The 72,089-nt window shown below is 35.4% G+C and overlaps 1 long non-coding RNA gene and 1 pseudogene across 1 annotated transcript; both read left to right on the top strand.

The window, feature by feature from the left end:
- The first annotated feature begins 17,898 nt into the window (after positions 1-17,898).
- LOC144282612 (uncharacterized) lies at positions 17,899-32,354 on the top strand. The gene is made up of 3 exons (XR_013351104.1): positions 17,899-18,312; positions 19,653-19,884; positions 31,811-32,354. It is a non-coding gene; the product is annotated as an uncharacterized LOC144282612 (long non-coding RNA).
- A 7,911-nt stretch (positions 32,355-40,265) lies between these two features.
- Positions 40,266-68,998, top strand: LOC144281731 (cell cycle progression protein 1-like; annotated as a pseudogene).
- Positions 68,999-72,089: the final 3,091 nt, after the last annotated feature.

The raw sequence follows: 72,089 nt of genomic DNA, 5'->3' as shown, positions 1-72,089 counted from the left end.
CTATTCTTAGGGTCTGGTGTCATGAAAACAATATTTTCCTCTAATGTTTCTGAGAAAATTAATTGTAGGTTTTCTGCAAATTTCATCTGTTCCCTACACCACATTGTGTCCCTTTCCTTTGAGATCGTTCCGCTTTCTTTTTCTCTTAAATTTTTTTTCCCCAATTTTGTTTCTATCTTTAGTGTTATGAAGATTTCTCAGTTCTTGCCTGGTTGTACATTCATATTAAAGAGTAAATGGAAGTTCTGGGTGCACAAATGGGGCTTAACCATTAAGGCGTACTAGAGGGCAATCTGCTGCCAACTAACTGTGAACATGTGTCTTATTTTCTTGATCTCTCCATTTTCTTTATCTAGTCTTCTGCCTGGATGTTGCCTCTGTAAGCTAGTGTTTGAAGAGGGCTAAGAATCTCATCATTCAGTTTGTAGACATCTCTTAATTCCTAGTGTTGGGACAGTACATCGGCTCGGCTCTCCTTGAGCTGTGCTTAGAGGCCTGCAGGATTAATTGCTTCCTGTAGAGAGGGGCAGTGGTCTTAACCAATCCTCTCACTTTCAGCTCACCCCCACCTCCTATGGACTCCTACACTCCCCACCCCTTTCAAAAGTACATGTTTTCAATTTCTAAGTCTCTCTGAGATTCTGTAACTCAAAGCAGATTAATTCTTCCAGTTTTCTTCTTAGGCAAGCACATAGGGCAAAACTTTCTATATTCTTCTATGTCATTTACTACCCACAGCAACAGAGCAAATAGCATTTAGGTGTCCAGACTCTGGAGATAAACTGCCTTGCTTCAAACTCTTACGCTGCTACTTATTAAGTGTATGATCTGAGTAAATTCTTCAACCTTTCAGGGCCTTCCTCACCTGCAAATTGTGAATACTAATAGTACCTGTCCCAGAGAGCTAGGACAACGATGCAAGCACTTATAAACGTGCCTGACACACCTAATAGATGCTAGATAGATGTTTGGACTTATACATTTTGAATCTTTCTAAAATCTGCTGATTTCTACCAGCTACTGTTGTTTCTCCTCCCATTATTTTGTCCTTATAGATTAAGTTGTCCTATTCCCTTATTATCAATTAATAATGTTTTCGGGACAAGTCAATATAAATACTTTAATATTTTATAATTAACATTATCTCAATAATGGAACTCTCCCAAATCTATTCCCTTCCGAAGGTATCAGCAGGGTGAGTCAATACCTGTTTTGGTAATCTACCCAGTACTTGTGAGCCTCTAGGAAATGGCTTGCTTTCCGGTCCTCTTCTTAGTGTGCCCGGAGTCATCTTCACCATGCCCAACATAAGGAGATGCTTCTACTTTTATATGTGAAATTTCGATTGCCTGTGGTTTGCCCTTAGATCTACTCATCACTATTTTTTTTTTTTTTTATTGGCTGGAATCAAATTCCTTGTTTTTGAACCCTTTAGAGCCTCTCCAGTATTTAACTGGCCCATGCCTAGGTTTGACCAAAATATGACACAACTTCTTTCTTTCTGTTTTTAAATTCTCACTTCCCATTTTCATTTTTCTCTTTTTTTCTCCTATTCTACCCTTCTCTGCAATTTGAAGGAATACTCTCAATAAGTTTTTAAGGTAGGGCTTTTTAGCGATAGGATGACGGATATATTATATCCATTAGAAATGTGTTTGAGGAGTTGTATACACAGGAAATAGTCAGCAATACATTATTGTTTAGGGAGATGCAGTTGTCTTTCTCATTACTATGATAAGGGACATTTTTATTTTTTATTGTACATTAGCAAAACATTCCAATTTCACTCTAGTTGCACATTAGGCTTCATATTCCAAAATGAGAAACTGTAATAGGTTTTTATTCATAGTTTACTACAGTGAAATGACATTTTCATAATCACTCTCCCCCACCACTACTGTCGTTACTATCAAATTAAGAAATATACAAATATTTATTTAGAAATTTCTGTGAACATAAAGGGTTTAAGATTGTATTATATTTACTCTTCCCTCCCATGGGTTTTTATGGCCATTTTGAAGTGGACAAAAATGACCTCGAATTTACCAAATGCATCTAAAATATTTAGTAACTGAAACTACTGAGTGCTAGAGAGGGATTGAAATTAGAGTGTGTACTAATGTTAACAATTCAGAAGTACCATAACAATGGAAGTGAGGCACTAGGTCTGGAGCGGGAAATGCAGCTTGCTACATTTTCATATACTAATTAAAATACAGCTGCATTTTTATTTGATTATTCACTCTTGCTTACAGTTCATACCATTGTGCCATTGTGGATACCAGTGTGTAAACCATTCTGTGTGTGAGGGGCCAGGCACCTTATTCACTGTGCAGAGATCAGCAGGCTTTCCTTTGTAGAGCTCCGGTAAAGTGGAATCCAATGTTGGAGAACAAATCTCACTGAAGAAAGGAGGGAGGAAGGAAGGTAGGGAAAGAAACTTGCCAGACTAGTTCTCACTCCAAAGTCCCCTGCCTCAAGCATTGATTCACTGTGGATTATAGACAGTCAGTTTGCTAATATCGTGTGTACTCATTTAACCTACAGTGTTAAAAAGATCACCTTCTAAATATGGGAATCATGTAAAAAGTCAAATAGTCAAGGATTGCTTCTAGTTTGAGTTTATGCTCATTATTGGCTTTGTAAATCCTTAGTCAACCTTACAGTAACAGTGTGTAGAAATTTAGCATTTCATAATAATTTAAATGTAGAAATAGGTGTGTTAAAATAAAGATAGGGGTCCACCATGTTTAATTTTATTATATGTCTGATACTGGAGAGACATTTATTATATCACGTCCCACCCAGTTATCTTTCTGAATTCATCTATTATTCTCCATTCTATAGCAACTCAACAGCTCTCTAATTTTATTATTAGAGTAATCATTTTTTAGAAAATTAAGAGTGCAAAAGTAGAGAATAGGAGCATTCTTATTTTTCTCCTGTATATTTTTGTTTGCTTATTCAGGAGCTCTTCTTCTTTAGTGCTAGAGAAAAACATAACTTCTTTAATAAATAATTCTCTGCAAACAATTTGATAGGAAACCATTTTGAGTTAGTGAACCCTGTAAAATTATGGGCTTCTGCCCGTTTTTCATTCTGTTAATAAACTTCAAGGTTCGTTGAAAAACGACACGGTTCAGAATTAAATAAAGACACCTTACATCAAAAAATTATATCAGCTTCTCCCTTTCAAACATGCCAGGCTCGGGAATTCTATAGCTCCAAGGTAAAGACGTCTTCTCTCTGAGCATTGTTGGTCTACTGAGCCAGTTACAAATTATATTGGAGGGAGTTAGTTCCTGCATTTTGTCAAAATGACTACAGCTTCCCTGCAAATTTGTAAAGTGTGGTCGATGGAAGAAGACACCTTTAATTTGTTTTTATCTCCAACACTCAGAAAAGACAAGCCAAAGAGCCATAAATGTTTTTCCTATTTTGAAGATTGATTTGAATGCTGTAAAATATGTAGAGTTGACAGTTGTATAGAGCCTGGTGACTTTGGAGGCAAACAAGGCTGTGAGTTCCACCCCTGTATGAGTTTTAAAGCTGCACTCTTAGAGACCGTGTGCCCAACTGTATCCCTAACTGTATAACTCCGTTTGCTAATTCGTGGCCCTCAGGTAAGGTTGGGATTTCTGATGTGACTCCTTAGAACCTCATTTCTAAGTGTTAACTAATGCTAATACACAACAGAAAAATCTCGATGTCTAATTTGTCTTAAAAGAACAGAAGTTCTGTGGTGCCTGGCTTGCTCCATCCATAGATCCAAATCTTGATCTTGGGGTAGTGAGTTCGAGTTCCATGTTGGGTATAGAGACTACTTTAAAAAAAAATAAAGCAGAAACTCTATCTGAGCTTAGATGCGTAGGCCCCACATGAGACCAACTGGCTGGAGCTGGGGAGCTGCTGCTTCCTTGGGATGCCTCTGTGTGCCACCCATCCCCCTTCCGCCAAGCATTTTATTTCTGTTCCTGTTTACCTGCCTGGGCCCATACCCATTATGGGTTGCAAACCTTGCTTCAGATTTAGGGCAGCTGCTAATTCATTAGCAACCATTTGGTTTTGAAAAGGTGACTCTTTCTGACCCATGAAGAACAGAAACTGGATCTCAGTCACCTCTACGCCCTGGCCTGAGTGACCTTATGTAGCAGACAAGCTGCCCAAGCTTATACAGAACATACAACAAGAGCCAACTGTACCTGGATAAAATGGGAGTTCTTCATGAATCTGGAGTTTGAATGAGAGAGCATTTTTGTATCAGCACAAATCAATCATCATTGCTTATAGGAAAAGGCAAAAAACTAAAAACTGGAAGTCTACTGCTTTGTTTAAACAGGATGGCAAGGTTATTGGACCATACAAGGCACATCTAATTTATGTGATACAAGTAAAGCGAGCATAAAGATTTTCCACAATGTTACCTTTTTCAAGAAGTTCAAATCCGGTTCCTTATGTGATAAATGTGGATTTCTTCACAAATGACTAAACCTCAGGAGTACTGTGGAGGGATTCATGCTGATAGATCATTGCTTCGTTTTTAAAGCAAGCACTCTCCGGAGACATTTGAAAACCAAATTCATAAAACAAAGTTTATTTTCCCATGTGTGGGCATCTGCAAATATCAGCTGAGAAAAGAGAGAAGGGGAATTACCTTTTTCAACCTTTCCTCCCCATGCAGTGGCGTTGTGACGAAGCCCTGCCAAGACCTTCATGGCTCTGCGGCCAGGCTGCTTTAATAAGGAGGTCTGAGACAGGCCTGAGGAGAGTGGTCTGCCTGGGTTTTGCTTACTGATGGCTCCACACAAAAGCCTGATATTGATTTGGCATCTGAAGGGGCATCTGTAAATGCCTAAGGTGATGTTCTGTGAAGGACAAATTGGTAGAGTTATTTTGGAAGAAAATAATTAAGTTCAGTTTTCTATGGTGACTAATCCATAAATGCTTTTAGAGGGAAGAGCTTCGTATTCAGGTGCCTGCAGAGGCACTGGGCAAAGTTCCTCGTGTACTAGAGGCAGGGGATCTAGACCAGGTATTTACAAGATCCTTTAGCTTGTCAGCTGCACAGCATGAGAAATATTTGCAAGCCAGGGTTATTCCTGCAGCAAACATTCAAGACTGCTGAGAAGAAGCAGTCTGTGTTTTGTTGAGTGTGTAGTATTCTGGGTGACCCTGGACTAGGTTTGCCTGAGATCATATGCAAGAAGAAGTGGGGGAATGCAGGCAGAAGAAAATCCGTCAGGTCTGTGGTGGTTCTATATTGAACCCAGGGTCAGACAATCAGATGTATGGATGTTGTTCAAAGTTTTGAGTTATTTGTTTTTCCTAGTTTTGCTATCTTAGACTACTCAGAAATAAACCCAACAAATTGACAGTCCAACCACTGGGGTCAACCTTCTAGTGAGGCTTGCAGTGACTCTCTGAGCCTTTAAGAAGTAAGATGAAGCCTGGGGAAGGTATACTTCTTAGTTTTCCATTTTAACACACCTCCCACATTCCCAACTCAATATTTCATAGATTGGGGTTGACAAGCAAAGTTGTCTGAAGAACGGAGCCTGATAGTCACATATTACCTGTCAAGGCAATAACTCCCTTAGGGTTTTTGGGAAAAGAATCCTTCCAACCTGACATTTAAAAACCCTGCAGGTTTCAGCCTGTCTACTACCCCCCGTTGCAGAGACTGGTATCCAAATGCTATACCATATGCTAACATCCCACAAATACGAGCTAGAATGGAGAGCATCTGACACCGTTGGAGCCCCCTTTCTTCAAACAGTCCTGGATGTCACAAACAGGAAAAAAAGAGAACTAATTTTCTGTTAAATCAAGCATCCTCATTGACCCTGCCTGACTCACACTGCATCCACACATCAGTAGTGATAGAATTTTCTATAATAGTTAAGAGGGAAAAATCACTACTTATTGTTTCTCATCGTAAATATTCCCATTGTAAATCTTTCCTGAGTTTGACTAACTGTATTTGGATGATATCTTAGAATATACATTTTAAGAACATATTTTTCCCCAAGTGAAAATAATGATTATCCTTGGAAAATAAATGATTGCAACATTCCAATAAGCAGCAAAGCTATGAATTAAATTCATTGTTTGCTTCCCATTCATCCTTTGTGTGTCTCATCCTTGGTTTGGATCATAATCTTTCTCAGTGTCCACGTCATCTCAAAATGAAAATTCTGAAGAGCAGCATCAATAAAATAGGTGGATATCTCGAGGTCTCCATCTACGTCCTCTTTTTTTGCTCATTCATGCAATTATAACACCATCCTTGTTAGGATTTCCCCAATCCATTTTTGCCTACTGTATTTCAGTCTTCATTTTCCAACAACACACTCTGTAACTTTTCCAGCATGCTTTTCTCATGTTCTTCTCTTTTATAAAATTAAATGTGAATTCCTGTTAGCTCATGATTGGATTATTACAGTTTTAGATGCATTCCTTACTTACAGGGTTTACATCTTTGATACTCTAATCTTACTACAGCCTAGGGTGTACAGCCAGTGTAGTGATTCAAGGTATCACAGCACTTGGCTATTGGACATCTAGTATTGAACAGATCAAATATAAATACCTGTATTTGAATTTCAAGTCATTTTAACTTACTGTTTTGCCTCTTATCTACAATTGTTTGCTTTTGTATTGGTCGCCATGACTTGGTCATGGAGGTAAGATAACATTTCTCTTTTTTCACGTGCCACTCCTGTTGACTCTATATTCAAGTTTTCTCCTATGCCTCAGAAAGCCTATAAACTATTATTGTTCTTCCATTTTTCTATCTTTCCTTCCTTCCTTCCTCCTTGCAAATCTGTCTCCTCAGCTATCTCAATGAATATTTAATGGTACTGCTTTATGGAGAGAACATTAAGAACAAGCTTGCAATAGGTGAATAAAGAAAGGGAACAAGAAGTTTGTAAACCGAAATACTTTCAGGCCACCTCCTATTACAAACAGCATATGAGCCTACACTCCATTCGCCCCATACCATCTGCCACAATTAGAGTCCCAGTTTGCTAATTTGAGATTTCACTCTTGTAGTTTCTCTTAAGAATCAATGGCCACAACAATGTTCTCAATTCAAAATCATGCTTTTACTACAGTGAATGACATATTTTAAGGAGCTGGTACTGCATCACTGATAATTTTTAGTTCAAAGAGGATTAAAGGAAGATTGTATTTTAGGGCACAAGAGGAAAACATGGTATTTCCTATGTTTTCCCTAGCTTGGTGAACACAGGGAGATTGACAGAGCAGAGAGCTACTGCTATGAGAATGGGAATAACTTCTGGCCAGAGGATGCATGCATATTTGGAGATGGAGTTAGAGTTCAGTTAATATTCAGAGTGGTTACCCAGCCACAATTTTGAAAAATGGATGCGTCCATTTGCAAAGGATGCGCAAAAACCCCAGGAGGGAAAACCTGCCTCCAGGGCCCGGGACAGGGCATTACAGGGGAGGCTTGTACTAGGCTTATAAGAGGAGCATAGACTTCTGTCAGAGGGGTGGTGGGCATTGCAGGAAAGGGATGTGTACTGAAGCAAGGTGGCAGGGATGAGTGCAAGTGCAGGCCATTTAGGGAACTCCAAGTTCTAAGACCTGAGGCCTCAGGATTTTAAGGAGAAAAGTCACTTGTTCAGATTAGAGTTTTAGAAAGATCAATGTGTGGCAGCAAAGTAGACTGGATTAATGAGTCTCCATCTATATGCCTGAAGAATATTGGCATAGTCAGAGCTGCTCACATCAAGTAGCAGTGGTTTTCATTAGCGGGAAAACTGGTAGATTCCTCAACTGTAAGAGTTTTGCCCGTATTTTCATTAAAAAATCTTTTATTTGTCTACAAGTACCACTAATAACAAAAACAAATATAGTAAGTGTTACTGATTTGACAAAAATGAATAACTATAATAACTGAAACAGCCATCTATGCTTCTTTTTAACTTTAGTTTTGCAAGCATACTCCCTGTGGATGTGTTTTTATACTTTATGATATAAAATATTGTATTTTCTGTGATGAAAAATTCCCGTTTCTGTGCTGAAATAAGTCTCTAAATGTTTCACGATATCCACAGAATAAAAATAGCATTCAAAGTCCCCCTGCCCAGTTCAACTGCTGGTTTGTCTCGCACCCTCTTGTCTTCACCCCTGTGTTCAGCCTGGGTCACAACGAGCAGTTTCATGAAGGATTTCAGTCACTTCATGCTGACAGTGTCTCAGCTCAAGGCTCCCATGCCTCTGTTTTCTGTTGTGTGGAGGAGCTAACATTCCTGAGGGCAGTTCTCAAGAAGAGGAGTGAAGGGATTCACTTGTCTTTCCACCTAAGCTGAGGAGGTCGATTCTGAACATTGTGTAGCGTCTGCGGTAGTTCCAGACAGATCCAGCTCCCTGTGGCCAGTGACCTGCTTAATAATGACTCTGCATTAGTTTTTTTCTCCTTTCTTCACTCCTGCCCTCTAGGGATTTCCTCCCAAATAAACAATCTAAACACAAATTTTGTCTCAGGCTCCCCTTCCGAGGATAAACCTTTCTCCCTTAATGATCCTGTCTCCTTCTCATTGAGTTTGAGGACTACTAAGGGACAGAAATAGTTCTAGAGGGACAAAAAGACTTTTGTGTAGGCCGTTGTTATGATCAAGGCAAACATAATCAAGGTACTGGCCCTACCAGACACAGTGACAGCTGGGATGGAGCACATGCACCAGTTATTACAATAAAAATGCCTTATACTTGTATAGTGCTTCATCATATTCAAAACTTACTTATAAATATTTTAGTTAATTTTTTTTGCAAGTCCCCCCTTCTTAAATTTTTAAAAATTTACATCTCTGTCTCTCATGGGTGCGTAGCTGACTTAGTCAATAGAGAATGTTACTCTTGATCTTGGTATTGTGAGTTTGACCCCATGTTGGGTATAGAGATTACTTAAAAAGAAATTTAAAAATCCTAACAAAACAAAAAAAACCCAACCTGGTTCTAATCAAATCTCTCTCTCTCTCTCTCCCTCTCTCTCTTTCTCTTTCTCTGTTATTCCATTTATATAAAGTCCATTTATATGTCAAACTAAGTTCCAGCGTTGGTAGTCTGGTTAATGATGACCTTTTGGAAGAAGGAGATAGTATAATGATTGGGAGGGGGCATATGTCAAACCTCACATTAATGTGTCCATCACTAAAGTGAAGTGCATAGGGGAAGGATTATTTTCATATTAGAAATGAGGAAACTAAATTATACAAAGTATAACTGATTTTTTAAGGTCAGGTAGTAAGTGAGGGACAGACCTGACTATCAAAGACTTTACTTCAGATCCTCATTAAGAAATAAATATTTCTCTACAAACCCACTAAAACTAAGCTGCTCTGTAATTACTTTGCTGAACTATGTATGTGACAGACTGTGAAAGATGTTGGTAAATAACACCAGCTTCCTCATTCAAGTTCTGAAGCAAATGAGAAATAGGATAAAGAATTGGCAAATGTAGATAAAAATATTTGTTTTACCTCTGATAAAGCTGAAATTCGTGAATAGGGATTTATTTGTTTAGCTGCAGGGCTAAAAATACCTGACGAGTTACTGAAGCTACTCCTGAAGCTAGTTGCTATGGGAAAGGAATAAGAAGGGGTTGGACATCACATGTTAAGTTTGTCCTTCAAAACTATTTATTTATTTTTTAAAAAAGATTTTATTTATTTATTTATTCATGAGTGAGAGAGAGAGAGAGGCAGAAACAGGCAGAGGGAGGAGCAAGCTCCATGCAGGGAGCCCAATGTGGGCCTCGATCCCGGGTCTTCAGGATCAGGCCCTGGGCTGAAGGCGGCACTAAACCACTGAGCCACCTGGGCTGCCCCTCAAAACTCTTTAATAAGATTAAGACACTCTTCCTCCAGAAAGGGAAGAGCAAAAGAGAGGAGAGACGCCGTGGGTCTTGTGCTAAATGGGAATGGGAAATAAGCAATCCCCCTCAGTAATGTGATCCCGCATGAATTCATTCATTAACAACGTGTTCAGAGTGACCTCTACATTTCAGGAACATAATGATATAGTGATGGGCAAGACACAATGTTCCCTGCCTCCTGCTGCTGGTTAAAATCTAAAAAAGTAATCCCCAGCATAAAGTCAAGAATTTATTAGTTTTTGATAAATCATAAAAAATGATGGTAAAGTGTGAAACATCTAACAGAAATGAATTTAAAACTTCAAACTATGAGTCGCATGAAGATATATATGTACTGCTTTTTATTGCATTATGCTATTAGAAAAGATAATGTAATACCTCTCTGAAAAATCAGATAATCTAAGATCTGATCATCCAATATCTGAGTGACTCTCTTTTAGCTACAGAGAAATATTTACCACCAACCTTCCAACCTCTGCATACACACCATTCCTACCCTAACCCGAATCTCATTCTCTCTGAATGGTAGAAGCATTATTCATCAATTCACCCTCTCACCCTTTTGACAAAGAGAAACATTTAAACTTTTCCCATCTAAAATAAATAAGCAAAATACACACACACACACACACACACACACACACAATTACTGCCTACTGAGTCATCTTCTTGTTCTGTTAGCAGAAAGCTTCCAAAAGAGAGGTCAGTCTAAAATCACACATTCCAACTTCATCTGGCTTGTTTCACTACCCAACAGGTACAGGATTTACTTCCTAATCTAGGTTCTGCTTCTTTTCTTTACTGTCTCTTATCATTGCTTCACAGCTGCCTTGAGTAATGACTGGCTTCCTGAATGTTCCATGCTGTCATGCTTCTGTACTTTTACACATACAATTTCCTCTCCATGAAAAGTCTCCATCATCTTCTCTATCTTGTGAAGTCCTTACCTTTTTAAAAATGACTCAGATAAGTAGATACAACTCTTGATCTTGGGGTGATGAGTTGATGCCCTACATTGGGAGTAAGTAAATCTTACTAAAAAAAAAAGAATAAAATAAAATAAAATAAAATAAAATAAAATAAAATAAAATAAAATAAAAAGACTCAGTCTAAGGCTTCATTTCCAGGTTTATGTTTCCTTCTTGACTGAGTGACTGACTTATATTTGTGCTTCTTTAGAATTCTCTAGATATTTATATTCCTTTAAATCTCATAAGTTGTGTGTTATGGTCCAGAATGTGGTCTATCTTGGTGAATGTTCTACATGAGTTTTAGAAGAATGTATTCTGCTGCCATTGGATGAAGTAGTCTATACATATCTATTATATTCAGTTAATTGATGGTCTTGTTGAGTTCAACTATGTCCTTCCTGATTTTCTACCTGCTGGGTCTATACCTTTCTGAGAGGGGTATTGAATACTTCAGTTATGACAGTGGATTCATCTATTTCAACTTACAGTTTTATCAGTTCTTGCCTCACGTAGTTTGATGCTCCATTGTGAAGTGCATTCATGTTAAGGTTTGTTATGTAGAATTGAGCTCTTTATCATTATGTAATGCCCTCCTTTTCCCCTAATGACTTCCCTTGCCTTGAAGTCTCCTCTGTCTGAAATTTATATAGCTACTCTTGCTTTCTTTTGACTAATGTTGGCATGGCACATTTTCCTCCATTCACTTACTTTTAGTCCATATGTCTCTTTATACTTAAAATGGATTTCTTATAGTAAACACATAGTTAGGTCTTGCTTTTTAATCCAGTGTGATAATCCTTGTCTTTTAACTGGTGTATTTAGAACATTGGTATTCAAAGTAATTACTGATATGGTTGGATTAACATCCACTATATTTGCTACTGTATTTGCTATTTGTTGCCTTTGTTCTTTGATTCTATTTTTGTCTTCCACTCTTTTCCTGATTTTTTTTTTGTGGTTTTAATTGAGCATTTTGTATGATTCTATTTTCTTTCCTTTCTTAGCATATCACTTACAGTTCTCTACAGTGGTTGCCTTTGAGTTTGTAATACACATTTACAAGGATTCCAAGTCCACTTTCAAGTAACCCCATATCAAGTGTTACCGTAAATAACATTACACTAAGCATAATTACTTGATGAAAATAATTCTGATTCCTCTCTCCCATCTTGTATCATTGGTGCCATTTATTTTCACTTATACATATATACATATATACACATACATATATACATAAACATATGTCATAATATATATCATACAGAGACATATCATTGAATATATTGTTGATATTACTACTTTGAACAAACTATTGTCTGTTAGATCCATTAAGTGTAGGAAAATAAAAGTTTGTATTTTAACTTCACTCATTCTTTCTCAGATGCTCTTTATTTATGTAGATAGGAGTTTCCAACCTATATTATTTTCCTTCTCTCTAAAGAACTTAACACTGTTTGCAAAGCAGATCTACTGGCAACCAGTTCCCTCAATTTCTGTTTGTCTGGAAAAGTCCTTATTTCTTCTTCATTTTTTTTTAATATTTTAAAATTTATTTATTTATTTTAGCGGGGTGGGGAAAGAGAGCAGCCAGAGGGGCAGAGGAAGAGGGAGAGAGAATCCCAAGCAGACTCTCTGCTGGGCCCAGAGCCTTGTGTGGGGCTCAATTCCATGACCTGTGATCATGACCTGAGCCAAAATCAAGAGTCCAATGCTGAATTGACTAAGCCATCCAGGCCCCCCTGCCCTTCCTGGTTAAAGGATAATTACACTGGATACAGAATTCTGGGTTGGTGGGTTTTTTTATCTCAACATCCAAGTCATTCTTGTTTGCACTGTCCACGAGGAAAAGCTAACTGTGATTGTTATCTTTGCTCCTCCATAAGCAAGGTGGTTTTTGTCTTTGATTTCTTTCAGTAACGTTTTTATCTTTAGTTTTCTGCAGTTTGAAAGTGATATGTCTAGGTGTAGTCTTGACTTTAGCCTTGCTCAATATTCTCTGGGCTTCCTGGGTCTGTGGTTTGGTTTGGAGACTTTATTTTGGAGAAATTCTGTTATTAATTGTCCAATATTTCTTCTCTACTTTCCTCTTTATTTTTCTGGAACTACCATCATGCCTATGCTATGCTTTTTGTACTTGTCTTACAGTTCCCAGTTATTTTGCTGTTGTTTTTCTCAAGACTTTATTTCCTTCCTTTTCAGTTTCAGGAGTTTCTATTGAGACGTTTTCAGACTCAGCCAAATTCAGTGTCCTAATAAGCCCATCAAAGCCACTCTTCATTTTTATTACAGTGTTTTTCATCACTAGCATTTCTTTTTAGTTCCTTCTTAGGATTTCTATCTCTCTGTATACATTGGCCATCTCTTCTTCCATGTTGCCTACTTTATCCATTATAGCTTTCGGCATACTATTATTTTAAATTCCTGTTCTGATAATTTAACATCCCTGCTATATTTGCTTTGTCTCCCTAAATTGCTGGGGCTTTTGCTTTCTGGTATGCCTTGCAATCTTTTCTTGATGTACTTGATAAGAGAATTGCTATAAGTAGGCCTTCAGGGAATTTTTCTCTCATATTTACTCTGAAACTTGGTTAAGCTCCTAGAGGTAAAATTCACAAAATTGTTGAGACACTCCCTATGATTGAATCCCCCTGGAGTTTTCTATTTTTAAAAAAAAATTAAAAAAAAAATTTTGTTTCAAGTTTTTCTTGTTAGTTAACGTATTCTAGTTAGTTAACATATAGTGTAATATTGGTTTCAGGAGTAGAATTCAGTGATTCATCATTTACATATAACACCCAGTTCTCATCACAACAAGTCCCCTCTTAATACCCATCATTCACTTAGCTCATCTCTCCCCTCTAGCAACACTCAGTGTGTTCTCTATAGTTAAGAGTCTCTTATGGTTTGCCCTTTTTCTTTTTATCTTTTTCCTTCTTTCCCTATGTTCATCTGTTTTGTTCCTTAAATTCCACATATAAATGAAATCATGTGATATTTGTGTTTTTCTGACTGAGTTGTTTTGCTTAGCATAATATACTCTAACTCCACCCACATAGTTACAAATGGCAAGATTTCATTCTTTTTGATGCCCAAGTAATAAGTCATTATATAAATAAATATATACATACATACATACCACATCTTCTTAATCCATTCGTCTATTGATGGATATTTTGACTCTTTCCATAATTTGGCTATTGATGATAATGATGCTATAAACATCAGAGTGCATGTGGCCCTTCAAATCAGCATTTTTGTATCCTTTGTGCAAATACCTAGTAATATGATTGCTGGATCTTAGGGAAGTTCTATTTCTAACTTTTAGAGGAACCTCAATACTGTTTTCCAGCATGGCAGCACCACTTTGCATTCCCATCAATAGTTCAAAAGGATTCCCCTTTCTCCACATCCTTTCCAACATCTATTGTTTCCTGTGTTGTTAATTGTAGCCATTCTGACAAATGTGAGGTGGTCTGGCATCGTGGTATTGATTTGTGTTTCCCTGATGATCAGTGATATGGAGCATTTCTTCCTGTGTCTGTTGGCCATCTGCATGTCTTCTTTGGAAAAATGTCTATTCATGTCTTCTGCCCATTTCGTAACTGGATTATTTGTTTTTTTTGGGTGTTGAGTTTGATAAGTTCTTTATAAACTTTGGGTGCTAACTCTTTATCAGTTAACTCTCTGACTTGTCCATACTGAGCCTCCAGCAGTTTATCAGCTACAGTAAAAGTTTCCTACCCTGACACTGGTTTCAGTGGCTATTTCTACTCTAGGAACATCATGACTCTCTGTATTCTTCTGTCTGTCTCTCTAATCTTGGGGGCTTTGGTTTGTCCTGTGTCCACCACTCTATCATATATTCTAGAAAAGTCATTGATTTTTTTTTTTTAGTCTATTTAGCTTTTTACTTACTGTTATGGTGGAATAGGGGTTTCTAAGCTCTGCAGAATCAGAAACAAGAAGTCTTGGCTATCTCTATAATGGCATTTATAATCCACTATAAGTGCTAGCTATTTATTTCCTTGTCTTCCCGGAATGTAAGCTCCTTAATAGCACAGACTTGTGTCACTACCCCTTATACCCAAGGCCTAGCTCAGGACACTTCTCATAATAAACTCAAAAAAATGTTTGTGGAATGAATGAAAGAATGATTACAAAAAATATATTGCAAGATGGTTGCATGTGATTTTGTATCAAATACAATATACAGAAATGGCTGTTGTAGAAAAAATATATTTGATTAAAAAGTTTATCAATCTGTTAAACTAGGCACAATAGAAACCATACCTTTTAAGTGAAGTAAAAAAGAGATTCTACATCAGTCAAAAGAAACTGTTCATGATTAATGCACAGTACATTCTGCCCATTTTCAATGCTCACAAGTGATATGAAACAAATGATAGATGATAGATAGGTGATCAATCAGAGGTATACAAAGGAAAAAAGAACAGAAACAAAGATGGAGACAGAACAAATGTATTCAATGTTAAAATAAAGCTGTTGTTTCCTGCAGAAATAGCATTATGAAAAAGCTGGGAAGATTGGATGTATATGAACAAATATGACTTAAGAGATGACGATTATGAAGAAAGAAAAAGCCTTAGGATCCATTGAAATTGATGAAACTATAGAATATAATGGTTATCTTGCAGAAAATGAAGAAAGATAAAAACATAGCTTCCAAAATAATAATCAATTTGGTAGGCAAAACATCCTTTCTACAATACGCTAAAATATTTTGAAGTTTTTTGAGCTATGTTGCGCTATAGAGAAATGAACACGTCTTTTAGAAAAATACTTATTTGAATTTATTAATTAGCATATAATGTATTATTGCTTTCAGAGGTAGAGGTCAGTGATTCATCTGTCTTATATAACACCCGGCGCTCATTGCCTCACGTGCCCTCTTTAATGTCCATCACCCAGTTATCCCATCGCCCCACCATAAGACCTGTATTCATGTACAAGATCCATTACTTACTAATCGAAAAATTGTATCACTTTGGCATATTATTTTTTTTTCTCCTTAGACTTCAGTTATCTGTTCAATGAAGATAGTTCCTACCTTGAAAACTGATTTTCAGTTGTAGCAATATATGTGCTAACTGGGAATCAGTAAATTGCAGTTACATTTAGAATGATATTAGAACATCATATATTGCTTTATATCACAGCATACACACACATACACATTTGTGAATAACTGCTATTTGTGTCTCTAACATTGTTCTTACTCTGAGGTCCAAGTCCATATTCCCAACTACCTAATGATTACACAGTCTTCAGGAAGTGAGCATGCCTAGAAGTAAACTCCTGTTTTTCTCTGCAATTTGAAGCATCAAGGTCATAGCTGGATACATTTTATCAGTGAGTCAGATCTGAGCATATTTGTGAGTGCGAGACCAAAAACCAGAGTGAAAGTAGAGGACAAGCATTGTGTGAACAATTAATAATTGAGGTGTAACCTCAGTCGGAGAATGAAGGTGTAGGATTTGGGCTGTGAAAGAGGTGGGGGTGACTGGGTTACACAGGATACGTGCATTGGCAAGTTAACCAAAGCACAGGCATGAGAAAAGCCATTAGCTAGAGCAATGGCTTTTTACTAACCCACGTTGCTATTTAAGCAAATTACTGTTTGCAGTGTTCTTTATTTAAGAACATCTTAATATCAAGTATTAAGTGTTTTGAGTGTTAATATAAAAGGAACATCTGATAACCTTTTGCTAACCAGTCTTGCTTGTGTTAGTTGGCTGGCTCAGGTCTTAGTGCAATGCTGAGGGGGTGATAATAGCAGCATTCTTGTCCTACTTCTAACTCAAAAGGGAATACTTTTAATATCACTGCATTTAGAAAATATTTATTGCAGTGATTTTTTTATGTGTTTATAACCTTTATCCTGTCAACCATTATCTTTTGAGATGCCACTTATTTATCATAACTTCACCTGTCTACACGGAAACAAGGTAGCAGGGAAAGCTGTCTTGTTTTGTTTTGTTTTGTTTTGTTTTGTTTTTAATAATGCAAGTGTTTTCAATAACACAAAGTGGAATGAACATTTTGTGTTATTGAAATACTTATGTAATCATTGCCTAAGAGACTAAAATGAGATGAATTCATGATTCATCTGCAACATACAAACTGGTAGGAAAAACGGCTTTGGTTTAAAAAGGCTGAACATTTTTGATGAGGAAAGGCATAAGCCCCTGAAATGAAATATTTTGCAATTCTAATTAGAGACCTATCACAGTAAATCCTTTAGTTGCCATTTTCATATTTGCATATATATTTCAGACTTACAAATATATTCAGAATAATCCCTCAAGAAATCCTTCTCTCTTCACTCCAAATAAGGCTCTTACATTTACAACCCTAAATTACTTAAATATTAATTAGTTCTAAGATTAAACGTACTAATAATATCACAGGGTCATTTTTGAGATGAGTCACTCTATTTTTATTTGGTTCAGTTAAATTCAAGTTTGTATTGTCAATTCTTGTCTGAAGTTTATGCACACTCTTGGAAAGACTAGATATTAAACATAATTTATTTAAATAAAAAATAAAGTAATTTAAAGTAGTTTAAATTTAAATTGAGATTTAATATTAATATAAGAAAACAAAAACTAATTTGTCAAGCAATTAAGAAATGCTAACATAAGGTAGTTAAGAGCATGGACTTCACAAGTTTGGTTCTTTGCTATGGCACTTCTTTGATGTGTGACCTTGGATAAATAGATTAACCTCTGTGCTTCAGTTTCCTTTTCTGTACAATGAAGATATTAATAATATCTCACACAAAGAGAGGTATTTTGAGAATTTTAATGTGAGAATGTAACTATCTTAGAGTATTCTAGACATGGCAGTCTATAAATTTTGACTATTTGTTATTATCATCATTGCCGTAATGTCATGAAATAGGTGACAAATTATGATTCTTATGGTATCTTTTTAAAAAGATTTATTTATTTATTTTTGAGAGAGAGATAGAGAGTAAGAATGAGCAGGGGGAGGGACAGAGGGAGAGAAGGAAAGAATCTCAAGTAGACTCCCTGCAGAACGTGGAGCTGGATGGGGCGGGGGAGGGTATTCCATCTCATGCTGCAAAGATCATGACCTGAGCTGAAATCAAGAGGCAGATGCTTAACTGACTGAGCCACCCAGGTATCCTTGATTCTTCTAGTATCTTTAGTATAGTTCATATTAATGTTTTTCTTGTTCATACTAATGTTTTAATGAGACAGCATATACGGTTGCTATAGAAACCATGATGTGAATTTGTTGTCTTCAATGAACAGAATTTCAAGGATAATATGACATTATTATTATTTGTTACAATTAAAAATAAAGTAATGGAGGCACATGGAACAAGAGATTCCCTAACAAGACTAAAATGGTGTCTACTATCTTTACCAGCTAGAATTTCTATAAGCTAAGGTAAGTACACTCATATTTCTCTGTGCTTCATAATTGGCAACCCTATTATCTATCCTGTGTTAGTCTTCTTTTGGGAAAAATGCTCAAGTTCAGTTCCCATTGCCATAACAACAGACTACTCTCCCTAAAACAAGATATGCTCTGACTCAAAGTAAAATTGTTTCCATGGAAACTGCTACATATTTAAGTACAGCAGCCTGGTTTTTAATCAGTAAAATTGTCTTTTGTCAAAAAGCAATCACGTATTGCTGCTAATATAACTACATGTATTGTGGGGAGTATGGTAAATAAATAAAGTAAAATCGGTTCTCACAAAAATAAAAACAAGATTGATTAGCCCTTTTTAATAGTCACAGTTTTCCTGTTCATGAAATAAAAATCTCCATCATATATACATGTGCCAGTACATAACACATCTCTGTACTGAATATATTGAGTATAAAATATTCCTATTTCTTATATTTGGACCACATTTAAATAAAGTCCTCATCATTGAAAATGAAACCGTCCCATGGTCCAAATCTGTTTCCTGGGTATTCCCTTCATTCCCATTTACTTGCTTTACTGATGGCTCTTTCTAATGTGGAAGGTAAAAGGGTGTAACTATGGTTAACATTTGAAATTGGAAGTGGTTGGCTTGTTGACATGGTCTCTCAAGTAGAAAAAGGTGGAGGACAGTTTCTCTTAAGTAATGTTCTGGTGAATTCTAATTTCCTATTTACCACCGTGATCGGTATTTAGGTGGAATTATGTTTGATTCCTGATCTGTGGTTTTTCTAGCCATGTGACTTTGGGCTTAATTTTTTCATTCGCAAAGTGGAGTTAATATGCCTACCCTGTGGATTATTGAGAGAATTAGATGAGACAAGGCATGCAGGAGGCTTAATACGTGTGTTATCTCACCTACCAATGCCTAGCGCATAGAGTGCGCTTAGTGGCTAAGAGCAGCTCTCATTATTCCCATTATCATGAATCTGACTTGAATCCTAACAGAAAAGGAAGTTATAAGTTACTGGTATTGCATATATACAGCTCCTCAACAATAATTTTTTTCATTCTTTCATCTTATTTTTATAGCATAAAGATGTCTATAAAATCTAAATACATAATATAGATTATGTGGTAATATAATAAAATAGTTTTTCAGCGAGATTGAAGTTAAAATACTTGATATAAGTTTATTTTAATCACTTTTTTTTTAAAGATGAATGAATCCATCTTTTACTTTTCTCTCACAATTCCAATTGCATCCAGCAGATCAGATAACTTTAGGCTGAAATATATCTCAGATTTTCTAGGACAGTCTTGAATTTAAATATCCTGTTTCATTGTTCCCATAGGTATAGCTGTACCTGTCAGGCACTGTGTCCTGATTTTGGGGTAAAAAATATTGTCACTGTAAACGCAAGACGTGTACCGTCCCTGACTTTGGCACTGGCAGGTAATTGTAGTCAGGATTCCAGGTCTCGGAGTGCAGATGGCACCTCAGCAGGGTCATTGTGCTGCCGCAAAACACACTGGCAAAGTCCCATGACACCAGCCTACCCGACGACAAGCTTCAGAGGACAGCAGGTGACTCGTATTTATCTTTTTATTTGTTTCCATGGAAAAGACACAAAGGGCAGGTTGTCAACACCTAAATAATTGACAGCCAAATCTCTGCTGTATGGTTCAGTTTTAACAATGTTATTAGGTCTGGTACTGGCGAATTATTTCACTGATAGTGGACTAAAATAACACTAAGGATGACCCTCTCCCTGCTATATGCTCCCTGTTCGGAGAGAAGAACAAAGAATCAGAACAATCGCTTCTGAGAGATCATCTAGATGAAATTCAAATCCTTCTTTTGATTGGCCAGAGAAAGAGAGAGGTCATACAAGGTTGAGACCACATTCCTCATTCTCCTGGGACACTGAGCCCCTAACTTTAAAGCAGTCTTCAGTTCCTCTCTTCCAATTCTTCTGATTATGGGCAACTATTTGAGATTTCATGAAAAAATGATCTATGCATCGATATTTTCAAAAGGTTTGAGGCAAAGAGCAGACAAGATCAAGGGTGCTGGAAATTCTCTCACAGTTAGGGAAGGATTTAGACTAGAATAGAATGGAGAATGACTGTGTAATAGAAGGAAAATTATGGTTCTTGGGTAGGCATAAATAAAAAGCAGGCTAGATTAAAGAAGGATGTATGGAATAAGTCTCTCAGTCGGTAAAGCTGGTGTATTAGTTGCCTAGGGCTGCATAACAAATTACCCCAAACTCTAAGGCTTATAGCAATAGAAATTTATTGTTTCACTGTCCTGGGAGCTAGAAGTCTGAAATTGAGGTGTCGGCAGGGCCATGTTCTCTCTGAAGTTTCTATGGGAGGATCTTTCCTTGTCTCTTTCTAGCTTCTGGTGATGGATGTCAATCCTGGGTGTTCCTTGACTTGTAGGAGCATCACGCTAATCTCCATCTCTGTCTTCACATGGTTTTCACCTTCCGGGTCTATTTCTGTGCTTCTTTTCTTATAAAGACACCAGTCATATTGGATTAGAAACATGCTAATCCTGTCCGATCTTATTACACTTCCAATGACCATATTTCCAAATGATCACATTCTGGGTTTCCGGCAGGGTCAAGAGTTTGGAGGGAGACTGTTCAATCTAGGACCTCTGATGTTCTTTTTACTCCCCACATCTTATACCTTATGGTAAAAGATTGGGAAGAGCTGGAGATATTTTCAGAGTACAAGCCAAAGGCCAGTACTCAGGATTGCATCAAAGAGTGCCCTGGAGGGAGAAGGATGCCATGAAAATATATAACCACAATTTGATTGTGTAATTGTGGACTGGCCGGCAGACTTGGAAGATAAACAGTAATAAATAGTTAACTCTCCAACAAGCTTGATTTTATTTCACAAAACACATGATCAATGGAAGCAACACATACTTAGACTTAATTTAGTGTTCTGGTCAACGAGTTGCTTTTCTAAGAATTTTTGTGAATACATAAGGTTAAATTTGCCTCATTTCATTACCACAAATGTCAAGTGAGATAACATTAATGCATGGCACCTAACCAAATAATTCCCATTAGTTCTTTTCTCTTTCTCTTTGTATGACTATATTCATGCCTTGGTGTGGTCCAATACCAGGGGTCTCTGCCTCTTGTGGTAAAGGTTTTACATTTATTTAATCCAGGTCAGAAATAAGACAGTTTTATTTATTTGAAACAGAAGTCAAATAATTCCTAGAATTCTCTGAGATAGAATTCAGTTCTGTTGAATTCTAGCCACATAGTGAAATTGAAAGAGAATCTGTTGAATTTATTTTTCATTCTCTTTTTCTTCATACAAATGTCTCTTCATTTAGAAAAGAAACACTTATAAACTACTCTATTAGATTGATTTGACTAAAAATGTTCGATAGAGCCTGTTCTATCATCTATCATCTATCTATCTATCTATCTATCTATCATCTATCATCTATCTCTATCATCTATTTATCTCTATCATCTATCATCTATCTATTATCCATCTACATCTATCTATCTATCTATCTATCTATCTATCTATCTATCATCTACTATCATCATCATCATCATCATCTATCTATATCATGTATCTATCTATTATCTACCTATCATCTATCTATCATCTATCTATCTATCTATCATCTATCTATCTATCTATCTATCTATCTATCTATCTATCTATCATCTACCATCTGTATTACATAAGCCAAATAGTTCACTGCCTTGTGAGGGTATAAATAGCTGGTATCCAGTTTAAGCTTATAGTCTCCCATGTATCTGCTTGCCTCTGAGCAGGTGTTTATAACTGAGGGTCTGCCTTAAACCTTAGAATTTAGCTGCATTGATGTGCAGCTTCTTCATCTATTCTTTGTATCCTATTCCTCCCACTGAATTCTAGAAACCAAGGATTCGTGCTGCACGGAACTGCTCTGCTATTATCAAACTGCTGAGTGGGAGGCTAGAGCAGTGCATATAAGTAAATCTGGTAAACAGTGTTTAAAATTAGTATGTGACAAGTACAATTTTTTTTCTTTTTCATGGCTTCCCTTGGGCATTAATTAAATACAGCATTTTCAAGCATTTTCTCATACAGAATCATTTCCTCCTATGTATTAAAATATTCAGACTGTGAATGCAACAGACAGCAATATTAAATTCTAATGACTATTTCTGAAATAGCAAGGAGTTGGATCATACCCAGTCTGTAACAGACACCGGTAAAATTGAAATATTTTTCCATTAACATGCAGATGAGTCAAGTTTGAGGATTACTTCATTTGTGGAAGAGTTTCTTTTTTTCATAATGGGGAGTTAAAATTAGGGCAGGTTGCTACTACCCTTGGAAAAAAAATTTTGTTTCTCTCTCTCTCCTTCCTGCCCCCTCCCTCTTTCTCATTTCTTCCTCTCTCTCTTTCTTTCCTTCCCTCTTCCTCCTTCCTCCTTCCTTCCTTTTTTCTTCCTGTTTTCTTCTCTCCATCCACCTCCTCTCTCCCTCTCTCTTTCTTGAATACAGATACTTGAATTCTGCAGTTATATTGATCAATGTGCCTTATCTTTCTATCACATATGAGAATGAATAGCAATTACTAAAAATAATATAAAATTGAATATTAGAATTGAAAAGAAAAACCTGCCTCATTTTTCTTGCTATGAAAATCATTTATGTTTTATAAAAACACATTACTATTAATAGTAACGTAATTATTTCTATATATTGACTTTAAATCTTCCCACAGACATACAATTTAATTAATGTTTATTTCACACACAACATATGTTTATGAAAGTAAATTTCTGACAATCAGTCCTTGACTTAAAATCATGTTGTTGTTGTTATTTTTCAAAAACAGTATTTTGAAATTTCATACTTAAAAGCACGTACACACACACAAGATTCATTTTGATGAGTGCTGAAAATCTTTCAGATACACTCTTGCATCTAGAAATAAATACTAAGTGGCTGGTTTTATCTGTACATTGAGTTATTCTATCTGAAAAAATGTCCTATCTGCCATGTGCCAAACACTGACACACTGCTTTGTGTTATAGAGGCTGCAAAAAAGGCAGTTTCCTGTTTTCATGGATTTTAAACCTGCTACTATATGTAATATACTAGCATATATTATCTATAATTCAAGTATGAAAGTGTCCATGGGCAGAGGATGTAAACACATAAACAGCTGCAAAAAGAGGAGGTTTCTAGAATCTATTTGGCATGAATATGAGGAAAGAGAGAATTTCTGGAAAAAAAAAAAACAACTATGAGGCAAATGATAGATTTGTACCAATGAAAAAGAACCATAAATCAGCATGACCTAAAAATACAGAAAAAAATTAGAAGATTGAGTTTCAATTAGTGGCTGGCTGAGTGTGTTTTGATGAGCACTTCCTATGGTCTCTGCATTGTTCTTGGGGAAGGGAAACAGGTGCTAGATTATTGAGGTATGTTCTCTTACACTGATTATGAACATATTTTTTGAAAAGCAATGAAGTAGGGTAAAACTGAAATAGCGTTTATTCTGTCATAGTAGTTTACTCTGCCAATCAAATAAAAAAGTCTTATTCACAGGATAATACATTCCGCTGAAGAATCCATTTAACTCAAAAAGTAACAGACTTTTTCTGGTATCATTCTTACGTCTATAGAAAATTGGTTCTGATAACAAGAGATAGCTCGTATAGAAAATGTTCCAAAAACAAGGAAAATACTCTGATTATCTCTAATGAGACCAAGTGGATTGAGATTAAATGACACCTTTTCTGAAAAATTAACACAAACACACAACTCTTAGAGTCACCAACAAACAAGAATAGGCTATTCTCTACGCCAAGACAATCAGATGAAAAAATATTTATAATCTTTTTATCTCTTTTTTGTTACCATCCTCACCTGCCCACTTCTCAAAGCATATTTGTCCACCATGGATGAGATAATCACATGTGCACATTTTTAAAAAGATTTTATCTATTTATTCACGAGAAACACAGAGGCAGAGAGCCAGAGACATAGGCAGAGGGAGAAGCAGGCTCCATGCAGGAGCCCGATGTGGGACTAGATGTGGGGACTCCAGGATCATGCCCTGAGCCAAAGGCAGATGCTCAACCACTGAGTGACCCCGGAGCCCCATATGTTGCCTATAATATAAGCAATTTCCACAGTTAGAATAAATCCATGGTTAAGGCATAACTGGGCCCGTGTTACCTTTAGTTACTATCCATAAGTAATGATATATGGTGATGATCATGGCAATTTAAGTTTCAGGAAAGAATTACTACTTATAGATATTTTCTAATTGGATTCTCTCAGCCATGAGACATAGATGAGGCAGAAATTTTGTATATTATGTCTGTAAAGATAAAAAAAAAGAGTTATCTTCAATTTGCTGCCCATGCTCAATCATCAAATCAGTTAACAGAGCCGAGTTTAAAGGAAGAGCTTATTTCTCCAAGCACTGGACTTTCTCTTTGACATCACACTGTTATATATGCTTATCCTCTAATCATAACATATTGTAATTATATTATCTGTCAATAAATCTTTTTAAATGCTATCAGTCAAAATAAAGAATTAAGCCAAGGTAGAGAAATAAATGGTAACCTAGAGCTAAAATTATCTCATTGGAAAAATTATCATCATTCTTTTGGTTACAAAATAATGATATTTCTGTCTTTGATGAAAATAATATGATTGTTTTATTTTGCATAGTCTCAGAGTTTATTTCAAACCATAATGGCCAGCCTTAACGCCTGCTTATACACACATAGTTAAAGCAAGTTTCTGCACAACACATAGTTAAAGCAAGTTTCCCATTTTCCAGCTATGTTCTAATAACTGAACTTGGGGAATTAACTAGTATCAAGAGACTAGTCCAAGGTCATTCTGTAGGTAAATTGAGATTTTAAAAAATCCCAGAGCTCCTATTACATTGCCTAAGTCCTTGAATCATGACATTTCCCTACTGCTACATTACTTAACTGGGCAAAGAGCTGTGCTTTTTGAATGAAAGATCATGCTGTTTTGTGATGCTCAGCATTTGTAATTAATGCACAAATCACTGCCAGTGTATCTTTCAATAAAGATTATTTTAATTAGACCAGTGAAATAATTAAACCTTGATTTTACTAAGTCTAGTCTATACATTGGCTGTTTGAAAATTAATGTAAAAAAGAATCACCAGTACTTGAGTTTCCAATTTTCCACATGCATAGTTATAACATTTTGAACTAAGCTACTTGGCAAAATATTTCATTGGAAACATTTCTTCTTCTTAATGAAGATAGGAAGGCAGATTATGTTTTTAATGAGAAGCAGTTAGGTTGATGTGTTTGGATGGCATTTACTAAACTAGCCTATTTAGACAATCTTACCTTATATGATCTACTTACGCATTAGAAGAAATTATAAGCTATGTTTTAGGACCCAAGTAATAAAAAGATTCAAGATGCCTGTTACTTGAAGCATACTGTGAATATGTTGGAATCATTAAATATAAATATTTTTGCTTTTGGATTTATTTTAATTAAGAGGACATCTTTCTTTATTTCCTTTTATGTTTCAAAAGAAAAAAATATATTAGGAGAAGGGTAACGTTTCAGGAATACAATTATTATTTCATATGTTCTGTGCCAAATAAAATGGATGAATTTTTTCATCTGCCATATGAAAGCTATAATATTTGATCAATCTTTCCTTTTCTAAATATTAGAAAAATTTCTCAGATAAATCCAAGAGATAATTAATTCACACGATCTCATTCTTAGTGAATAATCAACAAATAAAAAGAGCATTTTAAGTGAAATCGTGGTTACATATGCATGTTAACTACGATGGTTATTACTTCTTTTTTTAAAATTTTTATTTATTTATTCATGAGAGACAGAGAGAGAGGCAGAGACATAGGCAGAGGGAGAAGCAGGCTCCCTGTGAGGAGCCTGATGCGGAACTTTGTCCCAGGACTCCCCGGGAATCATGACCTGAGCCAATGGCAGACACTCAACCACTGAGCCACCCAGGTGTCCCTGGTTATTATTTCCTTAATTGACATTTGAAATATGAGAGAACAGTAACATAATTTGTTATATATCAGATCTTCATGACTTACATTCCTAGCTCCCTACAATTGAGAGCAATCATTATTTTTTATTTCAAGTTTTTACTTAAGTTTTAGTTAGGTAATATATAGTGTAATATTAGTTTCAGGAATAGAATTTAGTGATTCATCACTTACATATAACACCCAGTGCTCATCACAAGTGCGCATCACACATTTAACTCATCCCACTCCCCCAAACACTTCCCCTCCAGCAACCCTCAGTTTATTCTCTATTCTTAAGGGTTGCTTAGGGGTGCTTGGGTGGTTCAGTCAGTTAAGTGTTCAACTCTTGATCTCAGCTTGGGTCTTGATCTCAGGGTTGTGAGTTCAAGCCCCATGTTGGATATGGAGCCTTTAAAAAAATTGAGAAGAATTTCTTATAGCTTGCTTCCCTCTCTTTTTTTCCCCTTCCCTTGTGTTAATCCATTTGTTTCTTAAGTTCTACATATGAATGAAATCATATGGTATTTATCATTCTCTAACTTGTTTTGCTTAGCATAATACACTCAAGCTCCATCCACGTCATAAGAGCAATAATTTAATTACAAATATTTCCTTTAAATCATATTTTTCTAGTAGTCCTCAAGCAATTCTTATCCAGTCAGAATTTCTCTTTAAGTTTTTGAAAGTGTAACTGAAAACTTTAACAACAAGCCAAATAAATATATAGTGATATGGCAAGCAGGGAAGAAATAAATCCAAGTCACTTTCACCCATCCAATCACCCGCTAGAAGATGAATTATAGGTATGAAAGCAAAAGAAATATGTGTTGCACCACTGGGTGATAAAAAAGAAATATGAAAGTAACAGAATAACTGGTCTTAGGACTATTTTATAACGGCCACTTTTTCCTTACCAATTTCCCCCCTTTGTTCTCTCTGTCAATTCTGCTGGGCAACTGCATCGCAGTCGCAAATAAATATGTAACCAAAGGCCATCTAGAATTGTAGGTTAAAATAAGGAGTAATCCATTATATAAGGTCCTGAATGTCAGCATTCTCTCTATTATCTCAGTGGTAAATTGTTTTCATTTAGAATAATTATAAGTTAGCAGTGCATTGTGCTCACTGTTTTCCTGCTGAACACTAACTGCTGAATGCTGAGCTGAACCTTGTCTCCATGGAACAGGAGAGGTATCAGAATGTAAATGAAGCAAAAAGAGGGCACCTTGGGGATGTAAAAGCCATGGGGATTAACGCTGAACACAAATCATAGCTCCTCAGTGAAGAAGCTCTATGGTTTTAATTTGGCACACTTATCACTGGGGAGCCTCAAACACTGGAGAAGTGATAGTATTTAGGAGTGATAAGACTAAGGCAATGGCTGGAATCTATGTTTTGTGTTTATTCCGTGTGACTTTTTTTTCTCCAGAAAGACAATCCCCTAAAGAATCTTCAAGGATAGACCCTGTAAATTCTTTTTGATTTTTAGTCTGTTGTTTTAAAATAAAAGCAAATTAGATGTGAGTGGACAAAGTACATTGGAAAACAGTATTTTTTTTTTTCACTAAGGTAGGGTGACAGGTCTGGGACAAGTTGCTAAATGTGAGACCAAGAAATTGTATTATTTATAAGTGTATTGGAAAAGTGTATTGGCTTGGGTATTAGAAGTAAAGGTATTATGCTTACCCGTCCACAGTAAGCAGCTGTGAAACTTGATAAAAAATATGAAGTGGGACACCTGGGTGGCTTGGTGGTTGAGCATCTGCCTTCAGCTCAGGTTGTGATCTCGGGGCCCTGGGATTGAGTCCTGCAATAGGCTCCCTGTAAGGAGCCTGTTTCTCCCTCTGCCTATGTCTCTGCCTCTCTCTGTGTGTCTCTCATGAATAAATAAATAAAATCTTAAAAAATATATATGAGGCAACTGCTTTTAGGCATTAGCAAACATGCTGTGATCTTTTAGAGAAGATGTAACACAAGGTGAGCTACACAGTTATCTCAATTTTCACCCAGAGCACTTTTCAAACTTTATGCAGAGGACTGGATCGTAAGCAGAGAGTGACGGAATTTCTGGGAAGAGGAAGCAGAAATCAGGTATCAGGGTTGCTGAGGTGTCTGAATATGTGGAGCAAGGTACCAAAGATGAGTTAGCTCTGCAAAAAAATGAGCACAGAAATCTGAAAAGGTGTTTCCTTGAGTTTTTGGCCAAATACTAAGCTGTATGTACCCAGGGTAAGACTCCATGAGGCCCACCAGAAAACAAACAAACCATTCCAGAGGGCTCTGAGCTGAATAGAGATCTTAGAAGTCAAACAGTGCAGAAAAATACCAGTCAGAATGGAGAGATCTTGGGTAACATTTCAAATACTCAAAGAAGCTCCTAGAAGACAGGAGGGCTACCCTAGCCCCAAGGTAAGGGCTACTCTAGACGTGTCCTTACAAAATTTAAGAGTTATGTCTATTTTTTCTAATCTATGTATTTTATTTTTAACACACACAAAATTTATTAATAGCTTAATTAGATATATGTCTTATTAGTTAAAACATAATTCATTCTATGGTTAATTAACTTATTTATAAATTTAGTTCTTATATGATTTCTTTTTAAAAAATGCAAAGCAAATACTTTATTTTTAATAGTTAAAAGAGCAATTTACATATGGTCAAGGACAGTAATTTTAGTAAAAATGAAAATCAATCACTGTACCTTTTCTTGAGCTCTTCAGAGAATTATCTTTTGATTTGTCTGTGTGATTGATTAATACATGTGTTTTTTTCAGATTTGACATAAACATCAGTAAAAAATCATCCATAAATTCACTCACTGCTAAATTAAGCTTAATATTCTCTAACAGGGAGAAAAACCAGACTCTAAACAGAGTAGCACCAGGTAGAGCATAGGAAATGCAGTTGATGGTATTATAATAGCAGTGCACGGTGACAGATGGTAGCTATGCTTGTGGTGAGCACAGCATAACTTATAGACTTGTGGAATCATGTTGTACACTTGAAACTAATGAAATATAGTGTGTTAACTATACTACAATTAAAATAAACAGCGTAATATCCACGAGTCCACCATACAATAAAAAAATGCAATACAAAGAAGCAAGAAAATGTGATCTGTATTTGGACAAAAATGCAATGAATAGAGGGGCTCCTGGAGGGGCTCAGTTGGTTAAACAGCTGACTCTTGATTTGGGCTCAGGTCATGATCTCAGGATCCTGGGTTTGAGCCTGATGTTAGGCTACGTGCTCAACACAGGGTCCACTTGGGATTCTCTTTCCCTTTCTCTCTGTTCCTCCCTATGCTCATGTTCTCTCTCTATCTCTTTCTAAAATAAAGATGTAAAAACATTTTTTAAATGCAGTTAATAGAAACAAACCTATAGATGACAAAAATGTAAAAACAGCTACTGTAAAAATGTCATTATTTTAAAGGAAAAGATTAATATAATGGACAAAGAAATGGGGGGTGTCATTAGAAAAATAGAGACAGTAAGAAAAAAACAAATATAAATTCTAAAACCACAAAACCACAATAGAAGAATTTTTAAAAAATCACTAGGTAAGCTTAAAAGAAGTTTGGGTACTGCAGGAGAAAAGATCAAGTAACTTAAAGACTGACTAACCAGTAGAAATTACTGAAACTATAACACCAAGAGAGAAAAAAAGAAGGAACCACAGTAATGTGTGGCATAATATTAAGTGGTCTATCATTAAGTAATTGGAGACTGGGAAGAAAACGGAAGAGAAATTGAGAAATAAAAATTATTTGAGGATGTGAGTGTCAAAATGTTCCAGATTTGATGGCAAATATGCTCAATATCCTCCAGACAAGATTTAAGAAAAATAAAGAACACTCAGTTACATTATAGCCAAATCATTGGAAATCAGAAATAAAGAGAATTGTATCAAAAAGATTAAAATACCTAGGAATAAGTTTAACCAAGGAGGTGAAAGACCTGTACATTTAAAACTATATAACATTAATGAAAGAAATTGAAGAGAACACAAATAACATTAATTCTTCCAATTATTAACATAATTCATATTATTAAAATATCTATGCTACTGAATGTAACCTACAGATTCAATGCAATCCTCATCAAAATACTAATTACATTTTTCACAGAAATAGAAAAATCCTAAAATTCATATGGGATCACAAAAGACACAAAAAACTAAATTAATCCTGAATAAGAAGAACACAGCTGGGGGCATTATGCTTTCTGATTTCAAATTATATTACAAAGCCATAGTAATCAAAATGTATGGTATTGGCATAGAAACAGACACAGAGATCAATGGAACAAAACCCATGCATATATAGTCAATTAATTTACAACAAAGGAGCTAAGAATATACAATGAGGAATGGATGGTCTCTTTATTATTGGGAAAACTGGACACTTAAATGCTAAAGAATGAAACTAGACAACTACTTTACACTGGACACAGAAATCAACTCAAAATGGATTAAGACTTAAATGTAACACCTCAAACCATAAAATTCCTAGAAGGAAACAGGAAAAAAGCTACTTGGTATCAGTCTTAGTGATAATTTTTTGGCTGTGACAGCAAAGGCAACTAAAGTGGGACTATGCTAAAGTAAAAAGCTTTGCATAGTGAAAGAAATCAATAATATGAAAAGGCAACCTACCGAATAGGAGACTGTATTTGTAAAACATATATCTGATATGGGGTCAACAACCAAAATAAGGAACTTCTACAACTCAATAGCAAAATATATAATTCCATTAGCAGATGGGTAGACGATCTGAATAGATATTTTTTCCAAAGAAGACATACAAATGGCCACTAGGTACATGAAAAAGTGCTCAACACTACTCAACATCAAGTAAATGTAAGTCAAAACCACAAGGAGTTGTTTGTTACCTTATAACTGTTATGATGGATTTATTTTGGTGTCAATAGATAAAAAGTGTTGGCAGAGATGTGGAGAAAAGGGAAGCCTTACATTATTGGTATAAATTGGTAAATTAGTGTAGCCATTGTGAGAAACAGTATGGAGGTATATATATATATACATATATAGGCACTCATAGAATAGAAATGAAAGAATAGAAAATCTATATACCATGCACCTTAATCATAAGACACCTGAGGTAGCTATATTAATACTAGATAAAATAGATTTCAAAAGAAGAGCTTCACCAGGTATAAAGTGACATTTCATAGTGGTAAAATTTCATCATGAGGACATAAGTGCTTTGAAGAAAGGCTAAGAATTACTTTAGTTATACAAGAGAAATAACAGGATATTTTATTTCTTTTGTTATTCTCATACTCAGACGTTTCTCAGACCACCTGTACTTATAATTGTATATCAGTTTTAGTAATTTCCATGGTTTTCTTTAATGATTTTTATGATTATGGCAGACCTCTCAGTCTGCATACTAGTCATTTCCCCTGTCTTCCTTGCTCTCAGAATCCTAATTTTGTTTCGATGGTGATATGGCCCATTCCAGAGGTGAGTCATGATTAGTTTATCAATCAGAACAATCCATTTCCATTCCATAATGATGGAAATAGATATAGGCCTTTGTTTCTCATCTGGCAAAGAGAATATAAAAAGATTCTGCTTCTGTGAAAATTTGTCGTTACATATAAGAGAGTCCTGTATAGAGAAAAAAAATTTTGTCCTGTGCTTTTCATTCCTATTTGGGGGCACTTTTGTAAAGACATGTTTAGAATTGCAGCAGATATTCTGAGACATTGGTGAAGGCACTCCCAAATCTTTGAGTGGAGCAAAAAAGTTGTAGTTTTTAGTCAATGAACTAAACTTTAAATGACCTATCTCCAGACATTTTGTGATATGAGATTATTAAATGGCTTCCTTGTTTATGTAACTAGTTCTTGAGAATTCTGGATCCACTTATATTTTAGGCTATTAGTCAACATGAAGAACCAAGGGAAATAATATATCTAGATATCTTATATTCCATCCAAAGTTGAAAAGGTTGTTAAATAAAAATGAGGTTTTTTTTTCCTATTTTAATAATATATATTTTAGGCTATTAGTCAACATGAAGAACCAAGGGAAATAATATATCTAGATATCTTATATTCCATCCAAAGTTGAAAAGGTTGTTAAATAAAAATGAGGGTTTTTTTTCCTATTTTAATAATATGCTTCATGTATAATAATCTAATCCACTAAATATTTTTACTAATATTTTTTAAAGATTTTATTTATTTATTTGAGATACAGAGAGAGAGTGAGAGAGCATGAGCAGGGGAAGGGCAGAAGGAGAAGGAGAGGGGCAAGCAGACTCCTCACTGATCAACGGAGCTGTAGTCAGGGCTTGATCCCAGGACTCTGAGGTTATGACCTGAGATGAAGTCAGATGCTTAATGGACAGAGCAACCCATGAACCTGAACTAATGTATTTTTCAAACAATGCCATATATTAATTGAAGTAGTTACAAAAACTTTCCTATTATTTATGCCTTTTATACTATTTTCAGAATGATTTTGATTTTTTAATATTTACTACTTTTATATTATGTTATTTTATGTTATAATATATTAAGATTTTTATTACAGATTAAATAAAACAGATTATTTGAATCAACTAGACTAAGATGTGACTTGTTAGAGATTGATGGTATAATATGTGTCTAATATCCCTCTCTTTTTTTTTTTATAAATTTTTTTTATTTATGATAGTCACAGAGAGAGAGAGAGAGAGAGAGAGGCAGAGGCACAGGCAGAGGGAGAAGCAGGCTCCATGCACCGGGAGCCCGACGTGGGATTCGATTCCGGGTCTCCAGGATTGCGCCCTGGGCCAAAGGCAGGCACCAAACCGCTGCGCCACCCAGGGATCCCTAATATCCCTCTCTTTTTAATTGATCATCAAATGGTGGATCTCTGATTGTATGCTCAACTGCCTTTTCTTAGGACCTTTTCTCTGTTCTTTTAAATAAATAATATTTCAACTACTTTCTGCATTTTGTACTGTTATAAACTCCATGCTTATTTTCAAAAAACTAAAAATAAACTTTCATTTTTCTTTTCTTCCTAAATTTTATTATATTATGTAATTTTTTGATATATTATTTTATATCTTTTTATACTGATAAAAATATACCATCAAGGAAGAAGTCCCAAAGTCCATATTAATTCATTCCTTCTTTCATGTATTCATGGATTTTTTTTTATTTTATTTGGCAAATATTTCTTGAATGCCTACTATATTTAGTGTACAGTGAAAACATTATAGATACCAAGGTGATTTCACATACATCATAGTTTATTTTTATGAAATAAACACAGAAAATGAATTAAAACAATTATAACATAAATAAGTTAGTTATTTAATAAGTTAGTTAAGTTAGTAATTTAAGTGCTGTAAGAGTAGTTTGTCTATGACATTATGGTAACATTAAAGAGAGACATATGATTTAGTATTTCTGAGGTTAAGAGTAGGAAAGATATAAAATATTGCTTCCAATGACATTTTCCCTTTATTTTGTAGAGAATTTGTGAAAAAATAGCCAAAGTTTGTATTAGATCATCACCATCTCATAGAATAGTGTCTGTGATGGTGAAAATGTTCTAATAAAGCATACACTAGCCACATGCGGCTAATTAGCCTTTTAATTGTAGCTAGTGTGACTGAAGAGCTGAATTTTAAATTTTGAGTTAAACTTATACAGCCACATATGGCTAGTAACTATCATGGTGGACTATGAAGCTCTAGAACAGGAAAATGCGAAGAAAGGGGCATATAAGTTTGAATTCTATTGATTTAGATATGGTGTGATAAGTCATTTTGAGAAAACAGGGTCACTCTTCAAGGTATAGAGGTTTGTAAAACTGCAAGAGAGTTTGAAATTTTAAGTTCTAAAGGCAATAGACTCATTAAAGTCTTTATGGTAAAGACCAATTTACATTTCAAAACACCATTATGACAGTAGAGGAGGGAAGGAATGAAGTCCAAACACTGGATTCAGACACCACTAAAATTAATCCACATGCTACATTATGAGGGCAGGAACTAAAACAGAAGCAGTAAAACAGGTCGGGGAGAGGACAGGAGAGTGGAACTGAATATATTCACTTGATATTTGGGAGGTAAAACTAGAAAGAGTAAGGGTTATATTAAATGTAAATTGTCAGGGGAGAGAACATTATTAAGGATGACCCAGGTTTGGCTCAGAGGAAGGTGTGTTTACTTTACTTAGACTGGGGTTGAAAAATGGATCTGAACTTCAAAACAGGGTTGACCTCTTACAATATTAATTAACAATTACACCTCTGTCTTTCTGACTGGTTCTGAAAATTGATAGAGTGCTCCAGGACTCAGTGCTACTCTTCTCCCCATGCTTTTCAATTTGTGATCATCCCTATCACTCAACCTTATAAGCTGATAGCTCTTCAATATGTACTTCTTCCTCGATAACTCCACTGACCTCCAAGCTCTTATGTTTGTTGTCAACTTGATATTCTAACTAGATGTCTCATTCGCATTTCATATTTAACTTGGGCAAAATGAAATTCATGATGACCACCACCTCAATATATTTCTCCAGGCAACATCATTTCACTCAGATGCTCAAACTCAAAACCTAGAACCCATCCTCAATTCCTTACATCCCTTACCCCACTGTATCCAAGCCAGTAGGAAGACATTTTAGCTCTGTTAAAAACAGACCTGGCATCTGTCCACTTTTCTGTATCTTCACTGATGCTTCCCAATTCCAAGCAAACCTCAGTTCTTAAACTGAATTATCATATCCTCCTACCTGGACTTCTAGCACCTTCTCCCACCTTTATACATTCTGTTCTTCAGCAAGCAGGCAAGTGTTATGTCAAAACAAATCTAATCATTAACATTTACATGAACTAAACCTTCCTTCTGTTTCCCATTACATACTGAGAATGAATTCCAATCTCTACATATTTTGTCTACCACTCTCCCTCATTATCTATAACCTTGCTTAGCTTTTTTAGATTTCTCTGTTTTTCCACCTACCAAGTTCATTGTTCCATTAAGGCCTTTCTTTACACTTGCTGATTCCATTACTTGGAATGCTTTGCCTCTCATTATTGTCTTGATCAGTAACTCCTTAGTATCATGAACGTTATCAGCTCAATTCTGCCTTTTTGACAGAGTGACTAGTCTGCTTTAGTCACTGGGACATGACAATGTGTTGCTTTACTTATGCCACAGCACTTAAAATTATTATATACATCTATTTATTTATTTATTTATTCTTTCCTCCTCCTAGCAGGTAATAACTGTGAACGTATACATATTGCCCAATTTGTGGGTTCATTTTCCTATAAATACAGAGTTAGAACAGATAAGATACAGGGTCTTCAGTGTCATTTCATACAGATCGTAGTGATGTACATTAAGACATTTCATCTTATAAGAGAAAACATAATTCCATTAACTAAGTATACTCATGTGTCAAAATTCTGATTCTCTTTTCACTGATCATGACCAACATGACAATTGTACTTCTCCGAACTGTGCTTCTATATATTTTCCAGCTTCCATTCTTCATCTTTTTTTAAAATATCATTAAATTAGGTAGTGGTGGTCATTCAAATATCTACTTTCCTTTTCCAGGAAATAACAGATCTGGTCCCAATATAAATTGATGCAATTATTGTAGTCCTCCAAGGGCCATCTTATGTCCTTGTCTTCAATTCTTGAGGGATGCTTTATTATCAACTCCATGAACTATAAATATCAACCTAAAGGGCAATTGAGGGGTGCCTGCCTGGCTCAGTTGGCTAAGCACCTGCCTTCAGCTCCTGTCACAATCCCAGGATCTTGGGATGGAGCCCCACATCAGGCTCCCTGCTCAGCGGAGAGCCTGCCTCTCCCTCTGCCTGCCACTGCTCCCACTACTTGTGCTCTCTCTCCCTCTCTCTGTCAAATAAATAAATGAATAAATAAATAAATAAATAAATAAATAAATAAATAAATAAATTCTTAAAAAAATAGAATCTTAAAAAATAAAGGGCAATTGAATATATAGATTTCGAGTTCAGGAGGGAGAAGTACTGAAAAGGAGATTTGGGGAATCACTGATATACCTGTCCATTGTTCCTAAACCTGTGCCATTGCCAGAATCATCTGAGCATCTTTTAAAACATAGGGACAACTGGGTGGCTCAGTGATTGAGCATCTGCCTTTGGTTCAGGGTGTTATCCCAGGGTCCTGGGATCGAGTCCCGTATCAGGCTCCCTGCAGAGAGCCTGCTTCTCCCTCTGCCTGTGTCTCTGTGTCTCTCTCTCTGTCTCTCATGAATAAATAAATAAACTCTTTAAAACATGGATTCCAGGAGTTTGTCATCAGATATTGTAGTTCAGTGGATCTGGACCAGGACCTGAGAATTTATATTTTTATATAATCAATAGGTATTTCTAGTAAAATAATATCAGTGTGGAAACCACTTTTAGAGATGGTATTGTAGCTCATGCATGTGTACTGAGTGACGATACGACTGAAGACAGAACCCTGTGGAATCCTGATAGCTGTCAGGAGATGGATTAATGTTGTCCGATGTGTAGACTTGGTTATGAACGCAGGGAGGCAAAATGGACAGCAGACAAAATGATAAGCCAGATCAAGGGATGGCTGCCTATTGTTGTTTAAGGTTGGAAGGGGACATATTTACATATTAAGGAGATTTAGAGCCTCATGAGAGAGAGATTCACTGTAGGAGAATGAATGATTTATTCAAAAAAGATTTAGGAGGTGATTGGAGAGAGGAGGTTAGCTGAGGGCTGATTGTCATTTAGTGACTATCATCTATCAGCGACTGTAGATGTTAACTATTTATCCTCACAGAAACCTTACAAGGTAAGTGTTAATATTCCCTCTAGCTAATAAGAAAACAGATGTTCAAAATCCTTAAATAAATTGCTCTTGTTCAAGCAAATACATAGAATATATAGATAGGAATTAGATGTGGATTTCCCTGACTCTTCCCTGTTCTTTCATTTCTGAACAATGTTTAGAATTGAGGAGTATGAGGGAAGGGAATGCATATTTGAGAAGAGGAAAATTTCTTTTTTAAAACTCATGGTAAGAAGAAGAATGCATGTGAATGAGGAGAAATAGAAGTTGAGGAGGCAGTGTCAGGATTTAAGAAGCTGCAAAACTTTAGAATAGCCATTGAGGGAAATTAGGCAAGATACTTGACCGCGTATAAATGAAGGTATAACTTGTCAATATTCTGAACCACATCTTTAGGAAAAAAAAGTCTACATTTTGAATGATTTCTCAAGTGCTTCTGGAGCTAAATATGAGTACACATTCCTAACAGCAATTAGTCACAGATTTTCCATTATTTTGTTATATCTATACTTGAACAGTAAGCCCCAAGAAATGTACATCATTTTAAAAAGTAGATTCTTGCCTTAAAATGGAATAAATTAAATTTAAATAAGCCAAATAATATTTTACATTCATTGGAGAAGCTTATTATGTAGGAATATTTTCTTGAGCATCATTTTGTAAAGCAAAAAATCTTATAATCTAAATAATCACCATTTAATACATTTTTATAAATATGGATTTTTCTACAGTGAGCATATATTTTTTAAGTAGGTCATACTTGCCATGAAAAATGTTAACTAAAAGTAGGCACAGTTTTGTGTATGTGTTTGCATACTCATTTATCATTCACATTTCTAGTATACAGAAGCACAGAAAAACATATAAAATTGCATATATGTATTTGGTCTTGTCTAAAATGTCAAGAAAATAGCATTTTTGATAGAAAAGTTATAGGACATATTTTTAGATATAATTTGCATTCAACCCACCTGAAAGCTGTAGAAATCCGTTCTGTTTGAAAATTAATTATTCCTGTCCTCAATATTGCCTTTGACAAGGTAAGAAACAGTTGGATTCATTCTAATTTGCTTCAAGGAGTGGTAATTAGAGAGGGTGTGAAGAACAGCTCTCCACTCAATTCTCTCTAATTATTATAAGATACGTAATAAACCTCTTAGAAAAGCAAATGCTTTGAGTCCATTATCCCCACCTCTCTAGAAATATAAAGTAACATGTTCTTTCTCTCTTTTGGTTTCATTTAAAGAGAAATATGTTGAGAACCTTTGCACATTTTCATGGGAAACCTTTTTGGAAGGTTTTTAAGGTTAAGATATGAAGTAAACTAAAATTCTCTGAAAATTTTCACAAGTTTTGCTATCACATTCTATTCTCACATCTTGTGTTATTAGAGTGACCTTATGTTTCATTCCTCATGAATTTAATTTGATTTCTGTCCTGCAGCTGAGACTATTGAGATATGCTTGAATCCAGATTGTTTTTATTATTTTCATGCCTAATTTTCAGTCATTTGCAGGTATCTTAAACATCTTCATTCTTTTTTCACTGCAACAGCACATAAAAAGTCCAAGCTCTATGACACTTTACTAGACTTCCCTTTATGTTGACCAGGTGTCAGTAGCCAATTTTTACTGGTGTCAGTTGCACAATATGGTTCAGTCTCACCTAATCACAGTGTGATTGTTCCCTATTTTAGTGAAACTTATGTTCTAGAAGAGTCACAACGTTTCCAAAGTTTCTTGTGACTAATGTCTAGAATTGGCAAAGTCCACAAGCAAGAACTGAAAAGGCAGAGCATGAATAAGGAAAGACTGGGAACTAGGCTTTAGATTCCAATATATACATGATTTTACATAACAATGGAGTTTTGGAAGCACCAGTACTTTTTGTCCTAGAATTAGGCAAATGTGGTAAGCCAAATAGTGGTCCTCCAAAGATGGTGCACTAATCTCTGTTGCCTGTGAATATGTTAACTTACATAGCAAAAGGATCTTTGAAGATATAAATGAGGTTGTATATATTAAAGTAAGGAAATTATCCTGGATCATCTAATTTCATGAGCCTGTAGAAGCAGAGAAAAATCTTTAGCTGGAAGAAGGTAGAAGAGAGATACATCAAAAGAGGGTATCAGGGAGATTCTGAGCATAAAAAGAATTTGGCATGCTATTTCAGGTTCTGAGATGTCAGGGCTCACTTGCAAGAATAGGGGAGAGGCTTCTGGGAACAAAGGGGGGAGTCCCTAATGGATAGCTAGTGGGGAAATGGGGGCCTCAGTCCTGCAACCAAAAGGAATCAGATTTTCCTAACAACCTGAATGAGCTACAGAACAGATTCTTCTATAAAGCCTCTTGATAAGAACCAAACAAGGTGACACTTTGATTCTGGCCTTGGAATCCAACCCAAAGCAGAAGAAACAATTGAGCCAATACAGACTATGGTGTACAGAGCTGTGAAAAAATAAATGTGCAGTTTAAAGCCACTCAATTTGTGTTATTTATGTAGCAATGATAGAAAATTAATACAACACTTAATATCTTTAACAATAATTTGGATGTGAAGTTTAGTTGACTTTATGTAAGCAAAATGACAATAGTGATTTCTTAAAAAAGCGTTTACTTAATCACATCAAAATTTATTGATTGCCGTTTTTATGTTACATTTTTACTAACCTAAAAGTTTACTTGTGATCAATATTAAATATGGGCAATATTTTCTAGGCTTCAGTTTCATGGGAAAATGTTTTCATTTATGTTTTATCAAATTGTTACAGAAGTTGAAGAATAAGAATGGATTACTTTGGTTTTATAATGATCAGAACAGTTTTTATAAATAAATAACCAGTTGCAGTTAAAAGGGTTCTTCATTTGGGGCACCTGGGTGACTCAGCTGGTTAAGTGTCCAACTTTTGAATTGAGTTCGGTCAGGAAAAAGTGTTATTCATTGAATATCAGGACATCTGAGTTCTTTGATGACTGTGACTCACATCAACTAGTGTCCTTGAGCAACTCTCTGATCTCTCAGGATGCCAGCTGCATTGTCTGTAAAACAGGAGAATTTGTAAAAATGATCTGCAAGACCCTTGCCAGCGCTGAGAGCCTGTGGTTCTGGGAACGTGCAATCAGGGACAGGTGGAGACTGACAAGTAAGAAATGGAAAAGGGGAAACTGTTCCTACTTTATCTTTCTTAGAGAGTAGCTGTGAGGATAAAAATAATAACAAAAATATTGTCCCTTTCTACCTTCAGGTGTTTTCCATCTGGGATTAGATTTTAATTCATTTGGGCTAGCCAGGTGTTCACTTACTATCCCATTGTCTTTCCCGGGCCTCACATCCCTCCATATGTTGTTTACTTCACCTTTCTGATTTGAAAAATGTTTAACATTCGCTTAAAAGAACTGAAGCAAACACAAGTTTTGATATTTTCCTTCTGTCGGTCATCCATTAACATTTACTTTTTTCCCAAATCTGTGAAATCTGTCCTTGAATTTTTCTATCTCCACATTGTTTTTAAAGTCTTTTAAAACATTTTATTACATTTCTAAAAAGAGAGAGAGAGAGTCTTTGTTTTATTCCGGAGATAACATATCTGAACCAGGGATAAGAGTCAATAATATTTTGTTAGAGAGATATTTACTGCCTATTTTTAAAATATGCCCAGTTGTGCCTTATCATCAAATGCACGTAGCTACAAATGGGGCTGGCATTGTATTAATGCAATGAAAAAATGACCAATGCGTTAAGTAAAACAAATGGAAATAGAATTATCTCAAATGCCTGAATCACTTCAAATTTTGAAAACTCAACTATTATAAAATTCTCTTCTAAATTAATGTATTTTGTACAACATAATAGATTGCCTACAGGTGTCTGGAAAATATTGTTAGACTTATTTTATTATATAGCTGCTTAAGGTTGAGATTTTGTGTTGCAGGAAGTATTTTAGGATAAATATAGACCTAAGGGATTGGAATTTTTTCTTAATCTGGATTATAGAGGCCATACTTATAAGGAGTTATTTTTTCTCAGGATATTGTTTCTTATAAGTATGTGTATGTGAAATTCAGGCTAAATGTTGAGTTTAGTCCTCCCATAGCCTGCTTGCTTTTTGACACATAGGAAAGACCCTCCCTGATACTGCTTAGCACAGCAGCAAATGGTATTAAGCAGGGTCTTTCCCATGTTTCAGAAGGAGCAGCCTAGAGCACACTAGACTACGGTCAGGTTCCTATAGCTGCATACACCACCCCTTCATTCATTCCTAGCAGTTGACTTGGGCTTTTATTCAACATAAATTTTCCTGTACTCCCTGTTAGAAAACCTTAACATGAACCCTAACAACTTCTATGTGTGTATGTGGTAAAGCATCCCTTCCACATGTAGCACCCCCTACCACCGCCACTAACCTGTGCTTCATAATATCCCTTCCTACCTCTCACTAATGACCTCTCCTCTCCCTAAGTTTTCCTTTTCTACCTCTTATTTGGATTTTTTCTGAGATATTTAAACATGATTTTCTCATATCTTCAAAAATCCTTTCATTTCAGCTACTTCTTAGTTCTCTCCTAATATCCCCAATACCCCAATTTGGTGTGTAGTTTTTGTTTTTTCTATTTCCCACTTCCTCCTCAGTCCACTTCATTATGACTTTTAATAGCACTAGTCCCTTCTAAGTGGTTAAATGCACTGGAAATTTTTCCAGAACTCATTTTATTTGACCTCTCAGTGGTGTGGGACCTTGTTGGTAGCTCATTCCTTATTGAAACTCTCTTCCCTTTTCCCAAAGCTATATCCCCTGATTTTCTTCTGTCTAACTGGCTGTTTTGTCTCCTTTGATGGTGAATGCTCTTCTCGTACTCAGGTCATGAAATTTCTCAAAGCTGTGTTCTGCACTCTCTATACTTTTCTTCCTCTGTACTCTCCCTAACTCAGACTTCAGTCACATGTGCAGCATTTCCACGTTGTTTCTCTATTGCCTTTTCCCCCCTCGCACCCCCATAGGTAACTCCTACTTGCCCTTTAGCTCTGACGTCAAAATATCTTCTTCACTGTGCTTTCGTAGATTCATATTTTTTTGTGCTTTTGTGTTTTTTTACTCTTCATTTTGTGTGGCAGTTAATCTCAGCTTGTACCTACACATTGATTAATATGACACTGGAGTAATTTCCTCATCCCATTGGATTGTTAAGCCCATGAAAGTTGAAAATATATTAACTTTTGCTTATAACTGAATCTTTTGTTTCTAGGTACTCAAGAAAAGTTTTTATATTGATTGAATGATTCTTGTCATCCTTAAGCTATACCCAAATTGCAAGCTTCTCCATACCTCTACAGGGCCCCCAATTATATTTTTAAGCTTTCTTACCCTCATCCTCCCAGCACTAACTCCTCACTCCTTGTCAATACTTCTCATTAGCTTACATTTCTAATAAACATCCCTATACTCTTTACCCCTTCAAAAAATGTCTTCTACCTATTTGTCTTATGGCTACTTCTCATGCATCTAGGGGCTGGAATCTGCTATGGATAATTTTAATGGAATGAAGATAGTCAGGTCTAAAACATTGATTTTGTAGGCCTCATAAGATTATCTGCCCTTTTGGTTAAAGATAACCAGCTACATCACCTTCCAGTCTTTCCTCCCTTTGTTGTCATCTGTTGCCATTCTGGTCATTCCCCAACATTTTCCAAAAACTCTGAGTTCCAATAATTTATACATTCATGTGAAATAACTGATGAGTTCTTCTTGTGCTTGGGTTGAACTATTAAACAATACATAGAAGGTCCAGCTGTTAAATGGCAATGAAGTGTGGGAGAGACAACACATAGTCAACAGACAAGAAAATTGATTAATGGGTTATTTTCAGTTAGTCAAGAAACTAAGAAGGAAAATAATGCAAAGTGGTTCAAAAAAGACTGAGGGAGCCATGTAATTTAGATTATTTGGATGGTCTAGGAAAGCCTGTGAAGAGGTGCAAGGAAACCTAATACCCTTGAGGCTAACAACTTCCATAGTTGCACTATGGAAGTGGTAAACTTTAAAAGTGTGAGCCCTGGTGTTAGAGGTGTAGAGATAGGGTACCCCTCTGAGCATAGAGCTTCTGTTGTTAACAATTTTGCCATGTATTTCCTATTTGTCTTCTTTCTTGCTCCATAACCAGTATACACACAGAGATATGCAAACTAGATGATTTCACCCTTCCTTCTGTTTTTGCCTCTTTGAAATGATCTAATCCACAGGGGAAGGAGAAGAACCAGAGGAAAGCTCAGATATGGTTCAGTCTAAGCCCACTGGTTCACACAGACAGTGATCTGAGTGGAACAATGTGGAATGCTACAAATCCTTCCCTATCTATTCCTATTCCACAGTGCTTGCCCTTTTTTCTGCTTCCAGCACCCCATCTTTGCCCCATACACAAGAGGAATATCTCCACCTTCTGGCTCCTCAAGAAAGTTTCTTATAAGCTCATCATGCATGTGTGCATGCACACACACATGCATGTGTTAGGGATGTGGCTGAGAGTTTTATGATTCATTACTTCCCTTTTGTTTCTCTGACATCTCTACCACCACCTTGTAGTTCACTCCGTACTTAAAAAAAAAAAAAAAAAAAAGTAAGACTACCAGTTATCTAATTGCACATGAAAAACACAAAGCAAAACAAAACAAAACAACAAAAAGAAACTTTTCTTGGTCCTAATTTTTACTTGACCTCAATCTCTGTAAGATTTGAGTCTGTTAACCACCCTACCACTTCTTAGAACTCCCCTTCTTAAAGATTCCACTACACCATTCTCCTCTGATCAGTGATCCATCCTATGTGTTTCTAGATAAAACTCAGTGTCTTTGGTTGAGGGGAGGAAGAGGGAGGGAGGCAGGAGGAGGGGCAGGAGCTCCGCAGACATCCCTGAAATCCTGCTGCAAGAGCAAACAGGGCTGAGACTCCGAGAGGGTGGTCTTGGAGCAAATATGAACACACAATTTTTGAGATTACTAGAGAAACTTTTTTTTAAACCATCATGATGTAACCCAGATACAAGATACCTTTAGCAACAGTTTGGGGAAATAATTATTTATTTTAAAGATCTCAGAAGCTTTGTGTTAATGGACCACGCGACCCTCAATTTTCATTAACATTAAACGTTTACCAGTCTCAAGACACGCATAATGACGTATAATTTAGGTTTACAATGTTTTAATCATTCTTCTTCCATATGCATTTTTAGATCCTATAACATCAATTTAGATGGAAGCAAAACAATAAAAACTGAAAAACTGAAAAAAAAAAGCCTCAGTGTCTTAAATATAACACATGCACCCCTTTTATTCCTCTCCACCATGGCAGACACATTCACCACCATACTGGTACCCATCCTGTTACTCAACCCTGCTTGAGTCATTAGTCACCAATATGTGCCTTGTGTCAGTCTCTTTCTTGATTATCTTGTTTATCACATGCTGTTCTGCTTGGATTATCCCTCTTCTCCACCCTTCTCTCTCCCATCTCCTCAGCAAACTCTTTTCCGGGGGGGGGGGGGGGACAAAAAATAGCATTGGTACTGCCTGCATCATCTAGCATGCCAGAACTCTTTCCTCTGTTCCCATATTTTGACTTCATCATTTTTTCCATGTTGCTCTAGTGTTCATAGTTTACATCTTGTCTTATGACTCTATAACTAAACTGTGAGCTCCTGCATGGCTCCTGCATGGCTTTACTATAACAAACAATAAACATTTGTTATAGTAAAATTTGAAGAACAATAAATATTTGCCATGGGCAAGATTCTTGTAAAAATAACCAATTAGTATATTGATAAAGTAATTTTCATAGAAAAAATGCAGTTTCTTTTTTGTTGCTGTTAAACTTCCACTTTGCAGGCAATAATATTGCCAACTTGCAAATAGGTTAGAGCCAAAATTTTTGGATTTTTCAGAAGCATAGATAATGTTAGAACAAAAAAATTAGATATCATTGTAGGGCACTTGTTTATTTTTATGAAAAATCTTTGCTATACACATGGATTTTATATTGGTATATTAGAGATACTATTTAACCATGTTCCTTGGTTTACAGTGGACTAAAGTCTTGATAAACCCATTATAAATTGAAATATCATAAGTCAAAAGTACATTTAATATGCCTAATCTGCCAAACATCATGGCTTAGCCTAACCTACCTTAAATACGCTCAGAACACTTACATTAGCCCCAGTTAAGTTTTAGTTGGGCAAAGTCATCTATCACAAACCCTACTAAATAGGGTTAAAGTGTTGAATATCTTATGTAATTGATTAAATACTGTACCGAAGGTGAGAAACAATGGTTGTGTGGGTGCAGAATGGTTGTAAGTGTATGATCACATGATTGACTGGGAGCTGCCATTGCCCAGCATCATAAGACAGTATTGTACTGCATATCACAAGCCTGGAAAATATCAAAATTCAAAATTCGAAGCACAGTTTCTACTGAAGGCATCTTGCTTTTTGCACCCTCGTAAAGTCAAAAAATTATAAGTAGAGCCACAGTAAGTCGGAAACTCTAGTTTCCATTAGCTGAATTTTGAACATATTTGTATCATAGAACAACAAAGAAGAATCTACTAAAAATAAATATACCTAACTTTCAGCTACCTCTTCCCCCTTTAAAAATCTCAAATGCAATTTAGAGGAAGATAAAGTGCTGATAATACCGCAAAGGAGGCCATTCATTCCTACACAATTAAACTATTTTTCTATTTTTCAAGTGCCTTTGTGTTTGAAAAATAAAGTTGTTTAAAAGAAAGTCTTTCCTGGAGGCAAATTAACCAGAACATTCCTTCTCTCTCTACCAAGGTGGATGATATACTACTACTAACGGGATTGCTAAGGAAGTTTAAAGTCCAAACAAACAAAAAGATCACTTACAATTACGTTAAACCCGTTCCCTCTATCTACTTGATGTAATATATTTTTTTGTTATTTTCTTAAGCTTTATGAGATATTCATGCTTGCCAGTATTATTCTAAGAGGCTCTGCATACATTTTTTTTTTTCAAATAAGAGGGAATTTCCCTTTCATTAATGCCAACAAGATCTATCTACTTTTTGTAATTAATCAGTCATATTTTCTAAGAGATATTTATTTTGATTAAAAGGTAAAAAAAAATAACCTGGAATAATTCCCTCTTCATCTGATAGGCACTCTTATCATGTCAGTGAACTTATTTTGAATCCATAAAACTACTCCCACTTCAGTTTCTATTAGTTTTCTGCATATTTGGCAATTAATACTTTATTTCCTACTGCTACCTATGGCTGCACTAATTTTCTTGCAGATGAGGTTTGTCAGTCTCGTTCTATATTTATCCCACTGGAGAGGGACTTATTGGTCTTTTGGTTGACAAGCTTCCTGATCCTCAGTGTGGTCCCAAGGTGGTTTACATGAAGACAGAAACAAAAGCAAACTCACTTTAAATCTGTATCCTGTTGCCAAGCAATGATTATTGCTAGAATTTTAAGGGTTCATTTTCAAATTTTTGCCCCAGATGGATATGAAATCTATGTTGTTATGCTGATTTTAAAGGACTGGGCATATTAACTGAATGATAATGTAGTTTTTGCATCAGAAATGAAGTCTCATAAATCCTATTTGTCTAATTTATCTGTGCAGCTTTTCTGCTCAGCTTCAGTTAATATCATTAAATTCTTATCTAATTATAATGCAAGCAATCTGACTGCCAGAACCAAGACTGTGTCAGCATTTTCTTTGCAAACTTCTAATCTCAAAGGCTTGGAATAAACCAACCCAAAAAATGATGTTGGCTGATACACCTTGGAATGCTAATTCTCATAGCCAAGTGAGTTGTGTGCTTCTCGTTTCAAGATAAGCTTATGTATGAGAAATACAATTATTTTAATGGCAAATATTTCTCATGAGAGGCTGTTTTCTTTTTTTATATCTGAAAGACATCATCAGTTATTGCTATAATCGTAATATACAACATTCCCCTTCTTGGTACTCTCTGTCTCATTCAGGACTCTCATTTTTTTTTTTTTTTAACTTTCATGTCTTTTGGATAGAAGTCCTTTGTAAATTTCCGGGGGGCATTTCTAACTCAATGTATGATAAAAGTACAAGTAAAATTGCAATAACCCAAAAGTGCAGGTTTGTTTTGTTAGTTGGTTTAATGCCATCCACGAAGATTTTGAACATATTGTGAGCTATATAAATTGTGCCATTTAAACATCACATGAAATATTTAAAATTCTCTGATTATTTTTGTTGAGATGTATCTAACAAAACAACGCACAAATCTTAACTGATCAGTACGGGAGTTTGACAATAGCATATACCCTATACCTACCACTTATAGCGAGATTAAGAACTTCTTTCTTTCCTTTTCAGAATGTTCCTTGATGTCCCTTACTAATTATTCCACAATGCTCCTTCAACCATTATCCAATTTCTGTCCCTTTAGAATAATTTGTTTTATAAGTTTTATGTAAATAAAATCATATTGCAAGTATTATTTTGTGTCTGCTTTTTTGTGTGTAGTAAGTCATTGTGCTTATCATTCTTTTTATTACCAATAATATCCTGTTGTACATATATAACCCTTCCCTTGGATGTCTGGCTCACAGAGCAGATACAAGGTTAACTTTATAGATATATATCATACCGTTGTCTAAAAACATTGAACCATTTTATACTCCCAACAATAATATATGAAAGTACCAGTTGCGGTACATTCTGATCAATTGTTGGTTTTGTCAGTCTTTTGGATTCTTGTTTTTCTACGTGGTCTGTAGTTGTATCTGATTGTGGTTACAATTTATATTTTTCTAGGAACTAATGACATTAAAAACCTTTTCATATATTTATTATCCATTCATAGCTTTTCATATATTTATTATCCATTCATAGATCTTCTCTTAAAAAGTGTTTATTCAAGTATTTTGCTTACTTTTTGTCAAGCTGTCATTTTTAAATTATTAATTTGTGCTTTTTATATGTTTTTGAAACAAGTGCTTTGTTAGACATATGTACTATAAATACTTTTACCAGGTTGTGGTTTGCATATTATTTTCTTACTGGTGTCATTTCATGAGCAGGGCAGAAATTTTTACATTTCAAAATTTGTTATCTATCAGTTTTTTTTCTCCTGGAATTTGTGTTTTGTTGTTGTCAGTCTCAGGACTCTATTTTCTTTTAGGTTGTGAAAATGATCTGTTTTCTTCTAGGATCTTTACAGTTTTATGCTTAGGTCCAAGATCTATTTTGGTTTAATTTTTGTGTATGGAATAAGGTGAGAATGAAAGTTCATCCTCCCTGCCCCCACCAATATCCAGTTGTTCTAAGAACATCCATGGAAAAGATTCCTTTACCTGATGAATGGACTTAAATCAATTGTCCGGGGTATATTTCTGGACTCCTTATTCCTTTACAATTCTACTTATCTGTCTTTTTACTAATAAAACCCTCTGTCTTTATTATTTGGGTTGTAATAAGTCTTAAAATCAGGTATTGCAAATTATTTAAATTTGATCTTTGTTTTTCTTGTCAAACTTGTTTCAGCTATTCAAATTGTTTTGGGTGTTCAATGCCCTTTTCTTTCCATAAAAATAATAATAATAATAAAAGTTTTAGAATAGGCACATCAATTCTGACAAAAAAAAATACTTGTTAGAGTTTTTGTTGAGATTGGTACTAATCTGTAGATCATTTGGGGAAGATTTGACAACAGCAATAGTTAATTCTACATGTCAACTTGGCTAGGCTATACTGCCCAGTTATTTGGTCAAACACTGGTCGAGATATTGTTGAGAAAGTATTTGTGGATGTGATTGGCATTTAAAACCAGTTACCTTCGAGGGATCCCTGGGTGGCTCAGTGGTTTAGTGCCGCCTTCCACCCAGGGCGTGATCCTGGAGTCCTGGGATCGAGTCCCACTCAGGATACCTGCATAGAGCCTGCTTCTCCCTCTGCCTGTGTCTCTGCCTCTCTCTCTCTCTGTCTCTCTGTGTCTCTCATGAATAAATAAATAAAATCTTAAAAAAAATAAAATCAGTTAACTTTGAAAGTAAGGCAGAGTACTCTCATCGGGCCTTATCCAATTTTTTTTGAGAGTCTAAAAGACAAAGTCTGAGATTTTCCAAAGAAGAAGGAATTTGCCTTGATATTGCAGCATAGAAATCTGCTTGACTTTCTAGACTGCTGGCTTGCCCCATGGATTCTAGACTTAACAGCCCTCACATTATGTGAGTCAGTTCCTCAAAATCTCTCCCTCAGACACACACATACATACACAGATATATATACACACATATACATGCATGTATATATATATTTGTGTGTGTATTTGTTATGTGTGTATATATATATGGTTGGTTCTGTTTCTCTGAAGAACCCTGAAAAAACTGTGTTTTGAATTTCATTTTGTTCATTTTATTTTATTTTTTTTAGAGAGAGAGAGAAGGGGGAGGGGCAGAGATAGAGGGAGAGAATCCCAAGAAGGCTCCACTACAGCACGGAGCCTGATGTGGGTTTCAATTTCATGACCCTGAGATCATGACCTGAGCCAAAATCAAGAATCAGACACTTAACCAACTGAACCACCCAGATGTCCCTTGAATTTTATTTTTCAGTTGTGGGTTAAACTAAAGAGAAACTCAAATGGTTTTATGTAATGATATTTTTTCTTTGGTCATACTATTTTCAATTAGTTCTAATAATTTGTAGATTTGTAGATTTGTACCCTATTTATTGTTTGCAAACTCTAAGAGTTTTACCCCCCAACAAAGTTTTGCTTTTCATTATTTTGCTTTATTTTACTCATTAGTTTTTCCATTTATGTTCATGAGTTATTTAGTTGATTGGTTGTTTGTTTTTAAACAATGCTTTTCTTTGATTTTAGGATTGGAATAATGAGTGCTAATAAAAGTACTTCTCTCTTCATCTATTTAAAGAGAATGGACACTATTTCTCCTTACGTATTTGTATAATTCACTGATATAGTCATTAGTGTCTGTATTGCTCTTTGTTGGAAAGCATTACAGTTTATATTGACAAATTATAATAAATGTGGATTTATTTCAATTTTTAAAATTTTGGGCAGTTTTTTAAAGCGATGTTTTTCAAGAAAATTGTCCATTTTATTTAAGTTGCTAATTTTATTACCATAAAATTGTATTATATTACCATATTGTTCAAAATATCTCTTTATTAACTTTTTAATGTCTGTCTCACTCTTACTATTGACTTGTCATGCTAAGAGTTTATCAGTATTTTTTTTATCTTTTCAAAGAACCAGATTTTGTCTTTGTTAGTTTTCTCTATTTTTGTCTATTTTCTATTTCATTCATTTCACATTTATTTTTATGATCTTATTTATTCTGCTTTATCTTCTTAAGACAGAACCTTAAGTCACTGATTTAACTATTTTAAAATACATTTTCTAATATGGACAATATAAAACTGTAAAAATAGCATTAGCTTATATTCTACAATATTATGCTGTTCCTTCATTATCATCTAGTTCAAAATATTTTCAAATTTTACTTGCAATTTTTTTCTTTTTTTAACCTTTGTATTTAAAGTGTGTTATTAATTTCCAATTTTGTGGGAATTTCTTTTAGATATCTTATTGCTATAGATTTCTGATTTAATTCTCTTATGGGCAGAAAACATTATCTGTGTGAGTTCAGTGCATTTTAATTTTATTGAGATCTATTTTATGCTATAATACCTGATTTATATTGGTAAATATTGTATGTAAACTTGAATAAAATTAATTTCTCAGATTTTCAGTTGTAATATTCCATAGATGTAAGTTAGGTCAACTTGGATAATACTATTCATTTTTTTTTTAACTTTACTGAATTTTTTTTTTCTGATTTTTCTACTAATTTCTGAGGGAGAAATTTCTGAGGGAGATAATATCCTATTATCATTGTGGGTTCTTTTGAATTTATCCCTAAAGTCTTCTCAATTTTTGCTTCGTGTAACTTGAAGCTCTTTTGGTTGGCATGCACATATTTAATTTTGTTATGTATTCTTAATGAATTCTTTTTTATCATTATGACTTGCCTCCCTTTATTTCTTTGTCTTGGAGTCTATTTTGAGTTTTATTAATACAACATTCATTTTCTTAAACTAAGAATTTGCATTTGTTTGTCTTTTCCCATACTTTATTTTCAGTGTGTATGTGCTCAATCCCAAGATCATGACCAGAGCTAAAGACAGACACACCTAACTGGTTGAATCTGTACCCCTATACATATCTTTTTAATTAAAAAAAAAAATAGGATTCTTGCAAATTGCATATACTGGAATCTTGCTTTTTCTATAATCCAATTTGACAATCTTTTGCTTTTAAATGGGGTGTCAGTCCATTTATTTTTAATGTAGTTTTTGACATGGTTGAGTTTAAATATTCCATCATGACAAGTATTTTATACTTGTTATTTTTCTTATGTTTCTCAATTTCTGCTTTATTTCAGTAAATTTTTAGAAATTAAAAATATTCTATTTTATCTTCTGCATTAGAGTTTTTGACTATGACACTTTGTGTTAGTTTTTGTTGGTTTCTCTAGAGTACAATGTAAAAACCTTATTATATTTACCATTCAACCACCATCTTGTTTTTGTTGACATGTATTTTACTACAGCATATGCTAAAATCTCACAATAAATTGTTTTCATTTTTTCTAGAATGCTTAACAATCTCAACGATCTTTAATGATAAGTAAGGAAAAAATGCAGATATATGTCATATGCTATATATGTATATGTAACATTATATTTACATATATATTTATATGTATATATAAAACCTTTTACCCTTACTCTGATTATTATTGCGCATAATTTGGTTATATTTTGTTAATTTTCAACAGCCTTAATGGACTTTTAATACTTTAATTATTAAAATAATAAATACATATTTTATGCAAAAGGTTTTTTTTTTAAGATTTTTTGTATTTATTCATTAGAGACACACAGAGAGAGGCAGAGACATAGGCAGAGGGAGAAGCAGGCTCCATGCAGGGAGCTTCCATGCATACTCGATCACGGTACCCCCAAGATCATGCCCTTAGCGGAAGGCAGACGCTCAACCGCTGAGCCACCCAGGGATTCCCAAAAGCTTTTTAAAAAAGTGTTATTCAATAGCAATTTACTTATTGTACAAGATTAAAAATCATAGTATTCTTATTTATAAATAAATATATTTGCCAGTATTCCCATTTTTCTTTTTACTGTGTAATTATTTGTGACTCCGTGTGAGATTTTGCCATTCTTTGCTTGTGAGTCCATCGTTGTTGGTTTGGTTTTCCAATATGCATTCCAAACCCCTTCTATCTTCCAGACTCCTTTCCTACAGATACTAGGAAGCTTTTTTTTTTTTCTTCAGATTTTGTTTATTTATTCATGAGAGACACAGAGAGAGAGGCAGAGACACAGGCAGAGGGAGAAGCAGGCTCCATGTGGGGAGCCCAACATGGGACTCGATCCTGTGACCCCAGGGTCATGCCCTAAATGAAGGCCAACGCTCAACGGCTGAGCCACCCAGGTGCTCCCAGATACTAGGAAGCTTAAAACTACATTTCTGAGGCCCTCTTGTAGCTAGAGTTCTTTCTGAGACTGATTCTACTACTCTGATGTATGCTCAATAGACTTGGATTTGGAACTGAGTCATATGAGGAAAGACATAGAATTTGGAGATCTATTTTGCTGCTGTGAAACACAGTGGAAATATCATCCTCCAGGAGGCGGCAGGTATACAGCCAACTTCCAAATTTAGCAGCATCTTCCTAATCCAGTGGCCTTTGGATCAGGGCAGGAGCGTGTAGATCTGAAGCCAATAGCTTCTTAATTCAATAGCTGTCACAAGTAGCTGCTTTCTTGGCAGGAGAGTTTGACATTGCAGGGTATCCCTGATAACTCATTTTAGAGTCAGTATCTGGAGTCCTTCTAAAGAATCTATAACTATTTACTATTTCCTTCATGTAACTAGAATGGACTCTCCTATTTAGCAAAATTCTGACCGTTACTTGCAACTGGGAATTTCTTCTATAAGCAACCAGTTAGGAGCTAAATAGTACTAACAAAATTATACTAAACCTAAATACTTTGGAGACATTTTAAAAATGCCATGAGAGGCCTAAAACTGAAAAAGAAAATAAGAAATTTTAAATTTGGTGGAAGTGTCATGAATTAGACACACATTACTTTGTATAGTAACAGATTTATATAGCATTCTGTATCATAGGTAGCAAAAACTAAGAAAAATTAGGGAAGTCAAAATGCTTTCATTTGTTTTCATTGATGAAACATCTTCCTTTAACTAAGCATATCAAATAGCTTCCTTTAACTGAGTATATCAAATTGTGATCCTGAGAGATTGAATAAAATATTTTAACTGCTAAGTTGATAAGGAATTTAAAAAAAAGAGAAAGGGAGGTATTAAATGATAAAGCACTCAAATGCAGTTAAAATTAGACAACTCTGAAGTTTGGACCTGATAAGTGATTCCCCTTGGGTGCTGACAGTCCCTTCATGCAGTATCACAGTAAACACCAGAAATGTGCATGGTTACTTTTTACTGATTATTTGCTTGGTAGGATCCAAATCACTAAGAGATATGTAGGTTGTTAGAAATTTGTGGAGGGCAGCCCGGGTGGCTCAGCGGGTTAGCGCTGCCTTCATTCTGGGGACCCAGGATGGAGTCCTACGTCAGGCTCCCTGCATGGAGCCTGCTTCTCCCTCTGCCTGTGTCTCTGCCTCTCTCTCTCTGTGTCTCTCATGAATAAATAAATAAATAAAATATTAAAAAAAAAGAAATTTGTGGAAACGTGGGAAGCCATTCCTCTTTCTGTGTTTTCTCTTGCTTTATATAAAACTCTTTATAAATTTGCATTGAACTATATATATTGGTATCTTTCTACCATTCATATTACTGTCTGTGTCAGTCCAGCAGGTTAATATATTTCTTATTTATTTATTTATTTATTTATTTATTTATTTATTTATTTTAGTCACAGAGAGAGAGAGAGAGAGAGGCAGAGACACAGGCAGAGGGAGAAGCAGGCTCCATGCACCGGGAGCCCAACGTGGGACTCGATCCGGGGTCTCTGGGATCGTGCCCTGGGCCAAAGGCAGGCGCTAAACCGCTGCGCCACCCAGGGATCCCCCGATTAATATATTTCAAATGGGTAAACTATTAAAGTTCTTTTCTAGTTATAAGCTAACAAATTTGGATTTCAGATTTCTCAAAGTTTATCAATTTTCTATATATTTCTTGTATTTTCTATACTATTAATTTCTATTGCACATCAGCATTCTGTTTGTTTTTTTCTGCTTCCTTTATTGAATAAATTTGTACTCAAATTGTGTTTCCTTGGGGTCAGTAACATGAATATGCTAGTGTTCTATATTTCTTCAGTTATGTATTTCTTCAGTCATAATAAACATTGTATTATATATTAGAGACTACTTTCCCTTTATATTCAGTTATCTATCATCTATCTATCTATCATCTATCCATCTATCATCTATCTATCTATCACCTATCTATCTATCATCTATCTATCTAAAACTATATTCAGTTATATATATAACTTTATGTTCAGTTATATATATATAATTGTATGTATATGTGTGTATATATATACATATATGTATATTTATCTTTTATTCATAGGTCAACCTTAAAAGTTATTCCTGTATTCACATTGATTTTTATTACACTTCTTTAAAATTGTTTATAGATTTATTGCTCTTCTTTTAGGTTTTAGATAGGATTAAAGATGGATAACAATTTTTGACTTTGCCGGGAGAGCTGCACCAGCTATATCTGGACTTTAAATTATTTATGTCTTCCTCTATGCTGAATGACTTAGAGTGTTTTCCCCAAATTCATATATTGAAATGTACGGTTCAATGTAATGACATTAGGAAGCGGGGCCTTTGAGAGCTGGATAAGTCACAATAGTGGATAGCACCATTTATATTAGAGGACCTACAGAACTCCTTAGCCCCTTTTCCCATGTGGGGCTACAGTGGTAAGATGGTCATCCAGGAAGTTAGTCCTCATCAGACACCAAACCTGTGGTTTCCATTAACTTAGACTTCTTAATCTCCAGAGTTAAATGTGTGAGAATTAAATGGCTGTTGTGTATAAGCTATTCAGATTGTGGCATTTTGTTACAGCAGCCTGAACAGATTGATACTAATCAACCTAAAGTCCTTGAGGGATATGGTAAAGACTGAGTCAGACTAATCCTTAAGACATACCTCTTTAGGTCTACTACAATTTATAAAAATTTTTATGTTGAGTAATGTTGGTGTTCATTTTAATGGTTATACATTATTCCATGTTGAATACTTAATAAGAGATTTTCCTATCAATATTGGTGTTTAAATTTCTTACTTTTACAAACAAAGCTTCAATAAACTTTTTTGTACCTGTCTTACAGACAACACGAACAGGATTTTTTTCTCTAGGGTGTACACATTGAAGTAGAATTGCTAGGTTGTAAAGTAGGTGAATCTTCAGTGTTACTAGGTTGTGACAACTTCTCTTTGAAATCTTATACTGCTTTATATTTTCATATGCAATGTGTGTTCCCACTAGTACTTGGTATCAGAATTAAAACTTTGAAAGGCTTTTCTCAATCACACTTTTGTTTTCATTTGTATTTTTCCAATGCAATGGCTAATATTTTATATTTATTGGCCTAGTTTTTCTATAAAATATATACTCAAGTGTTTTGCCTTTTTTTTTTTCAATTGTTCTTTCTTTCAGATTGATTTGAAGGAATTCCTTATATTCTGGATATTATTCTTTTGTTAGTTTTTTTTTTTTTTTTTTGCAAATATCTCCTCCAAATCTGTGGCTTAACATTATACTTTTTGTTTTAGATATCTTCTGTAATACAGATATTTTTATTGCAAAATAATGTAGTTTATAATTTGTAGATTATATGTTTTAATAAGGAAATAATTCTCTGTCCTAAATTCACATAGACATATTTTTTATTCCAAGTATTTTTTTAAAAATATTTTTATTTATTTATTCATGAGAGACACAGAGAGAGAGAGCCAGAGACACAGGCAGAGGGAGAAGCAGGGTCCATGCAGGGAGCCCAACGCGGGACTAAATTCCAGGGCTCCGGGATCACACCCTGAATCAAAGGCAGACGTTCAACCACTGAGCCCCCCAGGCCTCCCTATTCGAAGCATTTTAAAGTTTAGCTTTACAAACTTTAATCTACATGGAAATTACTATTTTCATATAAGGTAATGTAAAAATGATCTGGTTTCACCTGTTTTAAAAACAGATAACCATTTGGCCTTGACCATTTATTGCATAATACCTCCTTATCCACTGATAAAGTGCCACTTTTGCTATATATCAAGTGTGGATATTCTCTATATGTATAGATATTTCCCTTTTCAAGTTTTTAATAGTTTAATTTAGGATATATATATTTAATTTCGTAAATAAGATTGGCATGTAATTTTCTTTATAAAACTGTCTTTGTTTTGCTGTGATGGCCAGACATGGCCAGACATCCAGACATGATATTAGATCACAGAGATGCGGACTAAATATTAGAAATGATAGAGAAGTGATCTGGAACATGGCTACTCCACAGCCCTGAACTGCTTGAACTTTTACATTAGAGAGCAGTAGAGTTCAATCTTACTTGAGCTCTATTTGGGGGATCCAATCATTTTTTTGTCTGAAAATCTAATCTCAAATGATCTTATATATATTCTGTATTTTCTTGAGCTGTCTTAACATTTTAAGTAAAACATATTCATTTTTAAAGCTTCCGATTCATTGTGATGAGGTTGTTCATAATAATCTCTTATGATCTGTAAAATGCTCTACAATTACATGATATTTTGCATATCGTATGTTATTTGCGAATCTGTCTTTTTTTCCTTAGTGAGTTTTATTTTGTTTTTGTTTTTCTAGGATTTTATTTATTTTAGGGGGGAGAGAGAAAGAGCAAGTGGGGAGAGGAGCAAAGGGAGGGTACAAGCAGAGCCTGACATAGGACCTGATCCCACCACCCTGAGATGGTGACCTAAGGTGAAATCAAGAGTCACATGCTTAACCTACTGAGCCACCCAGGTGCCTCTGGTATTCATCTTTTTTTTTTTTTTTAAAGAATTCAATTTTATTCTTTCCTAAGATTTTATTTATTTATTCCTGAGAGAGAGAGAGAGAGAGAGAGAGAGAGAGAGAGAGAGAGGCAGAGACACAGGCAGAGGGAGAAGCAGACTCCACGCAGGGAGCCCAACGTGGGACTTGATCCAGGTCTCCAGGATCACGCCTGGGCTGAAGGCGGCGCTAAACTGCGGAGTCACCGGAGCTGCCCTGTATTCATCTTTTTAATAATCTTTATTGACCATTGTTATTGATTCTTTGTGACATAAGAGATAATTGCTAATTTCTCTTCTCAGGAATAGATTCTATAGCAGTAAGCTTTATTACTTTAGGTATAAAAACCGCATAACCTAGAATTCTTTTAAGGATGCAAGTCATTACAAACTTGTTCTGTTTTTTTTTGTGTAGCTGTTAGGCTTTAGTTTTCCACAGCTTTGGCTTGGGTAATTGATACATTTAAAATATATATGTATATATATAATTTCATATTTATTAATTGTAATTATAAACATTAGTCTCGTAAAAATCTTCTATGTTGTTGCAGTCCCATTCTTATTTCCAAATCTGTTTTTATTTTGTTTATATTTTCACTATGTGTCCTAGAGATTAGTCTGTTTCTCTGGTTTTGGAAGTTGTTCTAGCTTTTATTTACATAATGTATTATTTGTTGAATATATTTATTTGTTGAATACTACCTCACTGTTTTTTTTAATTTATAATCTTTTACTTCTATTTTGTTCTGTTTGTTACTATTATTGTTATTATTATATAATCCTTCCAAATATTCTTTGAATCATATTCCTAAGTGCTTGGGATATCAGAGGAATGTAAACCTTAGGGGAAGAAAGGGACTCCTTCTAATAGATTTTCCTGGGGAGCTAAGTTTTCATCATGTCCTTTATTTAGTAACTATTTAAATGGCTTTTTCAAAATGTTTGGGTCCTAGTTCTGTAAAAACTCTTCCCCTGTAGTTCTTTGATAAGATGAAAATCATGCAATTTTACTAAGAGATCTGCTTGGGGACAGACTGCAATAATATTCAAGTCCTGATGAATGCATTAGATGTATTGGCTCTCTGAACCCTTGAGAGATAATAATGAATAAGAATCTTGCAGTGGAACCCCAAGTCTTTATTTTAGCACATTTCCCCAGGTCATTCTGATACACAGCCAGTATATCTTTCCCACTGTCTCTAAACAGTAAAGTGTTTTGCTTGAAATAGGTAGAAATTTGTGTGGAATGAATGGACTTTAACTATTTCCCAATCATATGCAAAATGAAGCTGAAAAAAAGTTTTATCTTAAAATCTAAGGCATTAAATGAAGTGCTAAAGGATTCAGTTTTGCTTCATTGTGTTATCTGGTCACAAGTATCTGGTATCCCTTGTCTAGTCACAGAAGCAAAGATGGTTTCTGAACATGAGCTAATTGGCAAATATGATGCATTTTAAATGTACAAGGAGAAAACCTTTTTTAGTATATTTGATGGAGTTTAAACGTCTCAATTTTCAGGTTCCTTTATAAAAATGATTTTGGCTTTGTTAGCAGTGTGGTAGTGTCACTCTAGGAGTGTAAGATTTGAATGACATTTGTGAAAATCATGCATTTTCTGCCAAACTCTTCATAGTTCATGCTCATTTTCAGTGGTCAATTATCTCCACCTCAGAGTCCTACACAAGTGATGTACTTATTCCCAAGGGATAGGTGTCACTTCCATTTGATCATACTAATAAGATTCCGCATAGGGGCGAGCAGCTCTTATGCATGTTGGCAGAGCTGGTCCTGCTGATTAAATGTCCTTCAGAGGCACTCTATAAATTAAGGCACAGATCGGTGCTCCTGATCACCACAGCTCTTGTGCTCTCACACTAATTCTGTGATGTTGGGGAGCTCAGACATATTTCATATTTTTCAATTTCTTTATTTCCATGATGCAGAATTTGGAGAATATGAAAATGCATAAAACACACTTGAAATCATATTAACATTTTAAACTCCAAGCTTTTCTCTGTGAGATAGTGGGCATTTATCAGCTGTTTGATGAACTGCCATCTTTCGAACACCCTCCCAATGTCACATGATCAGTCCTTTGTTCTCAAGTTAGAAGCTAGAGCAGCATCTCTCAGTATTCCTATTGTCTACATGGTTCTGTTACTGAAAGTTAGAGTTTGGGGACCCAATCTGCAACCTTAAACCAACCTTCTTAGTTAACCTCCTTATATCCTTTAATAATGTACTAAATGTTACTTAGAATGGATTCTCAACTCTGCAACAAAGAACTCTGAACTTGTACTTTCTGTCACACTTGCTAACCACATTTTGATTTTCTTTTTGTCTTTCAAAAAATGCCATTTATCCCCAGCATGGGGCTCCTCATTTGATGTTCCTTCTGCCCCAAATACAGATATACTCAGAATTGGCACTTTTCATCTTTAGACTTCTGCTCTAACACCACCCATTCAAAGAAGCCATCCTGGCCATTCTTCACCTACCTAGTGGTCTCTACTATGTTCCTCATTTAGTTGGTTTATGTATGTTCATGTCTCCCTTAAAACACGAGGAGAGAATTCTAGTTTGTTTTGTTTACTGAAGTGTTGTCAGAATCTGAAATAAAGCCTGGCAAATAGTTAATATTCACTTTATATGAATGAATGGATGAATGAAAGAATATGCTTAACATATTGTTTAATTTTTTTAAAAGATTATTTATTTATTCATGAGCAAAAAAGAGGGAGAGAGAGACAGAGAGAGAAGCATGCTCCCCATGGAGCAGGGAGTCTGGCGTGGGGCTAGATCCCAGGACCATGGGATCATGACTGAGGGGAAGGCAGACACTTAACCGACTGAGCCACCCAGGCATCCTGTATTGTTTTATTTTAAAGAGTTTTTTAAGGACAGTATTAAGAATCATAGGTTTGGGGATGCCTGGGTGGCTCAGTGGTTTGGCTCCACCTTCGGCCCTGGGCATGGTCCTGGAGACCTGGGATCCAGTCCCACATCAGGCTCCCTGCAGGGAGCCTGCTTCTTCCTCTGCCTGTGTCTCTGCCTCTCTTGGTGTCTCTCATGAATAAATAAATAAAATCTTAAAAATAAAAGTATAGGTTTATATTTTGGCCTAGTAGGAGAAAGAATTGAGAAATTCAAGGTAGAATTGAGCTAGAGGCGGAGAGGATATCAAGAAAAGTGAGACTTTTTCAAAGGGAAAATGGTGAAGCCAAAGATAAACCCAAAGTATAGTAATTTGAGATTATCACATGTACATGCCTAGCAGGCATGTACTCAGAACCTCATGAGAAACTGCAATGTATAAAAGAAAATCTGAGAAGGCTAAGATGTCCCTGCCATTTTAATGCTTGGAATACTTAAGGAAAAAGAAGGACAGTTTAGGGAGCCTGTGTGGCTCAGTGGTTGAGCATCTGCCTTCAGCTCAGGGTGTGATCGCTTGTGCAGGGATTGAGTCCCACATTGACCTCCCTGCAGGGAGCCTGCTTCCCCTCTGCCTGTGTCTCTGCCTCTCTCTCTCTCTCTCTCTCTCTCTGTGTCTCTCATGAATAAATAAATAAAATCTAAAAAAAAAAAAAGAGCAGTATATAGAAATGGAAAAGGGAAATACAGTAAAACGTGTGAAGCAGTCCTGCCATTGTTGAAAATAAGTTTCCCTAAGAGTTTACATTGCTCTGAATGAAAAGTCTGAAACCATGATTTGGGGATAGGTTCTCCATTATCAAAAATAATTGTTTAAGATTTGTGTTCTAAAATCCATTCCTATGAAATAGGGGATGAAGCACTAATAATTTTTGAGAGAAAATTAATCTCTAAACTTTAATATGTAATAGTGGAATACTAGTTAAATCCTAATACTGACAAACTTGCAAATTATACCTTGTTAATCATTTTTCTAATTAGTGGATAGACATCTTGAAGCACCGTGATCGTTTAGATTTTAATTGTCAAATAGTGTTATCTACAGTTACTCCTTATGTCCTAAACAAAATAAAAAGAACAATTATGTCAAGACAGCAACTATAGTTTTGATGATTGTAGATCATGGCTAATTGGGTAATGGGCATGATTCAGCTCCATTGCTTCTCTGGTCAAAACAATTATGACCATAATTTCCCCTATGCCATGAGCACATATATGTTTTTCTCTCCAAAAAAATCTTGGTGTATAATGTAAATAAGTATATAAAGTTTCTCTCTCAAAAGGAATTACAGATTACACTTCAATTCACTTAAAAGATATTCAGAAATTATTACAACATGCCAATTAATACATACTTACTAATATCCATAATAACATTCACATAGTGTATTAATAACAATGAGCATTTATTGAGCTCATATTATGTATAGGGAGCTCTTACCAGGGCTTTACATAAATTAATATGTTTAATCCTCAGGGTTATCTTATAAGACAGGTTCTTTTTTATTCCCATGTTATATGTGAGAAATATAGCTTTTAGGAAGATCAAATGACTTAGTCAAGTTGGCACAATGAATGAATGGCAGGGTCAGGATTTTCACTCAGGGATCCTGTCACCAAGTCTGTGTCCTTAACCAGAGAATGATACCGCTGTGGTAGTGGGAAAAATAGGTGTTTTGAGTTAGCCCAGCTCAAATTTGGGCTCGAATATCAGTGCTGACTGTGACTTGAGAGCTATTCCTCAATCTCTCTCAAATTTAAAATCTTCATTTGCAATAAATAAGCAAAAATTAGTAAACAAATAAAAGTCACGAAGCCATAAAAATACCTCCTGCATATGTCTGGAACTAGCATAGTGTTTGAAGATAAGGTAGTGTGTAAAAGCACCTAGCACGCGGATCAGAATATGCTATGTCCTCAGGTGTCAGTAGTACTTTCCTTCCTGTGTTAGAAAATTGTCAAAATAAACCAGAAATCCTTTCTCTTGCTATCTTCTCCATTCTGCAATTTGAATGGGAGTGGGCTACTGTTGGGAGGCCTCCCCCAACTCCTGGCCCTGACACACACACTAAAACAGATGTGATTGTCAGGCTCGTGCATGCTGGAGACTGTTATTTCCTACTATTCCAGAAGCCTGAACAGTATCACTTCCAATATTGTGATTTGCCTCGGTCATTGTGTTTATTTCTTGGCTAATTTTTAAATGTAATATTTAAGAAGAAGAACCCCTCCTAACTGGTATATCTGCTTCTTTTATTTCAATTAATTAATTAATTAATTAATTAATTAATTTTAGAGAGTAAGAGAGAGAGTGCACTCCAGTAAGCGTGGGGAGGGGAAGGGCAAGGTGGAGTGAGGGAGGAGAGAATTTCAATGAGACTCTAAGCTGAATGAGGGGGCTCAAGTTGGGATCAAGGTGAGGTTCAATCTCAGGACTCTGAGATCATGACCCTGAGATCATGACTTGAGTGGAAACCAAGAGGCAGAAGCTTAACTGACTGAGCTACTCAGGCAACTCTGCCCTCTATATATGCTCTTTAACATTAATGCTATTGGATATAATTATCTGTCTGAAAAACTAACAAATTGGGTCCTTTCCTTTATCTTTTATTTTTTATTTGGGTACAATTTTCTTTTAATTTATTGATTTCAGGTTTCTGGATGATTGTGATAAATTTTCAAATATAAAAACAGACTTCTTATAGAACTATCATTTTATAATTTTCAGAAATGCACAAAAAGCTTTCATTTGGGGATTCCTTTAACAAATAAAATCATTTTAAAACCCCCAGTAGTGATGCTTTCTCTTTGATTCATGTTATTGGAAGTAATCTGTAGAACTGAAAATATTTCCCCAAATCAAAATTTATAATACTTCTGAAAATAAAAGACTGTGAAGCATTAGATTTAAGAACTTTATAGTCTCGGATTATCATTCTCTCCCTGTTGCTGATTACTATGGCTTACTTCCATTTTTAACATTCAATTGTAGATCATGTAATTAAAAATACCATTAATAGCTGACCACACCACATCACTGAAGAGATCAGAAACTGAGTCTATTTAAATAAATCTTACATTAAAAATAGACTGGCCTATAGGGGTTCTAGTTTGAGATAAAGAGCATGCTTTTTATATACAGGTGTGGCATCAGGGTCTCCTATATAGTGTGACATAAGGAGAGCCATGAGACACTTTTCTCTTATTAACCTTACATTCTTGCAATGTTTGTCTCAACTTTAGCACATTTCCTTAACCAACCAAGAGAAATATATTTGTAATAACAAATAAGTTGTGGATCTACAAATAACATTAGGTAAATAACATTAGGTAAGTTACCAGTCAATTATGGCATATGATGTTCTTTTGTTGAGAAAACAATATTTCTTACTATGTGGTTAATATCATATGCTCTAGTGAAAAAAAAAGACAGAAGCAAATGGAAATTCAGAAGTGATTTTCTGACATTATGAGAGGAAGTCATAGAAGTGAAAGAACAATGAGAACACTAGAGTGTTAAAGAGATAATAGGGTAGCAAGCGTCAGCAGAATAATTGAAAAGGGGAATTAATTAAATATATATCTGTTTCTTCCTGGGCTATCGGTCTGTTTCATACATTTATTTTTTGTATCCTTTTACCAATATCACACTATGAGAATACTCTAGGGTAGAATAAGTCCTGAAATTAGGTGATACAAGTCCTCTAGTGAGTATTTGTATGGTCAATTGATGAAATGTTTTGCCCCCTTTTCCCGGCCTTTTGTCTTTTTACTATTGATTTGTATTAGTTGTATAGATTTTCTGGACAAAAATCCTTTGTTGGTTTTACAAATTGCAAATCTTTTATTCTTACTCCTGGGCTTGCCTATTCATTGTTTTTTAATGACATCTTCAGATACAGAGAATATTTCTTTTGACAAAGTCCAATTTATCAATTCTGTTCTTTTCCAGTTAGTGCTTTATGTGTCTATCAAAGAAATCTTTGCTTCTCTGAATGGCTTGGAGATATTCTCCTATCACTTCTTTTAGATGATTTATAGTTTTAGCTTTTGCATTAAAGCCTACAATATATCTTGCATCAGATACTTACTGAAAAGAAATGAAAACATATGCCAACATAATATCTTTGACAAGAATATGTACAGCAACCTTATTCATAATAACCCTATGACAGAAAGCAAATTGCTATGAAGAAGAAATAGATAAACAAATCCTATTGTACTCGTACAATGGAATACTACTGAGCAATAAAAAAGAACATGCTACTGATACACTCACAACTCTGATGAATCTCACACATGTTATGCTGCACAAGAGGAACCAGACACCAAGGAATACATTTCTATGATTCTATGTGTATGATGCCCAAGAACAAACAGAATAATTTTAAGGTCATAAAAATCAGAAAGCGGTTAACTTTGTTACCAAGGTGGTGATAAGGTAGGTTCTTATTGTCTAATAATGAGCAGAAATAACTTTATGGGATTACAGAAAAGTTCTATATCTTGTTTTGGATGGTGGTTATATGATGTATACAGCTGTCAAAATCTATCAAAATGAACACTTGAAATATCTACATTTTATTGTATGTCCCTTATACATCAATAATAAAAAGAAATAGAAGGACATTAAAAGGAATAATGGCATTTTATTAATGGCAGTTATAATGTGAACTGTCATTTCATAAATAGTATGCCCCTTGGAGTTGTACTGTCTGCGAACTATGGCTGTGTCCAGTGGCCATAGCAACCTACACACAGATACCAGGAGCAGCATTACTCTGACTTGATGTAATAATATACAAGCAGCCATTTAGCAACAGCCGTTATTTTGTGCTTGCTTACTTAGTTTTAAGCACTTTGCAGCTATTATTTCAATTAATTGATCATTAGAGGCCACAGTAATTTTTATTATCAACTGACTATGGAGCTTTTCTTTGCCCCTTGCTAATGAGGTCAGTAACGTGAGTCTATGACTTTAAAATGGTGAAAATTCATCAAAAGCCAATGTGTATGAAGAGATGATAAAGAAGAAACATATTCCTAAACTAGCAAAGTGTGACTGTCAGTTTGTTTTAATGCCCAGGACTAGCCCTAGGCAAATGTTTTAATAGGGAAGTTTATCTTCAGTGTCTCATGAACCCTTCCTCTAATAAAATCACATCACTTTAATAAAAAGCACATCCCTTTTACTGCTGCCCCCAAACACTCCATTTCACTTCATGGAGCTTACCTAGAGTTTCTGTATGTGTCCTGTACATATTTGCTATGTTTCTATGTGTGTTGCTCATACTGAATCACTCATTCCTCATAGTAAGCTTGCTTGGTAGGGACATTTATTTCTTCATTTGACATAAGTTGGAACTGACGCACAAATATTAAGTAACTTCCCAGAAACAACATGGTTCAAACATAAGAGATTCAGTATTGGAGTCAATGCAATTCAATGCCAGAGCTTTGCATCCTCGATCACCATACTTTGTGTCTCTCTCAAATGTCCCTTCATTGTTATACTATTTACCTCTAAAACATATGGGTTTACATTGCCTCTTATTACTCTCATTTCTTCAAAAGTGCACTCTGCCTTTCCCCACAGGCATACAAGATGACACTCAGACACCAACAGCTAATAGAGGAGATAATATTATTCATCAAGTCCCTTTAGTACAAATTATTCATAGGCAACCATCTTCTCTATCGATTCAACCAACATGTATTTACTAAACACTCTGTATGAGAAACTTGTTGACTCTGAGGGTTCAGATCCTAAGAAGGACTCTCTTGGAATATAGTCTCAAATTTCAGACATTTCAGGAGGGATGATATTCTAATGCTGGAGTTACTGCTCTCCTGGAAACAACTCAGTGTTGTCATCTTAAAAACTGATGCCACCAATCCTATCTTTCACTGATTAAAATTCCAAGCCCTGAAGACTACAAAAGAGAAACAGCTAGGGCTTAGAACAGGATCTGAAACATAAAGGTTAGAGTACTTTTTACAGGCTGTGGCCACCACCACCATGACAGCCAAAACACTCGGGTAGAGATGGTGTGGCCCGTTTAGACCTGAAAAGTATCTGAAAATTCCAGTGACAGTGACTCATCTCATGGTTGGACTGTCACCAATCATGAGGGTTCTGATCTAGAGATAGTGAATTCTGAACATGGTATAGCCAGTGACAGTTGTGGGCTCACTCTAGAATATATATCTTTAGAGCAAGAGAGGCTCTAAGTATTGCAGTCAGAGCAGGGAGAGCGTAGCCAAAATGGCACAGGGTAAATAGAAGAAACTGCTTATCCAGCGTTGATGGAAACGAAACCAGCAATTGAGAGAGAAGAAGTGTCTATTTTGGAAATGTCAGTGATGATTCTGATATTATCAACCTTAAGGCACCTAAGTTAGAAGAAATTAGAAATCAAGAAGCTATAGTTGTTGAAGGAGCATAGAGTTCAGAAGATTTCAACATGGGCTAGGGGTGCTGGGTGTCTCAGTCAGCTGAGCCACCAACTCTTGGTTTCGGTTCAGGTCATGACCTCAGGGTCCTGGGATTAAGCCCAAGTGGGACTCCCTGCTGAGTGTGAAGTCTGCTGGAGATTCTCTCCCTCTCCCCCCTCCCTCTGCTCTCTCTTTCTCTCTCAAATATATAAATAAATAAATAAATAAATAAATAAATAAATAAATAAGATCTTAAAAAAAGAACAAAACAAAAAACAAGGGTTTTTCTTCCAGTAGCCAGTATACATTCTGTCAGCCAGAAACTGTATTTTCATCCCAGCCTAGTGATGATAAATCAAGTAGTGATGAAACAAGTCATCAGCCTAGTCCTGCCTTTAGATGATGCCATGCTAGGAAGAGGACGTTCTAGTCCAGAATCTGAGAAATGGCTATTCCCTGAATAAGAAATGGAACCCTCTAAGGAGTTGTGTGAATGCCAGTTCAGCAGTGGTCTCAATAAGTGTGTTATACTCGCCTTGGTTATTGCAACTGGCGTGGGGTTTGGACATTTCTATGGCACAATTCAGATTCAGAAGCATCAACAGTCAGAAAGATATGTGAAGATGAATCAAATGATAAGAAGGATTCTCTTTCCCTATGTCAACAGGAACAAGAATATTTTATAGATTATAAGTCATTGAAGGGAAGTCTTGTAAGATGTTGGGCCCTTATTGAAGAAGAGATGTCCTTTGACACTCAGAAAAAGAATCTCGATACAGAGAAGCAGTATTAAACATATCTCTGGAAAGGGAAGAAAAAGCCTTATCTTCATTACAGGAAGAGTTAAGGAAACTAAGAGAACAGATTAGGATATTGGAAGATAAAGGGACAGGGACTGAATTACTTACAGAAAATCAGAAATTCAAGCAGCATCTGGAAGAAGAAAAGCTGAAGACACAGCTTCTTTAATCAAACGGAGACTCTGCAGAAGCAAAGATGCTAAGGGAGGAGCTAGAGAGAGAATGACTAATAACCATGGCTTTAAAAGTGGAGCTCCAGCAGCAGGGCTCTAGTGAGTCATACTGCAACCCAGACTCTCCCAATGTAGTGACTGAAAAAAAGAAAAAGGAAATAGAAATCTTACAGGAAAGACTCACTGAGCTGGAACAGAAGCTAAAGCTCAAACAGCAGCATTCCGATTTGTGGAAAAGTCTGTATAGTGAGGCAAAAGATCAAAATGTAAAACAAAAAAATGATGGAAAATAGAAAGGGAGCAGAGAAAACTACAGGATTAAAAAGAAGTTGAAGGAGATTATTTTTTGGTTCAGTTAAGAAAATATTTGATGCCATGAAGAATTCCACCAAGGAGTTTGTGAGGCATCATAAAGAAAAAATTAACCAGGCTAAAGAAGCTACATAGAAAATCTAAAAAAGTGTTTGAATTCAGTTAAATCTATTTCCAGGCATCTCAAAGAGACACCAAGAATATCTTTGATGAAGAGGGCAATCAAAGATTTGGTGCCACAAAAGTAGAAACAGCTAGAAAACCAACCATAGTCTTTAGTGAATATTTACACCCACAGTAAAAGGCAAATACACAAAACCAGACTAATAAGGGCCCTACTGTGCAAAGAGAGGAAAGGAGAGAAATGCCAACTCACTGAAGAATTTAGAAAAATACAAACTGATAGAAATGCAGTGCTGTGTATGGCTGTAGTGAAAACTATGATTCTTTCAGAATGTCTTGTTCTGGTATATTAGAATGTGTTCAACAGGAATCCAATAGCCTTTTTAATATGAAAGCATTGAATGCTGTAAGGGTAGATGAATTCAGACAGTTAAGAAGCATTTATTAGAAAAACTAGATAGCTTTCATCATTGGAGAGAACTCAATCAATACATCAATGAGTTTTTCCCAAATGGTGTCTTTATACATGATCAGAAGCTCTTTACGGGACTTTGATAATGATGTTAAGGGCTATCTTAAAGACATGAAGGAATATCAAGTAGATAATGATGGGGTGTTTGAGAAGCTGGATGGATACACATATATGGACATTTCTTTGGTCACACTCTTTCCCCTTCATATGGATTCAGTCAACCAGATAAAAAGCAATGTATGGTAAATATTGAAAACTCCAGGCATCAAAAACAAGACCAGAGCCCCCTCAACCACAATCTTATAAAAGGGAAGGTAAATGACATAAATATGGTCTCACTAGTGGAAGGCACATGGCAAATCTTGAAATGGAATTGGGGTAGTTACCTTTTGAGCCTAAATTTTGATCATCATGATTAAGTTAGATGAGAAAATGGCAACAGAAACATGGATGCTTTCTGCCATGTTTGGTGTTGAAACTAAAATGAAATTATCAAGATAATATCTTTCTATCATTTCTAAGTATCAATTCGATGACTTCACATTATTACTCAGAAGCATCAAGCAAAATCTTACTAACTTACATTTTCCTGTAGTTTAGCTTTGTTGAATTTTTTTTTGGCACTCGGAATGTTCAACTGTAGGTTTAAGGAAGCCAGGCATGCAAAGGATTTTGTGCAGGAAATGAATCTTCCTTTCCGTGCATGAGCCTAAAGCAAGCTCAAATCATATGACAAAGTGTAATTAACATTGATAGTCGTATTAAATTTGCAGTAGAGCTTGAAAAAAGTACATTGTGATGGAATTTCATCTTTAACATTTTATAATCTTGTCCTTGCTTCTTGTCCCTTTATGGATTCAAGAGCCCGTTGACTTGTGAAGAATTCTCTGCCTTCTTAGGAGCTTGCTGACTTGTTCTCTTGTGAAATTTCTTGCACATCTGAATATTGTGGAAGAAACAATAAAACTATATCATGAGGAAAACTAAAGGTCTTCATTTAAAATCTGGCATTTGTATTAATGTATGATTTTATACTTTGTGATATTTTTTATACATTTCCTCGGTTAGTGATATTTGGTAAAACCACTGGGCTTATTTGCTAGTTCCATGAATCTTACTCAGTGTTCACAGGAGTATTTATGCAACCTCTGAATATTTCTACCCAGCAACGTCTACTTCTCAAAGAAAGATTTAAACACAGTTCAGAATTCCATCTTTTGTTGAGTTTCCCTTTTAATTTCCATTTATAGTCATATATGTGACTTCCAGGTCCACCTTCTGGCAAGTGAGTGTAGAAGAACACAGCAATTCTATCATAGTGCTTGAAATTAGGAAAGCACTTATTTCCTAGAAGTAAACAAATGTTCAATTAAAAAAGTCTATGTTTTTCTGGAAAAAAAAATACCATCTATTCTTATGTCTGCTTCCTATCGCTGCTGTAACAAACTACTACATATTTGCTAGCTAAAACAAAACAAAACAAAACAAAAAAACCCCACAAATTTATTATCTTACAGTTTTGGAGTGCCAAAATCTGAAGTGGGTTTCACTAGGTCAAAATTAAGGTGTTGGCAGAGCTGGAGGTTCTAGGGGAGAATCTATTCCCTTGAATTTTCCAGAGGCTGCCTGCACTCTTAGCCTCTTCTGCATTCAAAAGTCAGCTGAATCACTATATTGTGCAATTGAAACTATTATAATACTGTATGTTACCTACCCTGGAATTAAAATAAAAGCAAATGAACAGACGAATTCCCCAAAGCCAGCAGTGCCTAGCACCTTTACATTTCCATCTGACCTCCTGCTTCCCTTTCAACTTGTAAGGACCTCTGAGACTTCTTCAGGCCCTCCTGGATAATCCTGGATTATCTCTTCATCTAAAGATTCTTAATTTAATCACAACTCCAAAGTCCCTTTTTGCCATGTAAAGTAACATATTCCTAGGTTTTAGGGATTAGGACGTGGACATGTTGGAGCAGGGGACATTTTCTACCTATCACATTATAGGAACACTTTCTTACAGTTGTATATTCCATAATAACTCTCTGTATTGGAAACACAGCTATCCATAAATCATATAATTAATACTCAGGATATATGTTATGCCTGAAGTAAATTTCTTTTGAGACTTCCTCAAAAGTGTCCCAGAAGGAAAAAAAAAAAAGCATTCTGTAAACATTCTTAATTGGCACAGAAATCACTCCACAGAATATCTAGACGATAGACACATGTATTTTAATAGACTCTTGTCCCTCCTTCCTCCCTCCTTTTCCCTCTCCTCCAATCCTGTCTCTCTTGCACACACACATACATGCACACACATCTACATCATCTCTACTTACTACTAACAGCAAATGCACAGTGATAAAGAAAATATCTAGTTCAGAAGTATATCGTGCTTGGTCTTAAATAAAAAGCACTCATATAAGGAGAAAAATATTTAAAATGTCCAGGGGATTGCTTGAAAGGTGTGAAACATCCTTCCCAGGAGAAATAATCTCATAGTTTAAGCTAAATTTATGGCAAGAATTTGACGGGTTGGCTCAGTCCTCTGGTCCCTCTGGGGCAAAATGCAATGTGCTGGACTTGGCAGATGAGTCAGAAAGCAAGAATCCACATTGAACTTGCTTCTGAGAAGGAAAAAATTCTCTTTAATGAATGCTTTGGAAAGGTTTCTTGAGCACTAGCCTTGGTAGATGTTGGATTCAAGATCATTAACCACCCAAGATAAACAGTCCATGGGAGGTAGTGTTCTCCCCATACGTGGGTTGCAAATGGACTAGTTGTTTACAATAGCTGCAGTAAAATGAGAACAAAGTTAAGTAGTGATGAGTCAACTATGCAAGCCTCTTTCTCTAAAAGTGCAAGGACAAATAGCATCAATTTCCAAATTTGAAAATTACTCAAAAATATACAATTTATTCAATTCAAAAAATTTGCCAATGAATTATTTAGAAGGATCAGCAGAATGATAGGATTAGATTTCCAAATCTTCTTCTTAGTAGCTGAGGGACTTTGCTTAATAAATTACTTAGCTTCAACATATTTCAGGTTTTTTACCTTTAAAATGAGGGGGACAATACATTTGCCCAGCCTACATTGCAGTGTTGTTGTGAGGATTATGATGACCTGAAAGAATAGTCGGGAGTCACTCGGCAATATACTGTCAAGCAATGAAATTTCACACCAGCTTTATTAAATATTCATACTTGTAAAGCATTTATAACAATGCCTGACACGAGTTTGTAAATTATTACCAAATGTTAATTCAAGATATGAAATGTAGTAACAAATGAAGCTGCAGATTTTTAGTCTTTCTTTGTCAACTTTAGAATAATCAGTATCCAGTTACAGTGTGCAATTCAGTGAGTTAAGACACATGTGTACACTCGTTAAACACTCTCCTGATCAAGATAAATAACATTTGCATCACCTTCAAAAGTTCCCTCATACCTGTTCATGGTGTGAGTATAGATTATTTTGAACTTTATAGAATTTCA

Source organism: Canis aureus, chromosome 13, assembly GCF_053574225.1.
Source record: "Canis aureus isolate CA01 chromosome 13, VMU_Caureus_v.1.0, whole genome shotgun sequence".
Classification (NCBI taxonomy): domain Eukaryota; kingdom Metazoa; phylum Chordata; class Mammalia; order Carnivora; family Canidae; genus Canis; species Canis aureus.
Note: the sequence above shows the minus strand (reverse complement) of the source record. Positions and strands in the feature narration are given on the sequence as shown.